Genomic DNA, 72,089 nt, shown 5'->3' on the forward strand with positions numbered 1-72,089 from the left:
ACATTGGTACTCTCTGATTACTAGTACGACAGTGCTCTTCGTTTAGCACATCTTTGCTCTCTATTTAGCACTTTAGTGCTCTCTCTTCATTAGTGCATAATAATGCACCTCTGTATTTGTTCTGTATATCCGACGTGTTCTATAAAATCTACTTTGGGCTAAGAATATGAGATAGTAAACTAAAAATAGAATGTGAAATATGTTGTAAACACATGCAATACACGAGTTATATATTCATAAATTGATTATGGAATGGATAGTGCCATTGTTTAAATGACACGTGAATAAATTATGGAAAGGTATTATATATAGCAAGTGATGACAATTGAGTATTGTGTGATTTTAAATGTTCAATTGTGCTTAACATTTTATTATACATATTTTATTGTTTTATTTTTAAAAAAATTCAGATTATAGAAATACCACTGAGTTTTTACTCAGCGTACGATTTTGTGCGCATGTTAAGTACTTAAGTTTGATCGCTGATTCAACATCCAACAACGATCTCGAACTCAAATATGGTGATGTTTATTTCTTTGTGTCGGCATGTATCTAGAGTGTCTAAATATTAGTTATTTTGTGGTTTGATTGTAAATAAAGTTATAAGATCTATTTTGGAGAGTTTATAATTTGGATTAAAATGATTCTTTGATGACTTCTTTTGATGATATAAAATGTTTAAGATTTCTTTCTGTTTGATCTGTAATCTCCGGTAATGCTCCTTAACCCAGTTCCGGTGAGGGATACGGTTTGGGGGTGTTACACATTATATAAGCTTAAGAGAAATTAATGAACGTATCCAACATAGCTTGGCATAAGCCTAAGCATCAACAACAATTCACATTAGTGATTAGCACATAGCTTAGCCAAAGTCATCACACAACAAAGAGCTTTCATCTACTTATCATACATTCATTCATACTATTATGAACATAACTAGTAATTTTTAATCACTAACATCTCATACCTTTTTCATGTTTTCATGGCATTATTAATCGAGGAATTTACCGTTTCTTCCCTTTTGTATACTTGTTGAACCACTAGAATAATATCAAATTCTTGGGAATCTCGTATACTATGTTCCAACATATAGTCGAAACCATTGTTTTCTCTTATAGCATATAAATGCTCTCTCTCGAGCCATAGGTGGGTCTGCTCACACAAGCTGTCGATCAGGATCTAGCTACACGGTGCTGCTCATACAAGCTGTCAAGTAATCGCAGCACATGTTGGAAACTCAGCCACCGGTAGAATGTACATGACCAGCATCCGAAACACGGTAACCCCTAATGACATGTCATTTGTATCCTATATATTCCTAATGTTCAAATAGGATCTGAAAGTCGTCAAAACTTCGTTGCATATTTTTGTAGAGATGTAATATCGTGATATAACATAAAAGCATTTAAATCAAACATAATACAATGTTAATTAAATGTATGAACTTACCTCGATCACAAACGAAAAAATACAATCGGCTAATCCAACACTTTTCCTTTTCCTCGATCTAAATCTGTACGTTACTTTTCTTAATATGTAAGGGAATGAATGTTGGCCGAATGTTGAAGCTTTGTTAATTGCTTCCTTAGGTGAAATTTCAACAATGAAGAAAGAAAGAAAGATAATTTACTTATTTTTATTATAATTTATTTTATTAAATTACAAAATTAACCTTAGTAATTAACCTTGAAAATCATTAAAAAGATGACCATCTTTGTCCACATTAATATTAATGGCCTAATTACCCTTTAAGGCCACTCATGTTCCAATTGCATAGCAATTTGACACCTTTTTCTAATAGAACTCAAATTTTACACCTTATAGTAATTTTTATCAAATTAAGCATGCAAACAACAAAATTTCTTAATTAAATTTTTATACGATACGACTAACATGTTGTAAGTCTTAAAATATTAATATAATAAATATTTTGACATCAAATTTATGGTCCCGAAACCTCGATTCTGATTTCACTAAAAACGGGCTGTTATATTGGGAAAGTAGTAGGGGGTTCTACCTCAGCGTATTGAGTTGTTGGGGGTTAAGTTTGAAGACATGGGCTAATCAATTAAGGAAGGAAAAAGGTACAAAGATAAAGAATTTGTGTAGAAGAATTGCTAAACTTAATGAGGGGGATGAGGATGAGGAAAATATTTATAACCTTTTGGAGAGTAAAATAGAATTGAATCTAGAGTTGGAAAAGGAGGAGATGTATAGGGAATAAAGGGCGAGAGTAAATTGGCTAAAGTAGGGTGATTGGAATACAAGTTTTTTCCATCGAGTAGTGTTACAAAAAAAGTGAGCTAATAGAGTAAAAGGGTTATTTAAGGGTGATGGTCAAATGGCTAAAGATAGTAGTTAAATATCTAGCATTTCTATTGAGTATTTTATGGAGTTATTTACTTCACAAGGTATGTGTAATTCTGATAATATTTTAGCGGGGGTAAAACAATGCATTACGGATGACATGAATAGGTGTCTTACGGTTTGCTATTAAAGGGAGGAGATTTTTACAGTAGTAAATGCAATGGCATTTATAAAAGCTTCGAGGCCTGATGGTTACCTTACGTTATTTTTTCAGACTTATAGGTATATTGTGGGGCAGGATGTGAGAAATTTTTGTCTTGATGTTCCCAATGAAGGTACATCTTTAGCGTAAATTAATGATACCCATATCGTTCTAATTCCACAAATAACTAATCCTACTAGTATGAATCATTTTCGTCCTATCATTCTTTGTACGATGTTGTACAAGATTCTAAAGCAGTGGTAAATCGGTTTCAAAAAGTATTGAACTTTTGTGTTGATGAAGCACACTGTGCTTTTGTTCCTGGAAGGTTAATTATAGATAATATCCTCTTTGCGTATGAAATCTTTGATGTGTATAAGCGAAAAAGTTTTGGAAAAAAAGGAGCACGTTGCTCTTAAACTTGATATGAGTAAGGCATACGATAAGGTGTAATGAGAATTTCTAGAAAGATGATGTTGAAGATGGGTTTTGTGAGAGGTTGGCTGGACTTTATTCTTCAATGCGTAAGTACGATCTCATATTCTATTATTCTTAATGGAGAAGTGGGGCAGAGTTTTTCTCCAGGATAGGGGCTTCGGCAAGGGGATCCGGTTAGGCTGTATTTGTTTTTAATATGTAGCAAAGGGTTGTCTTCTCTAATCCGCATGACAAGTCAAGATGGATTGGTTAAGGGTGCAAGAATTTGCAATAGTGGTCTGGAGGTTTCCCATTTTTTATTTGTTGATGAAAATATTTTATTTAGAGAGGCTATGGTAGAGGGGGCTACATCTCTGAAGAAGATTCTTAAGGAGTATGAGGAGTCATCAGGACAATGCTTGAACTATGATAAATCTATAGTTTATTTTAGTTCGAAAGTTGCGGAAGAGGAGACGATAAGGATATCGAAGTTTTTGGGGGTTTGTATTTCTTTTTATCCTAAGAGATATCTGGGTTTGCCAAGTATGGTAGAGATGAGTAAAAAAAGAGTTTTCCAAAGGTTGAAGGATCGTTTGAGGAGTCACATTAATAGCTAGTGTGTGAGGTAGTTATCCCAATGGGGAAATTAGGTATTTATAAAGAGTGTGCTTTAGGCCATTCCCACTTTTACGATTTCTTATTTTTTATTGTTAGCTTCATTGTGTTTGGATTTAGAACAGATTATTTGTCGATTTTGGTAGCAAAAATTTGGGGGGAAATAGGGGATACACTGGTGTGAGTGGTCAATGTTGTGCGAATTGAATGAAAATGGAGGTATGGGATTTCGTAGTCTTGATAAGTTTAATATTGCCCTTCTTGTTAAACAAGGGTGGGGCTTAATGAAGGATCAGAGTTTTTTGTTACCAAGATCTCTTAAAGCTAAATATTACCCTAATTTTGATTTCTTGGATGCAATTTAGGAACTTACTCAACCTATACCTAAAAGAGTATATGGTTTACGAAGGGGCTGCTTAAGGAGGGAATGGGTTGGTAGGTGGGAATGGGCTCGAGAATCAAGATTTGGGATGATGTTTGGGGTTCTTAGATTAGCATAACACAAAATTCAGTATTTGGGAGATAATATGCCATTCATTACAGTGTCTGATCTGATATTACAACATGAAAGAAAATTTGACATCCCAAAATTGACCCTAGTCGGGAAGTGGTTTCGGGACCACAAAACCGAGTCATACTAATAATTAGCCATCATATTTGATGCTTATTATATGTATATATGCATGTGTGAAAATTTCATGTTTGAATTTTGTTAATTGTAAGTGAATTTTATTAAATAGGACTTATGTGAGAAAATTTAGAAATGTGCTAGGCAAATGTGAAGTCGCCTATTAATGCATGTTATGAAAATGATGGGTTTGCATGTCAAATTACCCAAAATTTGAGCTAGTGGCCGGCCATGCTATGGGTGGAAACATGTTGGGAACATGTTGGCTTAGTGTGTTATGTTAGAAAGAATAAATAAATGGTTAGTAATTAAGTAATGAAAAGGGCGGGGTGATGAAAACAAAGTTGTCTCATCCATCCCCCCCATTTGCCGTAACTAGAAAAAGAAAAGAAAAAAAAAGAAAGGGTGTTCATCCTTTAACACCTTGGCCGAAAATTTGAAGGAGGAAGGAAGAAGAAAGGTTGAAGAGATTCGGCCATGCATGTAACTAGGCTAAGGTATGTTTGATGATGTTCCATGAGATGCATGCATGTTTTAGTTGTTAGTTTGAGTTCTACCTAGCCCATGGTCTAAATCTTGCTATGTGATGGAGATGATATTCGGCCATGGGTGTTGTCTTTCTTGGTTGGTGTTTTGATGTTGTGGTGATGAGGCATGAAGATGATTGAGCTTGAGTGTTTAATAAAACAAAAGGTTCTTGGATATTCGGCCTTGGTGTTTCTAATTGGAGGTATGTTGTTTTTATTTCTTGATAATTTATGTGAATTTGAGTTAATTGTTAAGCTCCTTTCATAGCCCATGAATTAATATTTGTTATTGGTTGGAAATGATGCATTCGGTTATGGGTTGATTGGGTGTCTTTCAAAGTGTTAAATGTGTTGGAAATGGTTTGATAATGATGATAGTTATGAGGTATAATCGGTCATGTAATTAGCTCAATTTGAAAATTTTGTTTGTTGTGTAAGTGCATGAGATACTTGGGTAAATGAACCGGTTTGAGTAATGCTTTAGTTGGGAATGTGTTTTTGCTAAAATGCAAAAAATATATATATATTCGAGTGGGTACTAATTATTATGAAATGGATGCAATGACAATGTATGTGATTGTATCTTACATTGAAATGATTAGTTTGTGCCTTAATTGTGGCTCGACAAGAAAGTATATTAGGTCATTATGGGTTTATTTATATGATGATGCTATAATTGTAGTATTGAATAATTGTAGCCTAATAATGTGTTCGGTTGTGCATGAGTAGGGAATATATATATGGTGTTTAAATAACTAGTTATTAAGGTCATTTGTAGCTTAACTATATGATATACATGTATTAAATTAAATTGCCTATTTGATAAGTGATTAAATAGTAAATGATATTGGTTAAGTAATTAAATAAATCTATTTGTTTTATATTAAGCTCAAGAGCAAAGAGGGTCGAAGTTGGATAGGGGAAAAGAGAAAGTAATTGAGTAGCCTTTCCGCAACCGTTCAAGTATATCCGAGGTAAGTTTTAAGTGTTTAAACGTTGAGTAAATCCAATTATAATAGGACATGATGAGTTGATTTAATAAGATATGATGTGGCCATGATATGTTCTAAGCTCAAATGGTAAGTTCTTATGTGTTTGAGATTGGGAATTTAAGGGTAATTTGAAATAGTCTGCTTCAGACAGCAGCAGTAACGTGACTTTAGAAAATCACCATAAATTTATGGACTTGAATTAGAGGCTGAATGAGAGATGAAATTAAAGATTAATGAGTCTAGTTTCTTATAAAAGAAACCGTGTAAGCAAAGGAATTTCCGATAATGAGATATTTAAAGTTGTGTGAGACGGTGTCAGAATGACTCCGAAATCCCCTGTTCTGTTTTTAGAAAATCATTATAAATTGTAAAAAAATGGTTATAAGATAAAATTTATATGCTTAGACTCCTTAATGAGTCTAGTTTAAAATGAAATCAAATACAACACATTTTGAATTCTGTAAAATGAGAAATTTGATTCGTAGTGAAGAGTGGTCAGATTAGTCAAATAGTGAAACAGGGGAAACTTTAAGAAAAATCTGGTATTGATTGGCAAACATAAAATTCTGGAAATTTTATGGATGAAAGATATACGAGTCTATATTCAGGAAAATTAACGGAAAGTGATTTGGAGTTTTGTAGCTCCAGTTATAAATAATTTAGTGACTATTGCTCAGGAAAAACAGCTTGTGCTGAATTTGAGATTATGTTGTGAACCTTAATAAACTTGTTTTAGTTGCTCATAAGCTATTGATTAAACCCATACTTGAATTCTAAATCGTGATATTTTAAGTTTATGAGTATTCGAATATGAAATGATAGTAAGGCCTAATGGCCGATGTGATGAATGTGAAAGTGTATATATATGTGATAAGACCTAATGGCCGATGTGATGAATGTGAAAGTGTATATATGTGATAAGGCCTAATGGCCGATGTGATGAATGTGAAAGTGTATATATATGTGATAGGGCCTAATGGCCGATGTGATGAATGTGAAAGTGTATATATGTGATAAGGCCTAATGGCCGATGTGATGAATGTGGAAGTGTATATATATGTGACAGGGCCGAGTGGCCAACGTGATGAATGTGAAAGTGTATATATGTGATAAGGCCTAATGGCCGATGTGATGAATGTGGAAGTGTATATATATGTGACAGGGCCGAGTGGCCAACGTGATGGATGTGAAAGTGTATAAATGTGATAAGTCCCGAAGGGCATTTGTGTCAGTACTATATCCGGGTTAAAACCCCGCAGGCTTTATGCGAGAATATTATCACTGATTAATGTCCTTAAGCTTCGTGCTTGTACTATATCCGAGCTCTAAAGACCCGATAACTTCGTGTGGAGATTATGTCCGGGTAAGACTTCGTAATAAGAATTGCTTATAAATATATTCAATGCGAAAGGTTAAACAGGTATGTACTCCAAGTTTATATGTGAGCTTGATTTGCACTAAATCATAAGGTAGTTATGTGATGCATACGAGAGCAATCTATGAGACTATTCCTATGATTATGTGACATTGGATCAGTGTGAGAGGTGATGTGAAATCATACGATATATCTATGTCACATGAGCTCACTTTTATGTGAAAGTTTATCTGCCTATTGTATATGATGAGATGTGCAGATTCCGTAAAGGGATGATATGCCCGAAGGAAGAGTGAAATAAAAATACGAACAACTATGTTATAATTTGATTGTTATCTGTTGACACTGCTTAAAACTTACTAAGCATTGTAATGCTTACTCCGTTTACTCTGTTTCCTCTGTTTTATAGATCTCATTACGAAGCTACAGGCTCGGGGATCGTCAGCAACTAGTCACACTATCACTATCCACTGTTTGGTACTGCTATGTTTCGGATTGTCTTATGGCATGTATAAAATAGACTAGTGGCGGAAGAATATTTTGGTTAATGTATATAGCCATGCGAAAATGGCTTATATATGTTTGAGCATAATGTTATAATCATTTGGTATGGAATGGTTAATCGCTATCATGATTTGTGCTATTTATGCTAAAAGGGCTAGTTGAATCATGGAAACTATGAAATAGGTAATGTCTACCTTAAAGGCAGATGCTGGCAGCAGCAGTGATGTAGATTTGGAAAATCACTAAAAATAGTAGGATTGGAATTAAATAGTGAATAAATTATGTAAACGAACCTTGATGAATCTATTTTCATAGGAAAGTAACGAAATGATCATATGGACAGTATGTTAAGAGATATTCAGGTTCTCGTGAGACAGGGCCAGAACGGTTTCTGGTTTCCCTGTTCCGACTTTGGAAATTCATTATAAATTAACCAGAGATAATTAGGAGTCATGCCATATATGTATGCATTCCTCTCTGAGTCTAGTTTCTATAGAAACAAACGGCATCAGTATTGAAGCCTTGTGCAGGGAGATATCCAAGTCGTAATGCGCAAAGGTCAGTGTAGTCGATCCCTGTAACATCGGAGATTTTGACTAATAAACTGTACTAATTGGCCTGACCAAAAATTCTAGAAAAAAATATGTAGATGGGCATATGAGTCTAGTTTCAGGGAAAAATTACGAAACTGATTTTCGAGTTGTGAAACTCAAGATATGATTTTTAAGGTGACAGTGTCGCAGTTAGCCAACTGCCTGGAAAATTTTAAAATGGACTGCGATAGTAAGCGAATTTAGTCTGTGAACCCCTCGTGTCCGACTCCGGCAACGGTCTCGGGTACGGGGTGTTACAATTTTATTGGTATCAGAGCTACAGTTTAGTCGATTCTAGGATTAACGTAGCACGCGTGAGTTTATTTATACATGCCATAAAGTGATAAAATGATAGTGTGATGATTTTTGGCTATTAAAATGTGTTTGCTGTATTGTAATGAATCTTGATCCCGATCGAGCTGTAGCAAGCTTCTGACTATTAGAATTTGTGATATAACTTCACTTAGATATGCCTAAATTATTAAGTTGATCAGGTACGTATCATGTACTCGTATTTGAATTTCGATTTGGATTGAATTATAAGGGTATAAGTGATGCAATTTTGAAAGAGTGTTATGACTATAAATGTGATTTTTGTATGTGGCTATGGAATTGGAAGTTGAATGGTCGATAAGCATGTTGTGTTTGTATTCAAGTAATGTAAATGATATACTAATGTGTATTGCTATATGTGTATATGTATGTAGAGACGAAATTGTCGAATGTAAAAAGGCAGTGAAGCGTATAGAGTGGTTGGTTTTCAGCACTAAGTGTGCGGGCAATAAGTGTTCACGGTTGTGAGATTGGCACTAAGTGTACGGGCAATAAGTGTTCACGGTTGTGAGATTGACACTAAGTGTGCGGGCAATAAGTGTTCACGGTTGTGAGATTGGCGCTAAGTGTGCGGGCAATAAGTGTTCACGGTTGTGAGATTGGCACTAAGTGTGCGGGCTTGAAATGCATGGCACTAAGTGTGCGAGTTTAAAGTACATGGCACTAAGTGTGCGTGGTTGATTATTAAGCACTATGTGTGCGAACCCACTATATATATATTTTCTATCAATTATTTATATTAAGGGTGTGACCTTACCAAGTCAATTTCGGACAGCGGAAAGGGGTAAGTTCTTGAGTAATAAAGATTAAATTATGATTTGATTAGATCATGCTTTAAGCAAATCAAAATCATACTCTTTGTGTGTGGCTATTGAGCCGAAATTGCAAGAATGATAAGTGTCTTGTGTTTGAGTTTTGCTAATGAAAATGAAATACGAATGTGTCATGATTTATTGTTAAATGTGCATGGTTATTCGAATGATGTCCGGGCTAAGTCCCGAAGGCTTTGTGCTAAGTGACCATATCCGGACTAAGATCCGAAGGCATTGGTGCGAGTTACTAAATCCGAGCTAAGTCCCGAAGAGCATTCATGCTAGTGATATATCCGGGCTAAGTCCCAAGGAGCATTCGTGCTAGTGATGTATCCAGGCTAAGTTCCGAAGAGCATTCGTGCTAGTGATATATCCGTGCTAAACCCCAAAGAGCATTCGTGCTGGTGTTATATCCGGGCTAGGTCCCGAAGAGTAATCATGATGGTGACGTGTATTCGGGCCTTCGTGCCGGTAATTTGAGCAAAGTTTAAGTGCTCATTACTATACAAATTCAAATTTAAATGAGATGATATGTTTAAAAGTGTACATACATGATGTTTATAGACTTGGTTAAGTCATATCAATGTGTATTAACGAATGAATAAGAGTACTATGTATGTGAATGATTAGAGGCACTGTGTGTGTGCGAATTCCTTTAACCGAGCACTATGAGTGCGAGATCGGTCAGTGGGCACTAAGTGTGTGAAGTGGAGTTCATGTAAGACCTCGTTTGGGACGAAGGCATTGATTTGAGATAGTGTGTAAGACCATGTCTGGGACATGACATCGGCTCGATATGTGAGAATATGTAAGACCATATCTAGGATATGGCATTGTAAGAGCTATATGTGCTATTGCTGAATGGACACTATTTTGTTAATCTTGTTCAAGAAATTATTTTGATTAAGTTTCGACATTCGAAAGTTTGAAAGAATTTTTGATGAATGTTGATAATTTTGGATATACGAGTTATGCGCTAGAATAAATCTCATGCCAGTGTATTATATTAGGCTTTATGCCTATTCGACTGTATACGGGTAACGTTAACTATAATTGAATGTGCTAAATGAACTAAATGTTCAGGTACGTGAAAGTTGACTTTTCTTTTGGAAATGAGTTTAGTTGAATATTGAGATGTGATAAAGTTATAAAGGATATTTATTGGGATGTTTGAGTATATGTGTACTTTCGGTTAGGTTACATGTGACAGCCCAAAACTGACCCTAGTCGGGAAGTGGTTTCGGGACTGCTAAACCGAGTCACCGAAATGTTTGAATGTGATATTATTGTCTAAAATATGTGATTATGAATGTGTGGAAAATTTCAAGCTTCGATTTAGTCAATTGCATGTGAATTTAGTCCATAGGACTTATGTGAGAAAGTTTTAAAAATGTGATAGGGTAATTTATTAGGACCAATTTAAGCAAGGAGTGAAAATATTGGCTTTGCATGTCAAATACCCCTTTTTTATACATAGTGGCCGGCCATGATGGAGCATATATTAGACTATGTGGTAAATTTCCATGAAGTGGACATTATTTTAAGTAAAAGAAAAGAAATGATAAAAGAAATATTAAGGATACTAAAAGAAAAAAAAGGAGGGAGGTTATCACCTTGTTCATCTTGGCCGGTTGTAGAGAGGAAGAGAGGAGGGTAGCATTCGGTCATTTGAAACCTAAGGAAGGTTAGTCTTTTGTTTGGTTTTTGATAATTTTCACATTTTTGATATCATTGCTTTGTGTTCTTTAAACCCCATGGTTCAATTTTGTGAATTGATGATGATTTTGTGTTTTGCCATTGATGAGTGCTTGAGCTTTTTGATAGTTGTTGATGAAAATGAAAGATATGTTAAAGATTAATATGTTTTGTGTTGAAGTTTTTGGTGATTTTGAGTAGTTAGGGCTAAATTACAAAAATAAATTTTTGAAGGACTCAAAGGTGAAATAAATGAAATGTATGGACTTATATGGGTACTAGGAAGATTCGGCCCTTAAGGAGTGTGACCAAATTTTGTGGAATAAAGACTAAATTGTGAAAGTGCGAAATATTAGGGGTAAAAATGTAATTTACCCATTTATGCGTTATTAGACTAAATTGAATGAAAATATGTTAAAACGAGATTTATTTGAATATGTTAAGATCAAGAAACCAAGAAATTGGATTTAGATCGGGGAAAATCGAAAGTAGTTGAGTAGCCGATCAATTAGTCGACGACATCCGAAGAAAGTTATAAGCAATTAGATATTAAAATTTCGGAATAAATGTTAGTTATATATGCTGAAATGGAAATATGATAAATGTATATATAGCTGAATATGATATGTGTGAATTATATGTTAAATTAAGGCTTGGTAAGCTAGCTATTAAGGTGAAATGCTAATGTTAGTATTTGATTTGGTAATAATCTGTTTGGGGACAGCAGCAGTAAGGTGATTTTGGAAAATCGTCATAATTTGTAGGAGTTGAATTAGAAGCTGAGTGAATTATGTCATTAAAGCTTGAAGAGTCTATTTTCTTACAAAAGAAACTATAAAAACCAAAGAGTTACCGATCTTGAGATATTTGAAGTATTGTGGGGCTGAGTCAAAATGACTACTGGGTTCCCTGTTCTGTTTTTAGAAAATCATTATAAATTGTACAAAAATGATTATAAGATAAAATTTATATGCTTAGATTCCTTAATGAGTCTAGTTTCAAATGAGATCAAATACAACACATTTTGAATTCTGTAAAATGAGAAATTGGATTCGTAGTGAAGAGTGGTCAGAATAGTCAAACAGTGAAACAGGGGAAACTTTAAGAAAAATCTGGTATTGATTGGCCAAGCCTAAAATTCTGAAAATTTTATGGATGGAAGATATACGAGTCTATATTCAGGGAAAATTAACGGCAAGTGATTTGGAGTTTAGTAACTCCAGTTATAAATAATTTAGTAACTACTGCTCAGGAAAACAGCTCGTAGTGAATATGTGATTTTGTTGTAAACATTAATGAAAATTTGCCAATGAATTATTTATTGATTATTATAAAGCTTACTATAATCTATGTGTGTGAAAGTCGGATCAATATATATATTATTCTGAAAGTAATACTTGAATAGTCGATTAATGACTATTTTAAATTTTGTTGAACTTAAGCTCAAGAGCAAAGGGGAACTAGATCCGATAAAGGGAAGGAAAAAGTAATTGAATAGCCATTGAAGTCGTTCGACGACATCTGAGGTAAGTCTTCGAGTAATGACCCTACTTGAATTATATTGAAATGATTAGTCATACTATGACGGATAGTCGAATGTGCTTAGAGACTATGTTATAAAGCCAATTGAAATCATGCTCTTTGTGTGTGGCTATTGAGCCGAAATTTGAAAGGTTTAATAAATGTTTTGTGTTGAGCCTTAGTAACGAAGAAATGATATGGATGTGTTATGATTATTAATATATGTGTGCATGAGCATTGGAATATATCCGGGCTAAGACCCGAAGGCAATTACGCGAGTTGATATATCCGGGCTATGACCCGAAAGCAATTACGCGAGTTGATATGTCCGGGCTATGACCCGAAGGCAATTATGCGAGTTGATATATCCGGGCTAAGACCCGAAGGCAATTATGCAAGTTGATATATCTGGGCTAAGACCCGAAGGCAATTATGCAAGTTGATATGTCTGGGTTAAGACCCGAAGGCAAATGTGTTTGCGGCTATATCCGGTTAAATACCGAAGAGACTTGGGTTTGAATGTGAGCGCTTGGTGCTGTAATAAATTCTATTAATACGCTCGACTAAACCGAACGATAAGGTATGTTTGCATGTGCTTCAGAAAAGTCGATTAGTTTTAAATAGTCTTCGTGAAATCGACTAATGAATTTTCGACTTTTAGAAAGGTTGATACCTTGTGTATATATGTTGATGAAGTGTGAAGTAAGTATGATTATGAGAATGTGTGTTAATAAAGTGACTTAGTTAGCTATGTGAATGTAATACTTTAGTCAAAGCCGATTTCATTACTTGAAACTTACTAAGCTTAAAATGCTTACCCGGTTGCTTTGGCTCTCTGTTTTATAGATTTTGTTCGTTAGCTATCGGATTCGGGATCAGCGAAGTCGAAGTCATCCACACTATCAAAGCTCTTTTGGTACTCTTTTAGTTGAACTCTGGATATGGCATGTATAGGACTACCCCCTGTTGTTTAAGTACTTTTTGTGATGTATGTGTGTAAAGCCATGCGAAAATGGCTCGTAGAAGTGGAGTATGGCATTAGACCATTTGTGTTTATGTATGTATATATGGTTTCACGATGTGACTATGGTTTAGAATGGAAGTGTTGAGCAAATGATCAGCCATTGGAATGGCTAAATATGATCATATGTGGACCTATGTATGACAAAACCCTAGTTGGTCCATGGTAACCACGAAATAGGTAAAGTTTACCTTGAAAACAGATGCTGACAGCAGCAGTGGTGTAGATTTGAAAAATCACAAAATTTTGTAGGAATGGAATTAAATAGTGAATAAATTATGTAATCGAACCTTGATGAATCTATTTTCATATGAAAGTAACGAAAGAATCATATGAACAGTATATTAAGAGATATTAAAGTTCTCGTGAAACAGGGCCAGAACGGTTTCTGGATCTCCTGTTTCGACTTTGAAAATTTACCTTAAATTAACCAGAGATAATTAGGAGTCATACCATATATGTATAGATTCCTCTCTGAGTCTAGTTTCTATAGAAACAAACGACATTAGTATTGGAGCCCTGTACAAGGAGATATCCAAGTCGTAATGCGCAAAGGTCAGGGTAGTCGATCCCTGTAACATGGGAGACTTTGACTAATAAACCGTACTAATTGGCCCGACCAAAAATTCTAGAAAAAAATATGTAGATGGGCATGTGAGTCTAGTTTCAGGGAAAAATCACGAAACTGATTTTCGAGTTGTGAAACTCAAGATATGATTTTTAAAGCGACTATTACGCAGATTGGCAGTGTCTGGAAAATTTTTAAAAGTCTGTTAACACCTCGTGTTCGACTCCGGTGACGGTCTCGGGTTCGGGGTGTTACATTACAGCTTATTCATGAATGAAAATGTGGGTTACAAATATGTGGGTTGATGATGTGAATTATACATGTTAATATGTGCTCAATATGTGTTTGAAATGCATTTGTGAATTAAGTTAAGTGATTATTGCTTATGAAATCAAGAAATGAGATATATGTGCATATTTGTAGAAATGTTTATGTATTTGTTTTAAGATAAGAAAATGATTTTATGGATCGATGCGAAATCAGTAATGAATTACAATTGCTATCGATGAGCTAATGTTTATATGGATATAATTCAATAAGAAGACGTTATCCTAAACTATGCATCGGTAGAAATTTTTGAGGACGAAAATCCCTAAAGGGGGGAAGAGTTGTGACATCCCAAAATTGACCCTAGTCGGGAAGTGGTTTCGGGACCATAAAACCGAGTCATACTAATAATTAGCCATCATATTTGATGCTTATTATATGTATATATGCATGTGTGAAAATTTCATGTTTGAATTTTGTTAATTGTAAGTGAATTTTATTAAATAGGACTTATGTGAGAAAATTTAGAAATGTGCTAGGCAAATGTGAAGTGGCCTATTAATGCATGTTATGAAAATGATGGATTTGCATGTCAAATTACCCAAAATTTGAGCTAGTGGCCGGCCATGCTATGGGTGGAAACATGTTGGGAACATGTTGGCTTAGTGTGTTATGTTAGAAAGAATAAATAAAGGGTTAGTAATTAAGTAATGAAAAGGGAGGGGTGATGAAAACAAAATTGTCTCATCCATCCCCCCCCATTTGCCGTAACTAGACAAAGAAAAGAAAAAAAAAGAAAGGGTGTTCATCCTTTAACACCTTGGCCGAAAATTTGAAGGAGGAAGGAAGAAGAAAGGTTGAAGAGATTCGGCCATGCATGTAACTAGGCTAAGGTATGTTTGATGATGTTCCATGAGATGCATGCATGTTTTAGTTGTTAGTTTGAGTTCTACCTAGCCCATGGTCTAAATCTTGCTATGTGATGGAGATGATATTCGGCCATGGGTGTTGTCTTTCTTGGTTGGTGTTTTGATGTTATGGTGATGAGGCATGAAGATGATTGAGCTTGAGTGCTTAATAAAACAAAAGGTTCTTGGATATTCGGCCTTGGTGTTTCTAATTGGAGGTATGTTGTTTTTATTTCTTGATAATTTATGTGAATTTGAGTTAATTGTTAAGCTCCTTTCATAGCCCATGAATTAATATTTGTTATTGATTGGAAATGATGCATTCGATTATGGGTTGATTGGGTGTCTTTCAAAGTGTTAAATGTGTTGGAAATGGTTTGATAATGATGATAGTTATGAGGTATAATCGGTCATGTAATTAGCTCAATTTGAAAATTTTGTTTGTTGTGTAAGTGCATGAGATACTTGGGTAAATGAACCGGTTTGAGTAATGCTTTAGTTGGGAATGTGTTTTTGCTAAAATGCAAAAATATATATATATTCGAGTGGGTACTAATTATTATGAAATGGATGCAATGACAATGTATATGATTGTATCTTACATTGAAATGATTAGTTTGTGCCTTAATTGTGGCTCGACAAGAAAGTATATTAGGTCATTATGGGTTTATTTATATGATGATGCTATAATTGTAGTATTGAATAATTGTAACCTAATAATGTGTTCGGTTGTGCATGAGTAGGGAATATATATATGGTGTTTAAATAACTAGTTATTAAGGTCATTTGTAGCTTAACTATATGATATACATGTATTAAATTAAATTGCCTATTTGATAAGTGATTAAATAGTAAATGATATTGGTTAAGTAATTAAATAAATCTATTTGTTTTATATTAAGCTCAAGAGCAAAGAGGGTCGAAGTTGGATAGGGGAAAAGAGAAAGTAATTGAGTAGCCTTTCCGCAACCGTTCAAGTATATCCGAGGTAAGTTTTAAGTGTTTAAACGTTGAGTAAATCCAATTATAATAGGACATGATGAGTTGATTTAATAAGATATGATGTGGCCATGATATGTTCTAAGCTCAAATGGTAAGTTCTTATGTGTTTGAGCTTGGGAATTTAAGGGTAATTTGAAATAGTCTGCTTCGGACAGCAGCAGTAACGTGACTTTAGAAAATCACCATAAATTTATGGACTTGAATTAAACGCTGAATGAGAGATGAAATTAAAGCTTAATGAGTCTAGTTTCTTATAAAAGAAACCGTGTAAGCAAAGGAATTTCCGATAATGAGATATTTAAAGTTGTGTGAGACGGTGTCAGAATGACTCCGAAATCCCCTGTTCTGTTTTTAGAAAATCATTATAAATTGTAAAAAAATGGTTATAAGATAAAATTTATATGCTTAAACTCCTTAATGAGTCTAGTTTCAAATGAAATCAAATACAACACATTTTGAAATCTGTAAAATGAGAAATTTAATTCGTAGTGAAGAGTGGTCAGATTAGTCAAACAGTGAAACAGGGGAAACTTTAAGAAAAATCTGGTATTGATTGGTCAAACATAAAATTCTGGAAATTTTATGGATGGAAGATATACGAGTCTATGTTCAGGAAAAATTAACGGAAAGTGATTTGGAATTTTGTAGCTCCAGTTATAAATAATTTAGTGACTATTGCTCAGGAAAAACAGCTTATGCTGAATTTGAGATTATGTTGTGAACCTTGATAAACTTGTTTTAGTTGCTCATAAGCTATTAATTAAACCCATACTTGAATTCTAAATCGTGATATTGTAAGTTTATGAGTATTCGAATATGAAATGATAGTAAGGCCTAATGGCTGATGTGATGAATGTGAAAGTGTATATATATGTGATAAGGCCTAATGGCCGATGTGATGAATGTGAAAGTGTATATATGTGATAAGGCCTAATGGCCGATGTGATGAATGTGAAAGTGTATATATATGTGATAAGGCCTAATGGCCGATGTGATGAATGTGAAAGTGTATATATATGTGATAGGGCCTAATGGCCGATGTGATGAATGTAAAAGTGTATATATGTGATAAGGCCTAATGGCCGATGTGATGAATGTGGAAGTGTATATATATGTGACAGGGCCGAGTGGCCAACGTGATGAATGTGAAAGTGTATATATGTGATAAGGCCTAATGGCCGATGTGATGAATATGAAAGTGTATATATATGTGACAGGGCCGAGTGGCCAACGTGATGGATGTGAAAGTGTATAAATGTGATAAGTCCCGAAGGGCATTTGTGTCAGTACTATATCCGGGTTAAAACCCCGCAGGCTTTATGCGAGAATATTATCACTGATTAATGTCCTTAAGCTTCGTGCTTGTACTATATCCGAGCTCTAAAGACCCGATAACTTCGTGTGGAGATTATGTCCGGGTAAGACTTCGTAATAAGAATTGCTTATAAATATATTCAATGCGAAAGGTTAAACAGGTATGTACTCCAAGTTTATATGTGAGCTTGATTTGCACTAAATTATAAGGTAGTTATGTGATGCATACGAGAGCAATCTATGAGACTATTCCTATGATTATGTGATATCGGATCAGTGTGAGAGGTGATGTGAAATCATACAATATATCTATGTCACATGAGCTCACTTTTATGTGAAAGTTTATCTGCCTATTGTATATGATGAGATGTGCAGATTCGGTAAAGGGATGATATGCCCGAAGGAAGAGTGAAATAAAAATACGAACAACTATGTTATAATTTGATTGTTATCTGTTGACACTGCTTAAAACTTACTAAGCATTGTAATGCTTACTCCGTTTACTCTGTTTCCTCTGTTTTATAGATCTCATTGCGAAGCTACAGGCTCGGGGATCGTCAGCAACTAGTCACACTATCACTATCCACTGTTTGGTACTGCTATGTTTCGGATTGTCTTATGGCATGTATAAAATAGACTAGTGACGGAAGAATATTTTGGTTAATGTATATAGCCATGCGAAAATGGCTTATATATGTTTGAGCATAATGTTATAATCATTTGGTATGGAATGGTTAATCGCTATCATGATTTGTGCTATTTATGCTAAAAGGGCTAGTTGAATCATGGAAACTATGAAATAGGTAATGTCTACCTTAAAGGCAGATGCTGGCAGCAGCAGTAGTGATGTAAATTTGGAAAATCACTAAAAATAGTAGGATTGGAATTAAATAGTGAATAAATTATGTAAACGAACCTTGATGAATCTATTTTCATAAGAAAGTAACGAAATGATCATATGGACAGTATGTTAAGAGATATTCAAGTTCTCGTGAGACAGGGCCAGAACGGTTTCTGGATTCCCTGTTCCGACTTTAGAAATTCATTATAAATTAACCAGAGATAATTAGGAGTCATGCCATATATGTATGGATTCCTCTCTGAGTCTAGTTTCTATAGAAACAAACGGCATCAGTATTGAAGCCCTGTGCAGGGAGATATCCAAGTCGTATTGCGCAAAGGTCAGTGTAGTCGATCCCTGTAACATGGGAGACTTTGACTAATAAACTGTACTAATTGGCCTGACCAAAAATTCTAGAAAAAAATATGTAGATGGGCATATGAGTCTAGTTTCAGGGAAAAATTACGAAACTGATTTTCGAGTTGTGAAACTCAAGATATGATTTTTAAGGTGACAGTGTCGCAGTTAGCCAACTGCCTGGAAAATTTTAAAATGGACTGCGATAGTAAACGAATTTAGTCTGTGAACCTCTCGTGTCCGACTCCGGCAACGGTCTCGGGTACGGGGTGTTACAGAAAATGAGATGTGGATAAAATTACCAGCTGTTTTAATTCTGAGGTGGTGGCCAAAATTCTGTGTATTCCGCTATCTTTGAACTCGTAGTCTGACATGGTTGTTTAGAGAGAGGAACCTTTAGGTGAATATACTGTTAGGAGTGGTTACAGGGTATTGTTACAAGGTTTTTGAGTTACTAATGCCACTGTTAACAATAGTGGCTACAATCCTTTCTATAGGAAGATTTGGAAGGTTAACTTGCTAGAAAAGATTAAAATTACAGTCTGGCATATTTTCAATAATCTAATCCTTATTTTTCACAATTTATACAACAAAAAGTTAGTTGGATCTGCGGTTTGTCCCAAACGCACCAGGGGTGTTGAGAATTTGGAACATGACTTTCGTGATTGTCCATTTGTAGCTGAGGTATGAAACCTGCTGGATATAAAATGAGATAGTGAGATAGGTGTTCTATCTTTGGAAGTCTAGTTGTAACAGATGTTCAATACTTTATCAAATCATACCTGTCGGTTGATTACATGTACGATATGGTTTCTCCGGTTCGAAATGAATAGATAGGTTCATGACAAATCATTTACCTTCGCCACAAAACATTTTTCATAAGATACTATCTTATTTACAAGAGCTTGATGGAACTGAGAAGAAATTACTTGTATCCAAAGTTGGGCATGAACGGTGGAGGCTGCCGGATGAGCCTTTCTTAAGATAAATTTTGATACGACATTTCAGGTGTAGTCTTTAAAGTCCTATTTAGGGATAATTGTTAGAGAAAGTATATGTCAGGTAATTGGTTCTAAAGAAATAGTTAATGAACACGTATCGTCGACTTTCGCTACTGAAGCTCTTGCATGCCTTCGAACATTAAGATTGGGGATGAATCTAGGGATTAGGGAGGTGGTGGTGGAAGGTGATTCCCTTTCGATGGTAAAGAAAGTGAATTCAAGCTTTGTTGATGGCTCGATTATAGGGGCATTTATTTAGGATATTAAATCAGAAGAGAAGATGTATAGAGATCGCTGGTTTGCCTATGTTCCTCGAGAATCTAATGGTACGACTCATATCCTAGCTAAGGAGGGGTTGAAGAGGGGAGAAAGTATGAATTTGGGTGTTTATGTCCCAAGATTTTTGGTGGAGGTGCTAGATCTGGATTGTCAAGGTGCTCATGCAGCCGGTGGGGAGGGTGACGGGGGGTTCTGGATGAATAGTTTCCTTTCTTCGTGGTGTTTTGCAATCTACAAAGGTAAAAAGATATTTTGCAGGAGAAGAAAGAAGGCTGGGTGGTTACCTTGGCTCAAGGCTGTATAGTCATTGATGGAGATCAGAGATGGAAATTGAAGGGAGGAGATTTTAATGGGTATTTTCCAGAAGTTTGTTGCTATACTTGCTTTTGTTTCTTGAAATTCCCTTAAGGTTCCATGTGTCTATTTGGTTACTAGGGGTTTGGTTCCTTTTTCTAGGCTGGAGGCTTTTGGTTTTTGTTGTTTATTTATTTAAATTTGTTGTCGGTTTTGTTTATTTACTGTAACCGTAAGGCTTCCTTTGGTTTGAGGCTTACAGTCAGTGAGGTGCGTTTTCAAGGAAAATATGGTGCCAAACTCACGCTATGCTGTTTGGTTTAGGGTGTCAGTTAGGGTGTCAGTGCAGTGAGGTTGCTTCTCCACTACGCTGGTCAGCTGATTTTCAGCTAGAGATTTCAGCAGCAATGGAGGGCTAAACTGAGCTGTTGGCACTATAACAGATAAAAATACCTTTACTTTTATTTATTATTTTACCATTTTATCCTTGAAAATTAAACTAATTTCTTTCCCAATCTGCAGAAAACCTTCTCTTCAACTCCTGCTCTTCAATTGACACTCTTACAAAACCCCACCAACAACAAGCAGACTCAAAGAAGCTCTGTTTTTCGACTCATCCTATCAATCTTGTTCTCAACTTTAATCTGGTAAGTCAAAACCCTTGTTTTTCCACTCTATATATGTGTTTGAATTGTATCAAAGTAGTTTCTGTTTTTCCTTCTCATCTTGTTCTTAGCTAAGAAAATAATAACTATCTGGGTTCATTTGTTTGTGCGTGAGGTAGAAATATTAAATTATAAAAAGCTTTCTTGTGACCACATATACTGACATCTTGAAGGTAGAAATATTAGGATTTTATTAGATAATGGTATACAGAGAAACCTGAGATCGTACAACAGCAATAGAAAAGAACGTGACGAGTTACCAGACAAAGACATTATTAAAAATATATCACATATAGGAGTCCAGGATACCAAAGACTTTACTGGCAGTGTCATGACATAAGATATGTGATTTTATTAGATAATGGTTCTTTAATACTTTTTTGAGAGAAGACTATAGTTCACTACTGTCTATATTTGGCAATTATCATTTAGCACCAAACAGAATTACTACTTTAGCCATACCTGTGTACTATTGTTTGCCACTGATCGGGTTGCTACTTTAGGCATACCTTCTTTACAGAAAATATGGATGAAAATATCAAAAATAACCGCATCGGGTTGCAAGTTTTTACCCATCATCTCTCTGAATTTATTTTTAGCTTCATCTATCTTTCCTGCTTTACATAGAGCACTAATTGAGTGACTCCTACAAATTGCACAAGGTCCAATAGAAAACATGAAGGAAAGTAAAAATCAATCATGAATTAATTATCTACAACTAGTTTTACAGCCTGAACGGGAATGGAAACTAGAGAATGACAAGCAACATCACAAATTACATCCACACTTTCGAACATTTTCATCATAGTCTAAAAGCCGATCACATAGGGCAGCTAGAAAATTTAGAACAATGTCAAAATTAGCGAACTAACATAGATAACTATATATTTTGAGAAAAGAAAAATCAAAAGAAACTCACAGATTATTTGAGGAGCCTCAGGTCTAGAGGGATCTGACAATAGACAGATCTTAACATGTTCGAGGACAAACATTCTAACATCAACAACTCTATCAGTCAACCTCTTCAAAAATTCTGAAAATATTGGCTGAAATGCTTCACATATATTAGCACCAGGCAGAGTAAAAAGGGATCCAACCAATCTCACAGCTCTCAAATGAGTGTCTAATTGATCAGCCTGCATATATTGGAATTTATAATTTATGAACCTCAGAAACTGTCAATCAACTCCAACCATCTTTGAACTCATTTTCCAAGCTTAAGACTAAACTATGACGAATCCATAATAGGAAGGAAAGAAAAAGAAAAGGCCCCCATTTTCGCAAAGGCTGAACCTAAACTCTCCAAAACCACAAACATTTCATCCTCAAAAAGATTATAAGAATTATTTTAGAATATACAAAAATTCTCAAAAACAACAAATAAATATGTCTTCACATGGACGACAAAATCTTAAAGCAGTTAAGTAATTAGTAGAAATGAAAAAGAATTTTTGTGTTCATACCAACAGCTTTCCTGTGAGGTATGGGACAACTCTTGACAGTATCTGAGGAGCACAATGATAAATGTCATAGATAACTTCATGATAGTTAATTTCACTTTTTATTAATTGATTATCTCAAGACATCACTGAAATAAGAATCTGTTTTATGCCAGCTTCAAGTTTTTCTGAACACTGCTCTATGGCATTCATAGCAAGTCTCCTGGCAGCTTGAGTAACACCCTGAGATTATAGATTCCAGAAATCAATTTCCTTCAGAATTATAATTCCTGGGGGATAAATATAAGCAGCCATACAATTTGTAAGCAATAAGCCAATAGCAAATATGAAATTCTTACACTTTTATTACGACCTAATGCAGACAATATAACAAGTAAAAGACAATCTTGAACATCTTCACTCTCTTCTAACACCACAATCATGATTGTTTGCATAGTTGATAAAAAAACTTTCTGGATGATCATCCCTGCAATATGTAGTTAACATCAGTCCTCCAGTCCAAGATAATTCAAAACATATAGGAAAAGGATTTAAACAACATGCAGATTCTTACTATAAAAGCAACTTAAGGGAATATGGAACTTTCAAGTACCAACCCAACCACAAGACAGACATGCACACACAAATAGATATGCTCAAGATACTACAATGAACAAAAAGAGGTTGCAGGCATATCTTATCCACTGCACTAAAGTGAAATACTAAGACCAATATCATATTGTACCATAAAGCCATTTCAAAATTCTACATTCAACAAAAACAAAAGCACTCATGTTACATGCAACGCATACTTTTTAGTAAGCAGAACTGATGAGTAAACGGTTCTTCACATTAAATAAATAATGGAATAAAACATTAAATAAATAATGGAATAAAACATACCTTACAATAGAAAAAAATGTACTGAACATTTCATTAACCAAATCATCACATTCAAGATCCAACATCACAACACGTGATCTATATTTCGCAAGAGTCTCTAGAATTACAACTATCCTTCTAAATGATGGACCATCGGTGTCGCTCAAACATTGAAAGTGCCAACAATCAAGTTAAAAATATCCTGTTAGGAAAAATCGCAGAACTTCTCATCAAATCCAAAAGCTCCAACCCTTTATTAGCAAGGCCAAACCTACAATACCCACGAACCAAAATCCCAAAACTAAACTCATTCGGCAAGCAGCCTTTCTTAGGCATTTTATCAAACAACTATTGGACAAGCATTTAGAGACTAGCAAATACTAACAATATTCAGAAGCACAATAATAAAATGTATTTATCACCCAATGCCAGGGTAGGATCGCATTCACTCACTGTAGCTTTTTCTTCTATCTTCTCTTTTCTACATCCAAAAAAGTTTGCAACAAAAATTAGCATATATATGCTTCAAATAGTAAACGTCAAAAGAACTGCTTGGTGTTTTTGCATTAGAAACTTGTGGTACTTGGCAAAAATAGGTTAGGACTGCAAACGAGAAAACAAACAAGAATGATGTTAAATAACTTACCCTTCTTCACATGCATTGCTCTCTGCTAAAACAGCTAGCAATGCTTACACGGCATGTAGTGAATGGGAAAAGGTAATTTTCTCTGGTTCCTCTGAAAAAGGTTTCTCATAACTTGGGTTTTGTTTGGATACCAAGAAAGTATAGTAGGCAAGACTCTTGAGGAAATAAGCGAAAGCGAAAACGTATATATACGAGTATAGGATTTGGATGAATGTAGTGAATGGGAAAAAGTGGTGCAATGCAAAGGGTAATATAATGAGTTGTGAGGTAGACACGTAGGGTGACGTGCCAGTATAGGTTACAACGTGTCCTACCTCTCACATGCAGTGGACACTTGCAAAGGGTAATATTTGCTGGTTTTGATTCGATTTGAACAAAATGTGCTAATTAAATGAACGAAATATTTGCTTGTCGGGTTGAATTGTCTTACAGTGTCCTTCAAACAGATATCTTCTATGGTCCATCAAAAAATGAGGAAAATTTCTACCTTGATTTGTCACAAATACCTCACTATGAAGGCAAACAGTATAATCTATGGCAGCCATCCTGGAAGAAAAGTTTTGAAAGTAGTAATCCCATCAAAGAGATGATAATAATCCAATCTCAAAGGCATTACTTAAAGGAAAATGGGTGGTCAAATCTTATATGCTAATGCTTCAGACCTTATATGGAGCAAGTTCTTCCTCGGATGCCAGCATCTGTTTTGTCTGCAAGTTGGGAAACATGTCCAATAATGGAGCCATTGTTTTCTCAGCATTGTATATTTTCCCGGATGCCAAAAAGATATATTTATTGTTACCGAATCCCATTCCTCTTAGCATCAATCCAACCTAGTAGGTGCAAGAAGATATTATCATTAAAAAAAATAAAATTTGCACATTCATAATTAACTTGAACAAAAGACTAAACAACTATATGTACAAATTCATTTTTGAATATTATCATTAAAAATAAAATTTAATCAAAAAAAGCTATAAAAGTTATTAAAAATAAAATTATTAATGATTATTAATAATTTCTAAAATATATCAAAATATAAAAAATGTTAAAAATCATTTAAAATTATAAAATAAAATAATTTAAATTTAAAAATATATATTAAAAATTAGGTAACTCGTTATTCATCAATATGTCTAAAAAAATTCATTCAAATAAATATTCATATTGATTTTTCATATGTATTATGAATACAAGGAGAAGAGTACAATGACAACTCCAATGGCATATTTACTATGGTCAATGCAATTCTAGTCATTGCTTTACTCTCTTACAGCTTCTTCAAGATTGAATTTATTTTTATTACCAAATACTACAAACTTGCATTATGTATATATCTTTTTAAATTTATTTATTATATAATATTATATTTTAATTGTATTTCCACATATACAAACATACATATAATGTGCATATATGTATATAGAAGTGAAAAGTTTAACAATAGTAATTCAATGGAAATAAAGATATAATAGTGCAAATGATAATAAATATGATAGTGAATACAAAATTAATAAAACTAATATATAGTGAAAGTAACATTGACAACTCATATTAAATAAACATATCAGTGCTTGTAGCCAAAGGCCCAAAGGCTCCGTACTGCTCCAAATTGTGGAGTCAGGACTTAGGACCAAGCTTTTTTTTCCCTCAAAGCTAAGATGAACAGAGACGTACTTGCCCCTTGTATTTATTTCACAGAAACATGAAGAAATTGTATTGTAGATAGATTTTTAAGCAAGAAACGTGAACCAATGCTTCTTGCAGATTTTTTCTTTAATTTTATCAGTTTGCCCCAGAGACGTAAGTCTGATATCCATATATATATGTCTTATGTCCAAGAGAATCAAAAATGGAGTAAATATGAGACTTGAATATTATATTTTTGTTGCATTCATTTCCCCTTTTTCCATTAAGTTGAAGCTTTCAATTAAGGTGCCAGTAAACTTAGGCTGTAAAGTGTTTTTTTTTTTTGGGTGTGGCTAGATAAAGACTAGCATTAGGGGACGTCTAATATAACTTATAGACTATATATTTGCTCTATGCTTCTTGGTGAATGCTAGCACATTGACTGAATTATATCAATGACAATAGATGGTAAAGACACGAAATTTTATGGAGGGAGATAGTAGCTTAGCAACAAAAGCTGTTTGGGATGATGAGCTGACATTGATATTTTGTGAACTTTGCGTGAATGAAGTCAATGCTGGTAATAAATCGAAAACTCATCTAAACTTAAAAGGATGGGAAAATGTCATTGCTCTTTTTCAAGCAAAAACACAAAAAAATTATGGAAAACCTCAATTGAAAAATAAGTGGGATGCATTAAAAAAGGACTGGAGGTTATGGAGAGAGTTGCTTAAGGAATCTACAGGTATTGGATGGTGTCCATCTAAAAAGATGGTCGATGCTACTAAAGAATGGGGGGCTGCAAAAATACAGGTTAGTGTTCACTTTATCATTATTTTAATGCATAAAGTTTATTGAAATTAATAATTTACAATTATAAAAATCTTAGTATAACATTTAACATTTAACATGTTATGTAGGAAAATCCTGATTTTAAAGGATTTAAGAAGAAAGGAATTGAACCACGATTGAATGAGTTAATGTGGCAAATGTTTGGTGGCATTGTAGCCACCGGAGAGAACGCATGGGCACCTTCGTTTGGTGTTCTTCCAAGTGGGGTTCCTATGGGAGATGATGCACCTAATGAGGGATTTGGTGATTCAGATGAACATAGTAACGAGAATGAATGTATTCCTCTTGATGAGGTACCATCAAACCCTTATCATTAAAAATTCCTAATCGAAGAAAGCAAACACTTGGGGCTATACATGGTAAAGGAAAAAAAATCAAGTTCAAGTAGAAAATCATCAAGAAATACATTAACTACTCAGATTGAGAAATTGTGTGAGAGTATGGTTAGTCCAAGGAAGTCAGTGAATGAATTTAATTTTCCTCACTCTCAATATACTATTTCAAATGCAATGGATGCTTTGTGTGCTTTGGGAGATAAAATTCCAAAAAAAGATGATCTGTACTATTTTGCTACCAAAATGTTCCAAATACCGGTGAAACGAGAAGTGTTTTTGAACTTAGATCCAAATGATAGGGTTTGGTGGCTTCGACATGAGTATGCTGAACAAAATCCAATTGCATCATTTTCATCCTTGGTAGCAATATCCTCATTTCCCTTCCAACCATACCATCAACCACCTCCACCATAAGCTCCTTAGAATTATTATTGTAATATAACTATACTACTTTTTTATATGTAAAACTAATGTATGATACTTTTTATGTTTGGTATTTTTATGTTATGCTTTTAATCAAGTTTCTGTGTTGTATAGAATGTCACGGGATTTTAAAGGATTTATTTTCATTTGATTACTTTTTTAGGTTATGGATGAATTTAACAATATGTATAATAGTTTTGATATGAATTATGATACCCTTGAATTAAGTGAAGAAGCTCAACGAAGAATAGCCACAATTGTTACCCAAGTTGAGAACAACAATTATCATGAAGAGGAAGAATATGTGTTAAGCAGTGTATTGGTACACCATGAAACTTATTTCACTATGCAACCGCGTATGGATTCAAATTATACAAGTCAAATGTGGGTGGACGAAGTATTAAATGGGCACGATGATCGTTGCATGAATAGTTTTAGGATGCCAAAAGATATATTTCATAGCTTGTTTCAAGATTTGCAAACAAATTATGGCTTAAAGAATGGGAACGTATCGACGATGGAGAAGTTAGCATTATCATTGTACATTCTTGGAAATAGAGAATCAAATTCAAATGCAACAGAGCGATTTCAACTATCTGGGGAAACTGTTAGTTGAATTTTTACTGATATGTTGCATATATTTGCTCAAATAGGAATAGACACGATTAAACCCACTGAAGGTCAATTCGAGGAAGTACCGAGCCATATTCGACATGATACAAGATATTGACTTCACTTTAAGGTAATATTTACATAATATTTATATTTTTAAAATATAAATTATTTCTAACTTTTATCTTATTACTTGTATTTATTTTAAAGGATTGTATTGGGGCCATAGATGGAACACACATAAAAGCATGCATTTCGCCTTCTTGTCAAATACCTTATATCGGACGGAAAGGTGAACCAACTCAAAATATTATGGCAGTTTGTGACTTCAACATGTGCTTTATTTTTGCATTTCCTGGTTGGGAAGGAATAGCACATGATAGTAGATTTTTTTGCAAGCACTTAGAAAACAAGAGTTGAAGTTTCCACACCCTCCACCAGGTTGAACTTTAATTTTTTAATTACTTTTTACATAAAAAAATATTAAAAATTTTAAATTATTTTTAAACTTGATATTATGTTTTACTTTTTTGTAGGAAAATATTATCTTGTGGATTCAGGATATCCACAAATGGCAGGCTTTCTAAGTCCATATAGGGGGAACGATATCATTTACCTGATTTTCATCGAGGTAATCATCAAGTATCTGGAAAAAAAGAAATCTTTAATTGTGACGGCCCAAAGTTGACCCTAGTCGAAAAGTGGTTTCGGGACCACGAAACCGAGTCTTATAAATAATTAAAAATTATATTCTGTGTTTATGATGTGAGTAATTGCATGTGTGAAAGTTTCATGCATTAATTTGATCATCTTTATGTGAATTTTTTTTATGGACTTATATGAAACTTTGTTGGAAAGTGAGAGGCTAATTTACAATGGTCTAATAGTACATGCATTGAAAGGAGTGGTTTTGCATGTCAATTTACCCAAGTTAAATATGGTGGCCGGCCATGTTATGGATTAAATAATATTATAACTATTTTATGCTGATAGTTTATGTTACAAAATGAAATAATGAATAAGGTTAATAAAATACAAGTTAGTGGGAGGAGAAACCAAAGTTAGCCTATGTTTTCTCCTCCATTTGCCGTAACTAGAGAAAGAAGAGGAAGAAAAGCCTTTGGGGAAGAAAATTCGGCTAAGGTGGATACCTAAAGTAAGGTAAGTTCAATGTCATTCTTGGAAAACTTATGCACCATTTGGATGATTAGTTTAACTTCTACCTATTTTATGGTTTGAAGATAGGTTTTGTATGAGTTAAGTTTCGGTTAAGGTGGATTGATTAATTGGGTTTTATAAGGAAATTATGCCATAGCCGAATATGTCTTGAAGAAGATGTTATATGTGCTTATTATAAGTATATGTATATTCGGCTAATGAGTTTGAATTGAAGTTTCGATAGGTTGTGGGTTGAGTGGCCGAGTGAACTATAGGCTTTGCAAGGATGGAATTTACTTATAAGTTGTGTGTCTATGGCTTTATTTGTTAATGACATTTAACATTATTTTTCATTTATATATATTTGTGCATTCGTTTTTTTTTGGGAGATATGGTAAGGGATAGATTGATGTTCTAAAGGTTTAATGGAGTTTGAACTAGTAAATACTTAATTGTTGGTATTTATGTGTGAAAGAGATGAACATGAACTTATTAAGTTGCATGAATAAATCTTTTGTTTATCTTAGGGTTAAATTAAAGAAAATGCCATTGGGTGCTTGAATAAAATAATTAGAGATTATTTTATATATATAAATCAAAAGGTTCGGCTTTGTAAATGAATTTAAGAGTTTAAATCTTGAATAATGTTATGCATAGGTTTCGGCCATGAATCCTTGTGTTATAACACTTGCTTAATAATGAAAGAACATGAGCTTAAAGCTTGAGTAACACTCGGCTTTAGTGTAAGTTAAAATTTGTTAGAAAATAATTTCCAAGTTAGTAGATTATGTGTTAAGAGAGGGATTTAGATTGTATATATATGTATACATATTTATATTGAATTATTAAGGCTATGATAGCCAATTGAGGGTTTCGGCCAAAATAGTAAAATAAATTGGTGTGAATGTTTGAGTGATGAATTTGACTCTTGTGTCGATTTGGGACGATATGTGTGTTTATATGAAACTAAATGATGTTAAATAAATTCGATTATGCATGGTAATAAGCTAGAATTATGTTCGTTGGAACATGAGTAGAGCATATGTATGATGTTTAATATCTAGTTAATAACATCATTTGTACTTAATTGTATGGTATACATGTATTAAATCGAATAGCTAAATTGATAAGTTATTTAATAAAATCTGTGTGTGTGAAAGTCGGATCAATATATATATATTATTCTGAAAGTAATACTTGAATAGTCGATTAATGACTATTTTAAATTTTGTTGAACTTAAACTCAAGAGCAAAGGGGATCTAGATCCGATAAAGGGAAGGAAAAAGTAATTGAATAGCCGTTGAAGTCGTTCGACGACATTTGAGGTAAGTCTTCGAGTAATGACCCTACTTGAATTATATTGAAATGATTAGTCATACTATGATGGATAGTCGAATGTGCATAGAGACTATGTTATAAAGCCAATTGAAATCATGCTCTTTGTGTGTGGCTATTGAGCCGAAATTGGAAAGGTTTAATAAATGCTTTGTGTTTGAGCCTTAGTAACGAAGAAATGATATGAATGTGTTATGATTATTGATATATGTGTGCATGAACATTGGATTATATCCGGGCTAAGACCCGAAGGCAATTATGCGAGTTGATATATCCGGGCTAAGACCCGAAGGCAATTATGCGAGTTGATATATCCGGGCTAAGACCCGAAGGCAATTATGCGAGTTGACATATCCGGGCTAAGACCCGAAGGCAATTATGCGAATTGATATATCCGGGCTATGACCCGAAGGTAATTATGCGGGATGATATATCCGGGCTAAGACCCGAAGGCAATTATGCGAGTTCATATGTCCGGGTTAAGACCCGAAGGCAAATATGTTTGCGGCTGTATTCGGTTAAATACCGAAGAAACTTGGGTTTGAATGTGAGCGTTTTGTGCTGTAACTAATTTAATAAATATGCTCGACCAACCCGAACGATACGGTATGTTTGCATGTGCATTGGAAAAGTCGATTCATTTTAAATAGTATTCGTGTGATCGGCTAACAAATTTTTCGGCTTTTAGAAAGGTTGATACCTTGTGTATATATGTTGATGAAGTATGATTATGAGAATGTGTGTTATTAAAGTGACTTAGTTAGCTATGTGAATGTAATACTGTAGTCAAAGCCGATTTCATTACTTGAGACTTACTAAGCTTAAAATGCTTACCCGGTTGCTTTGGCTCTCTGTTTTATAGATTTTGTTCGTTAGCTATCGGATTCGGGATCAGCGAAGTCGAAGTCATCTACACTATCAAGCTCTTTTGGTACTCTTTTAGTTGAACTCTGGATATGGCATGTATAGGACTACCCCCTGTTGTTTAAGTTCTTTTGTGATGTATGTGTGTAAAGCCATGCGAAAATGGCTTGTAGATGTGGAGTATGGCATTAGACCATTTGTGTTTATGTATGTATATATATGGTTTCACGATGTGACTATGGATTGAAATGGAAGTGTTGGGCTAATGATCAGCCATTGGAATGGCTAAATATGATCACATGTGGACCTATGTATGGCAAAACCCTAGTTGGTCCATGGTAACCACAAAATAGGTAAAGTTTACCTTGAAAACAGATTTTGACAGCAACAGTGGTGTAGAATTGAAAAATCACATAAATTCGTAGGAGTGGAATTAAATAGTGAATAAATTATGTAATCGAACCTTGATGAATCTACTTTCATATGGAAGTAACGAAACAATTATAGGAACAGTACAGAAAGAGATATTCGGGTTCTTGTGGAACAGGGCCAGAACAGTTTCTGGATTCACTGTTCCGCATTTGGAAATTCACTATAAATTGACCAGAGATAATTAGGGGTCATACCATATATGTATGGATTCCTCTCTGAGTCTAGTTTTCATAGAAACAAACGGAATTAGTATTGAAGCCCTGTGCAGAGAGATATCCCAGTCGTAATGGGAAAAGGTCAGTGTAGTCGACCCCTGTAACATGAGAGACTTTGACTAATAAACTGTACTAATTGGCCCGACCAAAAATTCTAGAAAAAAATATATAGGTGGGGACATGAGTCTAGTTTCAGGGAAAAATCACAAAACTGACTTTCGAGTTGTGAAACTCAAGATATGATTTTTGAAGCGACTAGTACTCAGACTGGGCAGTGTCTGGAAAAATTTTTAAAAGTCTGTCAACACCTCGTATTCGACTCCGGTGACGGTCTCGGGTTCGGGGTGTTACATTAATCATGTCCATTCTTCATTATGCTCTATGATTGAACGAACATTTGGAGTGTGGAAAAAATGGCCAATAGGAAGAGATATTCCAAGTTATTCATTCAGCAAGCAAGTTTTAATAGTTATTGCAACAATGGTTTTGCATAATTACATTCGAAGACATGCTTGGTCAAATAATGAGGATTTTCAAGAATTTGAGAATATGCCCGACATGCCAGTCTCTTCAAGCCAGTTTGACAGAGGTGAATCGAGTTCTTCTAACAAAGAAAGTGACATTGAAATCACGATGTTAAGGGAAACCATTGCAACTAGTTTAATGAATCCATATTTGTAAAAACATTTTGTATCATAACCTAATTTCTAGTAATAATGAAACTTGTTATGTCTTATGTTATTATATTTTTTTAATTAAAAATCATCCGTTTAGATACTTCAAAAATTTATCCAAGTATAATGTTACTATTTGTGAAAATAATATTTATCATTGTTATAAAAAAATATTTAACTATAAAAAATTAAAAATAATTATCATTTTATCTAATAAATAATTTAAATTAATTATATAATTCATTAAACTATTGGAAGATACATTTTAATATTTTATTAAATGAATTTATAAATTCACATATTTTAATAATTTTAAAAAAGTAAAATAATTTAAAAAACTTCTATTATATATCAATTCTAATCTGATGTCCTTAATAGTCATTTTTTATTCTCACCTCACCGCTACAGCTGCGTTTGAATCCAAAAACACACTCCACCATTGTTTCTAATCTCACCGCTATCCAATCTCACTGCTACAGTAACTAATCTCACCGCCACCGCTGTTTTTAACCTAACCGGAGGTAAACATACCACCCATCCAAACTAGCCCTAAGTCTCAATTTTCTTTTCTATTCAATAAATGATTTAGCTGGATATCTTTCAAAAAAATAATAATGAAAATTCAATTTTTATCCATTTTTGTATTAAAATAAAATAAAATAAAATAAATTGTATTTATTAAAACAATTGAACTTATCCCAAATACAGTATCACCAGTCACCACATTAGAAAATTTCCTTATATATTATATATAATTTCTGTCTTCTTTCCATTATTAATATAGTTGATTACTTTTATACTAATTTCATGAATAAGAAATTAAGATGATAATTAATGAATTTGGCTTTTAATTGTTTATTTTAAGTATGATTGACTTATGATTTGGAAATTAATTGAGCTAACATGATTTCTGGAAATTTTAAAATTGTTTTTATGATATTTTAAAATAATCATGTTTTATGTAATAAAATAGCTAACTTGCCTCTATAGTTTACAATATTTTCCAATATAAAGTTTTTTATGCTAAAATAGTAATTTTTTTATGTTTATTTGATTTGCGAAAGTTATGTAAGTTTACTTTTAATCTTAAGGTATAGTGCATTAACATGATATATATGGTGATTATATAATTGGTTTTATGTTAAGTTGGAATGAATGTATATTATTTAAATAATTTTGCTTAAATTATTTCAATTATTTAAATTTGTTATGAATATATTATTAAGCGGATGTCTATCAAAATCAAGATAAGTTTTGATGTACTTAAAACTCTAATAGTGATTAGAAATAGATCTCTACTTCATTTATTTTTCTTATGCCTATAAATAAAGATCTTGGAGAAGCTTTATAAATATTTTGATTGATCAATAAAATACACTTTCTCTTTTGCTCTCCCATTTTCTTTGTTCTTTACTCTCTATCTATTTATTTTATAACATGTCACGATTCTTTTTTATTTTAAAATACGGTCACTCCAAATCTACTGCTCAAGTTGTTGTCGATTGCCTTCTAGAGCTATTGCAATTTTAGTCTTCAATTGAAGCTTGTGCACTATGGATAATCATTATCCAAAGAAATTTATATAATCCTTACATGGGTGATGACAATGATGTTAAAGATCTTCATATATATTTTACTATGATTTATTTTATTATATTATGTTTATTATAATTAGAGACTAATCATGACAACATGAATATATAGATTCTAATTTGAGATCCATGCATGTTTGCGATGGTGATTATGAAATAAACAATATACTAGGACGTTTATAAGTTTATTCTAGTAAATCTTTGCATTCCCTGAAGTGAACGCAAGCATAAAAGAAAATAAAAACCAACATTATTCCAATATTTGGTAGTACAAAATTAGTCGAAAGCTCTAGAAGAGCTAATATATTAATATCTTGTGATGGTTAATCCATTGGTCTTAAAAGATATTCATTATAATGGATATCATATTGAGATTGTGAATGAGGAAAGAGTTGTATTTCATATGAATCAAGAGAGGATTGAGTTATTGATTACTTGTGTTATTAAATTGAATTGACTGTGGCTATCTTTGTGACCTTTTGTCATCATCCCCATTAAGGGGTTGAAAGTAATATATTTGACTGTAAAAGATCTACTTATGAGTAATAGAATATAATAATTCTATCTAAATCTCGTTATGGTTAAATGCACCTGAAGTTGCAAGTTTTTTTTTTAAAATTGTGAGCATAACTCTACAGTATTCAGAATAATTTCTCTATTAAAATTACGTGGAAAAAATATTACTGATGAGAACTTGCAAGAGAGAAAACTTATGTATGAAAAGTCATTAGTTATGTACTTATTGTATATGTGGAAAATAAGACCCACTCTCAAAGTTTGTTATAATAAATTTTATAATCATTTTTTTATATTTGAAGAGTTTGACATATTCCCTGAAGCGAATATTACATATAATTAGTTGGAAATTATATTTATTTTGTTGACTTAGTGGCGTTATAAACTTCACATTGATTTAGACATTTTGAATAGTAAATGTCACAATAATGCTTATATGTGTGTACAAAGTAAAAGGAATGATAGTAAGATTATCAAATTGTCACAATTTATATTGACATTATTAGTACAATTGAAAAGCATGTTAAAGTAAATCAGAAGTTTATTGATACAAATGCATTTACTACTTGGCGTGACCAGTTAGACCATCCTGGATCATATATAATGCGAAAATTAATTGAGAAGTCATTAATGAACTAGAAGATTCTTTAATTTAAAGAATTCTCATTTGTTGTTTGTTCTCAATGAAAATTGATTCTTAAAAACTCACTAGCTAAAGTTGAGATTTAATGTCTTGCATTTCTGAAATGAATATGGGTCAATTCATCCACCATGTGGATGATTTTAATATTATATGATTTTGGTAGATGCATCTTGTAACGCCCCAATATTTCTAATTTTGTTATTGTAAAAATATTACACAAATATCTATTAACTTTAGTGGTTATGTGTTCTGGGAGTGTTTGGGAGGTCCTAAGTTCAAGCCTTTGCTTGGGCAAATTTTAGTATTTTGAATGAATTAGGCCTTACTCTTGTTCAGTAGGCTTTTATTTGATTGTTGGGTAAATTACATCAGAATGGGCTTGCTGGGCTGATGGTTAAATGGTGTGTTATTATGGTGGATGTCTTGTGTTCGAATTCCTATGCAAGTAAGGGTAGTATTTTTTTTACTCAGATTTCGAGATAGAGTTGTGTAATAGGGGGATTCTGAGTAGTGGATGTGTAGTGGGAATCAGGGGAGAAGATTAAGGGATTTTGGGGGTTATTGGGATTTTATTTTATTTTTTTCTCGTAACCAAATTTTGACTCTCTTTTCCAAAAAAATTCTGTTGTCTATCCTTCTCCCTCTCCTCTTACCGAAATCCTCTGAGTTTTTCCATCTTTCTCTTCTTCTTGATTTTTTCATAATCCATTTATTTTCCTTCATTTTTGCATGCGGTCAGTGCTCGCTTAGTTTTGGTAAATGTTTCTTTTCGTTTCTGTCATGAATCTCTTAGTGATTGAAGTGGTAATGTTTTACTCTATGATTTGGGCGTAGGGGGAGGCTCGGATTGGTGAATTCAATATTCTAGTCTTAAAAATAGTTAAACGGAGGGTTATCGTTGGTGGTAAGTTGGGTTTCTGTTTGTTCTTGGTTGTCAATTCGCTTGTAAATCCGTTAAATTGATGTTGAGTATCTTGATTATAGACTTTGGAGTGCTCGAGGACTGTTTTAGCATCAAACAAAACTAGTTGTGTACACGAAACGCAAAAAAAGGGGATTCGGCGAAAAGCCGAAATTGCTTGCTGTTTGGATAGCAGCAGTATGCTAACTTTGAAAAATCACCATAAATTGTGGAAATAGAATTAGAGGATGAACAAAATATGGAAATAAATATTTTTGAGTCTACTTTCTCATAGAAGACATGGTGTAAGTAATGGAATTATAAATCGTGATATATAATAAACTTTGTAAGACAAGGTGAGAATGAATTCGGGTTCCCTTGTTCTGACTTTGGAAAAGCATAAAAAAATTGGAGAAAAATAGTTAGGGGTTAAAATTTACATGTTTAAATTATTAATGAGGCTATTTTCAATAGAAACAAATGGAAACTTCATCCAAATTTTGTACCAAGAGATAATTAATTTTTAGCAAAGAAGGGTCGAAGCTGTCAAATAGCAAAATAGAGGTAAGTTTGAAGAATTTATTGTAGATATTGGATGAACTAAAAATTTTGAAAATTTTGTGGTAGAAAGGTATTTGAGTCTAGTTTCAAAGACATCAGGCGAATTTTAATTCGGAATTCTGTAGCTCAAGATATAAATAATTGAGTAATAGTGACTCAAGTAGACAACTTTGAAGGAACACATAAGGAAATAGTGAAAACATATATGAATATTTAGCTAGCACGGGTTACATTAAAAATGGATCACGCGGCTAAGGCCAATTTGGGCCGAGTGGGCCACATGGGCTTGTGAGCCCATTTTTCTGAAAAGTTCTATAAGGTTGCACGGGTTGCCTAAGTCTACTGTGGACCTACTGTAGGGTCGGTAAGCTTTACTTAGACCCCTATATGTGTGATCTATCTGTCTGATTTCTATACCGAGCATGACTTATGATATCTGAATGTATGTAATATTAATTGCATAATGGCATGCCATATTTTGTATGTTGCATTGCATCGGGGTGGGTTGATGATATTTGGAGGAAGTTTCTGAAAGGCTATTAAGCCTGTTATCTGGCAGCTCAGCTGCAACCTTCTAATTATATGCTGCATTTCGGTACAGCATGGTGTGTAGGGATGGGTGGGCTGATTTAATCCCCACATAGTGTGTAGGGTTGGACAGAGATAGTATATAGAGGCTGGTGGGTAGGATTTTGATTTACTGTATCTGCATTCTGTATCTGATATGGGCCAAGGCTCTAATGTATTTCTGAGACTGTATCTGAACGGGCTAAGGCCTAAACTGATTCTGTGATGGGCACAGGCCCCATACTGTATCTAATTGTTGATTATCTATATGCATGTTTTATGTGGGGATTACACACTGAGTTTACGAAAGCTCATCATTTCTCTGTTTAATCTGTACAGGTAATCCCTAGACTTGACGGGTCGGTGCAGCGGAGGACTCGACGGTGACCACACTTAAATTTTAGACTATTTTCTGTTAATGCTTGGAATTTATTACTTATTTGGGGTTTTTGATGTATCTTCTGGACTATGGACTGGTTGACTTTAAATTTGGGACTTTATACTGTTTTTTATGGATTTTCTTTACAACTGCAACTTTACAAAACATGATTTTTTTTTCTAAAAAAAACTAAAGTTTTTCGTAAATAGGAACGATTTTCCCTAAATTAATTGGTTACAAAAGCTTCCGCTAAGAGACAAGTTTTAAAGCAAATCAACTAGCTTTTTTTCGAATTAAATAAAAGCTAACTTACTGTAACGATATTTTTTAAACTCGACAATCTTGTCTTCAAATCTCTTTCCATGTGACATCGCTAGATCCGGCCATAACGTCTAGGCCGGGTTTGGGGTGTTACACATCTGCAAAATAATCACGTATGTGTTATCAACTTGCAACCTGTTGTTTGCAAGATTACTTGTTTAAATAATTAATTTTAGATCATGCAATTAAGACAATTCATCTTGCTAATGCTAATGAGTTTATATCTCAGTTTTTTATTGATTGAGTTTGAAAAACTTTTGTAGAAGTTTGTTATTTATATACATAATAGTTTAGATAAATTATTAATTGCATGCCTCTGATTAATATCTAAATCATTACTTATGAAAACAAAACTTCCTATTTTAACATGAGATTATGTTGATTTTTGTGTTGTACGCATCAAGCCAATAAGTTATAAATACTCCCCATTACAATTGATTTTTGGTTAAGAGCTAAATATTTCTCATCTTTGAATTTTTGTATGTGTGTATATGTTCCAATTGCTCTACCACATATATGTTCCAATTGCTCCACCACAATAAAAGATGAGTGAATACTCAAAAAAAGTTGGGAATATATATTAATTATGAGTCTCCTTGTATTATTATATGTTTTAAATGATTAGAGATTCAATTATGACATGATTTGTGATTACTATTTTGATTCGAAAATTATCCCAACATTAAGGGGAGAGAAAGAATAACTTGTAATGAGTTAGGAGGGAGAGTAATTTGAACTAGAAGTTCAACAAGGATAACTCATTACAAGTTTCAAATATGAAAATTCTCATAAAAGAAAATAATTCTTCTATATGGTTATACAGTAGAGGCGGGTGCTCCAAATGGGACCTAAGACATAGCTAAAACTCCAGAAGAGATTTAGGTACCTGAAACTGACTATTAAAATAGTGAAAATAAAGAAATCTCGATACATTATGTCAATTCGAGAAAATTTGGAATAGATAATAATAGTGGTCAACAATAGTTTTGCATGCAATATTATTGTTGAAATAATGAAATAAAAGGAGGACCTTGAATAAATCTATTGAGAAATATAGATATGAAATATATTGTTCAAAATAGAAAGACGCAACTCAAGTACAATTAAATTCGTGGAGTTTTTGGATCAGTAGTTCAAATATCTAAAGATATAAAGCCAATGAGGGTACAAATGAAGTAGTTTTGCAAAAACAGAATAAAATTTGAAATTTTTGCTAAGTTCTAACATTGGTTATGAAAAGATATAATATTCTTTTGTGGTGGATACAATAACCTCTAGATATATTATTAAATTGATTGCTCATAAAATATTTAATTTGCGTCTAATGGTTGTTGTTACAACCTTTTATGAATCACTATATAGTAAAGTTTATATTAAAATCCTTGAAGGATTTAGAATGCCAGAAGCATATTGAAATTATTGGAAAATTGTTCATTTATATGAATTGAAATAATTGAATATATGTGATAAATTTGACTTAGTCAATGGTAGTTGAAAGAGGATTATAAAATGGTCCAAAATACTTATATGTATTTTTATATAGGGATCATGATTAAAGTTTGTTATGATTATTGTTGAAACTCTTGAAGAGATCAAAATATATTTCCCCCAAATTTTCCCTTACTCACGACTTTCAAAAGAATGGTAATATAAATGCTTAACAAATATATGAAAATGGTCATTTGAAATGCTAGTGTTTAAGATTGAATACATAAAATATGAGATATTAAATGATGTTTTCATGAGGGGGAGTAAATATGCGCTGTATTCTTTTTCCCTTAACTGAGGTTTTGTCCCATTGAGTTTTCTTAGTAAGGTTTTTAATGAGACAACATATTATGCGTATTATAAATATATGTACTTTTTTTCATTCAATAGGAATTTTTTTCTCACAGGGTTTTTATCTTAGTAAGGTTTTAACGAGACACATTATCTACAAAAGACATCCAAGGGGGAGTGTTATGAATATTAAGTGGATGACCATCAAGATCAAGATAAGTTTTGATGTATTTAAAACTCTAATAGTAATTAGAAGTAGATCTCTACTTCATTTAAACTTCTTATGCCTATAAATAGAGACTTTGGAAAAGTTTTCTAAATATTCTGACTGATCAATAAAATACGCTCTCTCTTTTGCTCTCCCATTTTATTTGTTCTTTACTCATTGTCTATTTATTTTATAACAAAATTGATACTTTTAGATGGGAATCTATATATTTATATGTTAATGTTAATTAAAAACTTCTAATTTAGTATGTTTCATTTATGGTTGAATTCAAAATCACTAAACGGTAAATGTGACAATTTTAATCCCCTACACCATGTTTGGTTGGGGGGAATGAAATAAAATTCCCCCTTATTCATTGAATAGTAAACTATTCATTTATTTAGTTGAACGTAATACTCATTTAATGGAATGCTCATTACTTCCTTATTACTTGCGTTCCCATAATAGCTATTGTTTGGTATTACCAAAGAATGGTTATTCCATGCAACCTTAAATAAATAAAACAAAATTAATTTCCAGGTTAGTCTTTTAAAATTTGGACTCATAAAATATAAAAATAAAATATTTTAAATATTTTAATATAAAATATTTTATTTCGAAATATAATTTAAAATAAAATATTTTAATATAATTCAATATAAAAATTAAAATATTTTAATATAATTTAAAATAAAATATTTTAATATAATTAATTACATTGAAAATGTTATTAAATTGCATATTATTTTTATTAAATTATATTTAATAATAATTCTATCAAAATTTAATAACAATAACAATAATTATTGCCTAAAAAAAACTACTAAGGGTACTATGGCCATTTCAGTTTTTTTCCTTATGCTATTACAACATCTATTTCATTCAAAGAAACATAAGAATACTATTACAATTTTATTCCATTCCATTCAATTAAACAATTGAATTACTAATTACGGTTTTATTCCATTATAGCCCTATTCAATTTCAGATGTTATAGTGGCATTTTGTTCACCATTGTAGGGATTTGATTCAAGTAGTTAAAATATTTAATTAATTATGTAATTAGTTTCATAACATATTAATTATAAGGAAGATTATTTAGGGTTTTTATTATTATCATATTTTGGCTTAAAAGTATAAAATTTTCGGAACTTGATTAGGTAAAATTTTATTAATTAAGTTACATTTTTTAAATTAAATTTAACTTCACTTTATAGGTTTTAAGAATTTCTTCATATTTGTGTTGTTCTTCCAATAGGTTCTTAGATATCGTTAAATGTTGTTAATATTGCTTGTTATGAAATTAATTTTCTTTGCTAATATCACCTTTACTATTGTAAATGTTTTTAGTCAAATAGTGTAAACAAAACAATTAATTCAATGTAAATTATATTAACATTAAAATTATAAACAAGACAATTTTGAACTTGTTACAGTCACACATTTTGTTATATGAAATAAATTAAATGTTCATGTATTCTATTCATTCTTGTATCAAGAAACAAATATGGAAGGATACGTAGAAAATTTGAATAGTCCAGAGCAAAACATACTCAACCTTTCTGGATTATTGTATTTGATGTGAATAATCACCATGTTCAAATACTCCCATTCAGCCGGGTTTTAGTTATTATTTCTTTTTTTTTTCTAGAGGAGCTGCGTTTTTCTTGTAACTACAGAAATTTCCTCCAAAAGAAAAATATATATTAGTAGTCTGGTTTGACTTCCATAATAATTTAATTAATTGGACAATTTTTATGTCTGAATAAAATTCAAAGCATAACAACATAAGTACCTTTGATTTTGTATTCCATGATTTTGTTGTTTTGGGTTGTTTATTTCCATATCTGCATTGCATTCTTGCTGCAAAAAACTTACTAAATTCAATAAATTAAATTAATAAAAAAAATGGTAAGGATTAAATTGAAGACCAGAATAATAGGTTGAAAGTTTTTGCAGTTTCAATGGTATAGGTGCTTTGAAACTGCTTTGTATTTCTAACGAAAAAATTTGGATTTCCCTGCAAGGAATACAGCATATTTATAGGTAGCAATAGGGAAAACCAATAACACTAAATGTTTTCTTATTAATCACAATATTTGTTGTCATTTAAGTTGATTTCTTTTATACTTTTATATGTGATTGTATTTCATAATTTGATGTTATTATTTATTGCCATTTAAGGTGATTTCTCATTTTACGTGATTTAATTTTCATGTTTATTCAATCTGACATTATTAATGGGTATAATTCAATTAAATTTCTTAATTTACTAATTTCTTTATTTATCAAAATTTTATTGGTGACACATTGCATGCTTAGAACACATCTAGAATTAAAAGTTTCCAATTTTACCTCCTAACCTTGCTATACTATATATATTAGATAAGGGTCAAGGTGAAGAGGATCTACTTTGCAAAATAGCGGAGGTACTCCAAACAGTAGTGGGAGCTACCCCGCGAGCTGCACCAGTAGCTACAGCTCAAGGAGGCCTGACAAAAGAATTATGAAAGTACGAAATAATCAAAATCAAGGGGTTGAAAGGAGTCGGTCCCTCCTTAGTCGAAATTTGGGTAGAATCAACCGAATGGGTCCTGCAATTATTGGAATGTTCATTGGCGAGTCACCCGACATGTACCGACTGATCAAGTTTCTTGGATGTTCTTCCAGTCTGAGTTTCAAAGGAAATACGTCGGCAAATTGTATCTTAAAGAAGAAAAAAAAGTAAGAATTCATTATGCTAAAACAAGGTAATATGCTAGTTATTGATTATGAGCGAGAATTCTTGCGACTCAATAGGTACGCCCTCGAGTTAGTGCCAACAGAGGAAGAAAGTTGCAAGCCATTCCTTCAGGGATTAAGAGATGAGCTTCGGGTTTAGCTAGTCTCGTATAAGCTTTAAGAATTTACCAGTCTAACTAAACGAGCGAAGATGGTTGAGCAAGCCATGGACCTAATGAGTAACTCGAGCCTCCTCAAGTATTCGAAAAGAGAGTTGAGACTACTAGTTCGTAACCCTTGCCTAAGCGAGCTAGAGAGTCTCGAGGTTCTTGAAGTTCAACTCCAATGAATGTCAGGTCGGAGAAAAACCGAGTCAGGCAACCATCAATTTTAGTGAGCAGTACTGGGGGGCCAACGAGAGATGCCAATCTTCCAAACTGTGAACATTGAAGAAGGAAGCATAGAGGTGAATGCTGGAAAAAGACCGGGACATTAATTCTGGAATGATTACCTAGACAAAAAGGGGAAAAGTATAAAACTCTTTATTATAGAAATTTTCTTAGTGGAAGATTCGATAGACCATTGGGTCATTGATTTTGGAGACACTAACTATGTGTGTGTTTTTCTATAAGGGTTCGAGGAGTGAGGTAAGTGTGACAGCTGAAGCAGTGGGAGATGTACATCTTTATTTTGAGAATTTTAGGAAGATGATTTTGAAAGACGTTTTCTATGTACCTAGTTTCAAAATAAATTTAATTTCTATAGCATGTTTACTTAAAGATGGCTTTATCGTGACTTTTAATAATGGTAATACAATTTTATAGAAATCATACTTTTCTTTGTAATGGATGGATGTCAAATAATCTCTATTTTATCAAACCAATGATGTACACACTGCTTGAAACTAAATTAACGAATAAAAGACTTAAGACTTCTCACTTTAACGAGGTGTACCTTGGGCATTTGAGACTTGGTCATATTAACTAAGAAAGAATAACTAGACTTGTGAAAGATGGCACCTTAAGTGAACTTAAGGAAACTGATCTTCCACAATGTGAATCTTGCTTGGAAGGTATGATGACTAAGCGATCTTTTAATGCAAAATGATTAAGGGCCGTGAAACCCTTAAAAATTGTGCACACATATGTTTATAGCCCCATGAACGTTAATGTGTGAGGTGGTTATGATTATTTTGTAACTTTTATAGATGATTATTCCAGATATGGGTATGTTTACCTAATACAGTACAAAAGTGAAACCTTTAACAAATTTAAAGAGTTTCGTGTGGAAGTGAAGAAACAACTAGGTTTACCTACAAAGACACTTTAGGCTAATCAAGGTGGGGAATACTTATCGTATTGGATGAGTTCTTAGGTTACCTTGTCGAGAATGGGATATTATCCAAATTAACCACACCAGGAACTCCATAATTGAAGGGCGTGGTAGAGAGAAGGAATTAAACCTTGTTAGACATGGTTCGATCGATGTTAAGTTATTCGTAACTTCCAGTCTCCTGTTAGGGATATGATTTACAAAAGACTTGCTACATTTTGAATGAGGTACCAACTAAGGCTACACCCAAAACTTTATACATATTGTGGCACGACAGGAAGCCAACCTTAAGGCATTTTAAGATTTAGGGATGCCCAACCCACGTATTGGATAAAGATGTGAGGAAGTTGGATTCATGGATAAAATTGTGCATGTTTGTGGGATATCCTAAAGGAACAAAGGGTGGTTTGTTTTATAACCCAAATAAGCAAACAATTATAGCATCAAATCATGCTACATTCCTTGAGGAAATTTATATGAATGGCTTTAAACCTCGTAGTAAAGAACTAATTAGAGGGCTTTTAGGAAATACACAACCCTATAGTGAGGATTTTGGAACCAACTCCTAATAGTAGACCTACAAACAATCAATAGCTTAGGGAGATTCGTCGTAGTGGGAGGGTCTCTCGTTGGCTTGAGTTATTCCATTCTAGCGAAAGTTCTTTAAACACTGATTTTACCAAATAGGAAGATAATGAACCACTCATATTTGACGAAATGATGTCGAGTGTTGATTCCAATCTTTAGGAAATATCTATGAAAGCTAAGATGGATTCTATGAAAACCAACTCAGTTTGGGAACTTGTAGACTTACTAAAAGAGATAAAACCCATCGAGTGTAAGTGGATTTACAAAAGAAAAAAAGAAATGCAGATGAAAAAGTGGAAACTTACAAGGTAAGACTGGTAGCAAAATGATATACTCAGAAAGAGGTATCTATAATGAAGAAACTGTAAGGCCCCGAAAATAGGTCTAGTAGTTTCAAGTAAGTCTATCGGGTTTCGAGTGAAAATTAGGAATTAATCGTGTTAATTAGCGATTTATATTCTTAATTAGTTAGCTTAATTTCATTTAAAAATCGATAAATAATATTCCAAAAAATAAAAATATTTTTAGAAAATTTAATTTTATGGTTTTAAATAATTTTTGGGTAAAAATAAATATTTTGGGTTAAATTAGAATTTAAAAATAATTTAAAATAGGGATTTAATTGGGTGATTTAAAATATTAATTAAATGAGACTAATTTGACAAACAAGGGAAATTTGTAAGAGATTTTATAGCAAATATATCATATTTTCGAAATTTTGGAGGGAAAGGAGAAAATTGTAAAATAAGGTAAAAAGCAGAGTGGCATGATGGCAAATTCCCCAAAATTTGAAAATTAGGTGGGGTTTTCAGTTTTAAAAACTCTGCAACTACCTCACTTTTCACTCATTTTTTCACCTGAATGAGAGCTGTTTCTCTCTTTTTTGTGCTTGTTTTCATAAACCAAATATCAGAGAATAGATCTAGACCTTTTCTCTCCCAAAATTCTCTCAAAAATCTCTCGAAATAATTTTCAAAGTTGGGCAAAAAGTCATCCGACTTTCTTCAAGCATTTTGATTCAAACTTCCAAATCAATTATTTGAGTTCAATTGAAGGTAATCCTCATCTCTAAACTTTCTTTTAATCATTATTTGTTAATTAAAATGATTACAATGGATTATCAACTTTAATTTCTTCTTTCTTGAACTTGAGGATCAACAATGGAGGATCTTTAATTTTGAGTTGGAATCCAAATATTAATGGATGTCTAAGCTCAAAATAGGTCTAATAAGAGATTTTTAATCTTAAACCAAAAGATCAACCACATTTTATGAATCAATTTTGAGAAATTCGAATTTGATCAAGAACATGGATGATTTTTCTGGAAAATTATGAAACGAATTAAATGATGAAATTAACACTTAGAATACATTTTATTGGTCTAGGAATGAAGGTTAGAAGTGGTTTGAGGTGCTGAAAAGGGAGTTTAGTTGAGGAATTCCATATTTCGGCTTAGTTGTGCAACATTAGTAAGGTAGTTTAGAGTAATGATTTAGATTCGTATACTTTATCAGATTTCATGTTTCTTATTACTATTGTTAGTTTGTAGTGCATAATTTCTCTGTTAAAGCTCCACATCAAGAGGAGAAATGTGCTAATCAGAATTGAAGCTCAAACTTGCTTGTTCGAACATATTTTTGCTTAAAGAGCTAAGTGTGGAGGTGAGTGATATTAAGGGAAATTTGGTAAATTGGCTCAATTATGTGTTAAATTAAATGTTTAATTTGTGTTATTAATGACTTAATTGCATATTGGATGGTTGGATTTACAAAAATAGGTTTTATTTTATAAAAGAACAAAATGGAAATTGGTTTGGTAAGTTGTGTATTATTCTTTTAGCATGATTAAATTTTATGGAATAAATTGATATTTGGAGCATGAATTGCTAATTTATTGAACATTTGATAAAGGTGTTCTAATTGGTATATGAATATTGGGAAAATGATATTTGTTACGCTTAATTTTATTGATGTTAAAATTGCTTAGCAATATGCTTTTACTTTCATTTTAACATTCTAAATTAAGTGATTAAACAACATATTTTATGCCTTGTATTTATGATTATATTGGCAACATTGCATGGTGAATCTATTGGATATAGCTGGCATGCTATAGGATTTTTGAGTACTCACCATTATTTGTGATATTGTGAGCATATGACTCTTGGTGGATTGATTTGTTTTGAGTAGACAAGGGAGTGTTTAGCTAGAGTCTCCACTCATTGGGTTATTTAAGGAGTTATAAGGGAGCGTGTGGCTTCAGCCTGCTTAATTCAAAGGATTGTATTTGATTTGTGAGAGTTTGAAGATCTGTTTATCCAATGTGTGATAATTGGAATGTGATATTATGGTGAAATGTGATGTTATGCTTAATTTCATGTGATGTTATGGTGAAATGTTAACATGTTGTGACTGGAAATGCAATGCTTAATTGCTTTGTTTTATGTATGATTGGGTGCAAATTACTTGATGTTTTTAGTATCATTCACTGAGCTTTTTAAGCTCACATTCTGGGCGTAAGGAGTCGAGAAGCGAGTGCAAGGGCGATCCAAGAATTAGGCTCGATATTGGTTTAAGAAATTTACTTAGAGACTACATAGGGGCATTGTGATGCTTTTGGGACTAGTGTTATTTTACTTGTAATGGACATTGAACATTAAATTTTGGACTTTAATTTTTGTGATTTTATAATTGCTTTAATACATGATTTTATGTCTAACTGATGTTTGATTTAGTGTATGTTGATGAGTGTTCTGGTAAGCTATAAAAGTAACATATTTTAATCTCATTCTTAATGCATTTTTGGATGATTAATTATGCAAATTAGTAAATTTGATGCTTTTAATCCTTTAAATTCATGTTTCTATATTCAGGAGAGCATTTAGGAGCGAAAAATGAGCCAAAATCAGACAAAAAGAGTTGTTTTTAGGATCTACACGGCCTGGGCATTTCCACACGGGTTGGCCATATGCCCATGTGCCAGCCTGTGTTGATTTCGCACCTTGCTTCCCAAATACGTAGAAAAATCCAATTTTTAGGCTTTCTGAGCATTCTAAAGTATATAAATACCAATTAGAAGAAGACCTAAGGGAGCAATTAGAGAAGATTGAAGAAAACACTCGAAGCACGCCATCGGAATCAACTCGGAAGCGAATCTCCCTCAAGATCGAAGGTCTCAATTTAATTTCTTTCGAAGTTTTATTGAGTTTCTTTATGTCTTGTGGTTATCCTAACTTTAAGATGTTTCTATTTAGGATTATGAACTAAATTCCCTAAATACCTAGGGAGGATGAAACTTATGATGAATCTTATTATTTGATTTCTGATTTACATGATAAATACTTGACTCTTGTTCTCAATTATGTATGCTTATTTCTTGTTTTAATATTTCTGCAATATCAATTCATGTTTAATGTACTTATTTCAGTAGAGCAAAAGTCCCTATTTAAGAGAAGATCTAGCATAATCGAGTGAAGTTGAATGCAATCCTAGAAATAGGATGACATAAATCTATCGAATTAGAGTCCAATCTAATAGAGGAATCCATAGATCAAGTTAATGCGACAATAGGGGTTTTAATTAGAAAAAGATTTCAATTAATCAACCTAGAGTCAGTTTTTCTTACTCTCGAAAGATATATTAACATAATTTAAGGATTTCTCCGGATCAACGCACAAGTGAATAAATTGTTTAATTCAGATTCATAATAATAGGTGAAGTCTAGGTGGATTCTTTCCTAGGTATTGTCTATCTCATTGGTTATCTTCGATTATTTTCCCATTTCATTCTATGTTGTGTTCTTAGATAAATTAGTTTAGTAATTCTAGATTAAAACACATCACCCCAATATGACAGCTAAATAATAGAAAAACGGTAATTACTAGTACTTTTAGTTCTCGTGGATACGATATTCCCTACTCACCATAACTATACTATTGTTCGATAGGTGCGTTTGCCTTAGTCATATTTATAGTTAGTTTAGTGACCATCAAGTTTTTGACGCCGTTTCCGTGGATTAAAATATTAGGAATACTCGATTTTTATTAATTTAACCATTTTTATTTTTATTTTTATTATAATTTTTGTTTTTAGTTTAATTTTTATTTTCTAATATTTCTTTTATTTGCTTCTGGCAAGTTCCTTTAGTTTATGACTTGAAGAAATCCGTCGGGACCATTATTATTTGGCAGTGAAATTGAAAGTACAGCTCACAGAAACCGTAGAGAAGTAAGGCAAAGTCGTCAAAATATATAGTAAACGAGCAAGAGGACATTATTAATATTACTGAGGAGATGGGTTATAATCAGAATAATCAGCTACCTCATACAGTTGCTGCAAATCCTGCAAATCCAGATCCTGTTCCTCGTACTATGTATGATTATGCCAAGCCCACTCTAATTGGGGCTGAATTGAGTATTGTGGGACCCACCATTGCTGCAAATAATTTCGAACTGAAGTTGAACACTATTCAGATGATACAACAATTTGTTCAGTTTGATGGTTTGCAAGACGAAGATCCAAATACTCATTTGGCTAATTTTCTGGAAGCCTGTGATACTTTCAAGGTAAACAACTTTTTTACGACGCCATTCGCCTACGATTATTCCCTTTCTTATTAAGGAAAAAAGCTAAACAGTGGTTGAATTCTTTACTACGAGATTCCATCACTCATGGGATCAAATGACTGAGAAATTTCCACTAAAGTACTTCCCACTGGCTGAGATAGCTAAGTTGAGGAATGATATCTCTTCTTTTGTTTAGATTGATTTAGAGACCCTATATGATGCATCGGAAAGGTATAAAGACTTATTGAGATGGAGCCCTCACCATAGGTTACCTCTATGGTTACAAGTTCAATCTTTCTACAATAGTTTGAATCCCTTAACTAGACAGTTGATCAATGTAGCAGCCGGTGGTACAATTAACAATAAAACACCCGAAGTGGCTTATGAATAAGGAGATGACACTGAATAATTATCAGTGGCAAGTCATGAGGATGAAGTCGATGAAAGTAGTCGGTGTTTTTAACTTAGATGTGGTCACCATGTTATCAAATCAGGTAGAACTTTTAAATAAGAAAATTGATGGCTTATGTGTTTCTATGCAGGTACATCCGGTGATGCAATACGATACAAATGGAGGTGGAATAAATAATCCATAATATTTACGATCCTAGCACAGAGAACGAACAAATAAATTATATAGGTAATAATTCTAGGCCTCAAAATAACCCTTATAGTAATACCTATAATGCAGGTTGGAGGAATCATCCTAATTTCTCTTGGGGTGGTCAAGGAAATCAAAGAGCAGAACCCCTTCCAAGCTTCCAACAACAACCTTACTAGCAAGATAAGAAGCCAAACCTTGAGGAGACGTTGACGAAGTTTATCTTGGTGTCAGAAACCCGCTTCTAAAACACTGAAGCAACATTTAAAAATCAACAAGTATCGATTCAAGGGCTTGAGAACCAAATCGGTCAAGTTGCTAAGTTAATTTTAGAACGACCACAAGGTAGTCTGCCTAGCAATACTAAAACTAACTCAATGGAGCAACCTCATGCAATGACTGTGTGAGATGAAGAAGGGTTAGTTGAATCTGAACTAGAACCAAGGTAAGAAATTATGATGAGTAATGGTAAGGTCGAGGTAAGAAAGAAGGAGTAAAAATCAGTTGGTAAAGAATATAAATCTTGAGTGCTATATCTTAACGCAACAAAGAGAGACCACAAGAACGAACAATTTGGTAAATTTCTTAAACTTCTAAATAAAATTACATATTAGCTTACTGTTTGTTGAAGCTCTTTCGCAAATGCCCAATTCCGTTAAATTTTTAAATGAGCTTTTGGCGAACAAAAGGAAGTTAGATGATTCATCGACTATGGAGCTAAATGTAGTTTGCTCGACCATATTGCAAAATAAACTACCTAACAAATTGAAAGATCCATGGTGTTTTACTATTCCTTGTTTAATTGGTAGTTTGAATATTAATAATGCTTTGGCTGATTTAGGGGCTAGTATTAATGTCATTCCCTATAAAATGTTTAAACAATTAGGTCTTGGGAAACCCAAACAAACTAGGATGAGTATTCAATTAGCAGATAGAACAATTAGATTTCCTATGGGTATTATTGAAGATGTTCTTGTAAAAATTGATAAATTCATATTCCCAGTTGATTTTGTTGTTTTAGACATGAATGAGGGTAATGAAGTACCTTTAATTTTAGGTCAACCCTTTTTAACAATTGCTAGAACTATAATTGATGTTGGTACGGGTAAATTAGTACTTCGTGTAGGTGACGAAACGATTACTCTCCAAGCTTGTGATTTTGTTAAGACATCTAATGATCGAGATGATTTTACAAGTTTTGTTAATATGAGTAACCATGTGGCTTAACCTTCTTTGCAGTAAACCCCTCGGAAAAAACGTAATAGAGCCACGTTTTAGTCCATGCGACAAAAATAGAACGACTCATGAAGAACGAATGTTACAAATCAATGAACTGGATGAATGACGAACACATGTCAAGGAGAAACCCAAAAAACATGAAGAAGAGCCAAAATGATGCCATGATAAGCATGTGGATGGAACAAACCAACTTAATGTTGGAGACAAGGTACTTGTAGACAAAACGGATCCACGAATTACCACTGCGGAGCTTGATGCAAATGGATCAATTCCCTTGACGATATTGAATGTCTTCCCATATGGTATAGTCGAGGTAACTCATTTTGAATTTGACACATTTAAGGTAAAAAGTACTCGAATCAAACCTTACTTTGATTATAGAATTGATAGCGAGAAAGAAGAGCATCAACTCCGCTAACCACAGTGGCCATACGCGTAAGGTAAGTCGAGCTTAGACTTTAAATAATTGCTTCTTGGGAGGCAACCTGAGTGTTAACACTGCTAATTCTCTTAATTTTATTTCATGTTATTTCTAATATTAATTAAGTTTCAAAATAAAAAAATGGTTTTGAGCCTCATGGCCTTGACACAAGGGCATGTCCCAGGCCGTGTATACTATAAGGGGTTTGACAGTGAGTTACACGTCCTGGCGACATGGCCATGTGACCCATACGGCTTGGACACACGGGTGTGTCCTTGGCTGTGTGGATCCTGAGACTTAATTTTTCTAAAATTTGACTGTTATAGGCCTAAAATGGTCCACACGGCCATGCAACACGACCGTGTGAAACCTAGAGCTAATTTTTTATTTTAAATCAAGTCAGAGAGTTACATGGGTAAGAGACACGATCGTGTGCAAGACACGGTCGAGCCATACGAGCACGTGGACTCTCACATGGGCGTAGGAGAAGTGAAGTAGATTACACATGGCCTAGACACACAGGCATATCCGAGGCCGTGTGAAGACTAGGTTGGCATTTTTATTCACACACGGGCTGGTAAAGCACCACAGGGGCCTTTACACGACCGTGTCCCCATTTTAACCCCTAGAGCCTAGATTATTATTTTTAGATTCATCTTCTTCCTCTCTCACAACCAAATCTTAGTCGCTGCTCCTTAACACCGCAACACCACCGACTGCCGTTCACTTCACGATCTCTGGCCATCATCACACCCTCACCTTACTCGGCCTTCCCCCTAACCACACAACCATCCCAACCATTGGCCTCAATCGAGCCCTCTCGCCCTTCCCTTTCCCCCATCAAACCACCCCCATGACCAACACCACCCTCCCCTCTTCTCTCCCTCAGCTTTCACTCAGCCTTGTCGCGCGCCAGCCTCGCACCACCGACTAGCCAGCCCTATCATCCACGTTGCACACACACACCCCTTCAGCCACTTCACCCCCTAACCTTTATCCCTCCCGTGACCACCACGCTCCTTCACCTCCATAACTCCGGCCGTTGTCCACAACTTCGATCAACCACCGTTTGCCCATTCTTTTTCCTTATTTTATTTTTTATTTCTTTATTTATTATTCTTAATTGTTTATCATTTATTTTTATTTTATTCCTCTGTTTTCTTATTATTATTATTATTATCATCTATTTGTTTTATTATGCTAAGATTTTATTTTTATTTTAAGTTATATTTTTATTATATTTAATATTGTTTTACTCCTATTCTTCTTATTCCTTTTGGTTGTATTGTGTCTATGAATATTATTTTTAGTCTAGCAAAGTTTGTATCAGTAGTTATTTATGATTCTTATTTTTGCACTATTATTTATTGCTCTAACAGTTATTAGTTTTGTTTGCTTATTATAGTTATCTTATTATTTTTAGTACCATTATTCTTGATTGGTTAATACTAATCCCTATGTCTTTTGGTATTTGTATCTCGGATTCTTGTTTATAATCTATTCACTATAGATTTCTTTAATTTGTTTAGTTATTGATGTTACCTTTGATTATTACATAAGTTATTGGCTTGCTTCTATTCTGTTCGGTCTGTCCGTCTGCTTCGTTTTGTTTTAATATTTGATGGTTTGATTTTCTTGCAGATTCATCATGACAAACACTCGTAGCAAGTTTAAGGTTGTCGTCCTCGCTTCAAAAAAGCGAAAGACCCATGGCGCAACCTCCTCCTCGAGCGCTTTCGTTGAGGCCCGCCACCCCTATATCCGATTTTCAACAGGTCCCTAGGAGAAATTATATCAGTTACTTCGATTGCAACCACTCAATTTTGGCCGCTGTATTGATTGGGTCGCTTTGGAGCAGGTCTAGTTAGCTGATCATGTTCGAGCCTTTATTTGCTACATCCCCGTGGGACCGGTTCTTTTCCATCATTAAGCCCACATACATGGAGCTGACCTTGGGGTTCTATTCGACATTTTCTCTACCACATATAATGATGAACCATGACGAGCCGGGCACCATCACCTTCAGACTAGGTGGCCTGGCATGACATATGATGTCCCTAAGTTTGGTGCTGCTTTGGGACTATACACTGAAGAGTTTATGAGTGCCGAGAACTTCCTTTGCCTACATCGGCACATACACTACTCGTCATCTCTTTGTTGGATCGACCTTTCGGTGAGTACAAAACCTTATGACACGAGTCGGTTGAAGGCGACTTCTCTCCCTCTGGCTTTACAATATATTCATGTCCTTTTAGCTCACACATTGACCGGTAGGAGGGAGAGCACCGAAGTTGTCAGTACTGTTGATGCATACGTTTTATAGAGCATGGCCACAGGGCATATTTTTTATTTAGCCTACTTTATCGCCCTCGCTTTCCGCTATCAGACAGACCGCAACAGGAAGGGTCTTATTTGTTTAGGCCCTTATGTGACTTGACTCGCTCGACACTTTGGTCTCCTCAACACACCAGAGCAATCCTCTGCGCTTGCACTCGCCGGCCAGATGTCCCCACAGAGAATTCGTGGAGTGGATCCTCCTTAGTATCAATTATTTTATTCTGACCCTTAGATGAACTCGATGACTTCATTGATGATGTTCCTTTCCATCACGAGGACCCACTTCATCCTCCACCTTCAAGCCACCGTCCTGTTTCTTCTACTGCTACCTTAGAGGACCTCTCCGAGTGATTCATTTGCTTCAAGCAACATTTCTTTTAGAGGTTCGATAATATTGACGCTACATTGCAATAGATCTGTCAGCATCTCCATATCTCCTCGTCAGCACTAACGACTGACGACACCGACGCTTCTAATGATGAGGACCATTGAGTTTATTTGTTTTCCTTTTAGTTTTATTTTAATTTTAATTTTAATTTTTTATTTTATGTTTAATTTAATTTTTAGTTATTTTTATTGTTATTTTCTTAGACTTATTTTGTTTTGTTTCTTATCTTTTAAACTATATTTTTATCTATATGGTTGTTTCTATTTGAGTTAGTAACCTTTTAATCTTCTTCACTATTTGTGTTTAGTTTTTTATTAGTTTGCTCAGAATCATGCACTACATCTAGATTTTTCTACAATTCCGCTTTTCACCATTCTGGCAAATTTATCCAATACTCAGGGTAGTTTTAGTTTTCTCCCTCTCTTATGATATTATGCTTATACTGTGATTATATCTGTTTGTACATTGACGAAAATGTACATCTTAAGTGTGGGGAGGTTATTTATATAATTATTAGAAAATCTCTGAATTATATCTTGTATTTAAGTAATTTTCTCATACTTCCATTTGAATGAATTTTTGTCGATTTGGAATTTTTGTTGATGTGTTTTAGATTAATTTATTGATAATTGTGTATTGGTTGATATAAACTTTAAGACATGAGAGAATCAAGCATGATAAGTTATTTTTCAGAAATTAAAATTTTTTAGATTGTTTCCCTAAATTGAAGTATTATCTTGAAGTTTGAGATTTGCAAGTTTGACATCAAAAACCATTATTTTTTGTGAGATTTTGAGCCTTTAGAGCATACATTTTTCTTGCTCATTTTATTATTGGTTATGAGTGTGTCAACTTTATTTGCTATTCTAGAACTTGATTCGATTATACCTGTCAAGACCACACCTTTTGATTTGATATACTAAGATGATAAAGGCACGTAGGTTTTAACCCACTTATCCCACAAAAAGCCTACCTACATAATTAATCCTTAGTAAACCCCGTTGAGCCTAACACACCATTTCTTGATTTACCTATTAGTTAACCCATAACTCATCTTTTCGTTGAATTTTTTACCATTTCATTAACTCCCTTTTTATCGAGATTTGATTTGGTTAGTTGCTTAACTTTGCTTTTCTATTTGATTTGCTGAATCATTTCTGATCGTTCCAGATAAAAAAAGAAGAAAAAAATATAAAAAAATGTATATATATTGATTATTATTTAGTTCTATGTTGATTGAGCTTGAACAGTTAAATTTATATTTTGAGAAGAAGCTCGGTTTTATTCCTGAATAGTTCTCGATTGATGTAATTGTTTTTAATTTAGCACTTGTTTAATTTTTCTAGTTTGGCAATTTATCAATTCAATCTCGATTATAACCAGATTTTTTGGCCTTTCTCCACAACCTTAACCTAAGCCCTATTACAACCTCTTAAAGACCTTTTGATTTGTGTATCATATCATTTTATAGTGGTGGAGATTTGATTTTCATGCAAGCCTATGGTAATGACTTTTTGTGTTTGACTATTTAGTGCTTATTCTTAAACCTTAAACATTTTGAGTGATTTGAGTGAATCTTTAGTGAGGATGTCAATTCTTGTCGATTTTGAATTAAAGGTAATTACTTAGGTAAGGGGAGACACCTATGTTTTCGTGTTTAAAATTATTAGCTTGGATTGTTTGAGACTTTAGTGCTCTTTTAGTTGAATTGCCAATGAATGATTATTTATGAATTATTTTGAGACATTATTGACGAGAATTATAGGTTGAGAAAGATTAATTTTAATGTGACTTGAGGATTTTGCTTGAGGACAAGCAAATGCTTAAGTGTGAGGATATTTCATAAGCTATAAAATTAACATATTTTAATCCCATTCTTAATGCATTTTTGGATGATTAATTATGCAAATTAGTGAATTTGGTGCTCCTAATCCTTTAAATCCATGTTTCTATACTTAGAAGAGAATTTGGGAGCAAAAAGAGCGAAAAACGAGCCAAAATCAGAGAAAAAGAGTTGTTTTTAGGATCCACATGGCCTAGGCATTTCTACATGGACTGGCCACACGCCTATGTGCCAGCCTGTGTCGATTTCAGACCTTGGTTCCCAAATACGTGGAAAAACCCAATTTTTAGGCTTTCTGAGCATTTTAAAGTCTACAAATACCAATTAGAAGAAGACCTAAGGGAGCAAATAGAGAACATTGAAGAAAACACTCGAAGAACACCATGGGAATCAACTTAGAAGTGGATCTCCCTTAAGACCGAAGATCTCCGTTTAATTTCTTTCGAAGTTTTATTGAGTTTCTTTATGTCTTGTGGTTATCCTAACTTTGAGATGTTTCTATTAAAGATTATGAACTAAATTTCCTAGATATCTAGGGTGGATGAAACCTACGATGAATCTTATTATTTGATTTCTGATTTACATGATAAATACTTGACTCTTGTTCTCAATTATGTATGCTTATTTCTTGTTTTAATATTTCCGTGATATTAATTCATGTTTAATGTGCTTATTTCAGTGGAACAAAAGTCCTTGTTTAGAGAAGATCTAGCATAATCGAGTGGAGTTGCATGCAATCGTAGCGGATTAGAATCAAATCTAATAGGGGAATCCATAGATCGAGTTAATGTGACAATAGGGGTTTTAATTAGAAAAGGATTTCAATTAATCAACCAAAAGTCAGTTGTTCTTACTCTCAAAAGAAATATTCACATAATTTTGGGATTTCTACGGATCAAGACACAAGTGAATAAATCGTTTAAGTCATATTCATAATAATAGGTGAAGTCTTGATGGATTGTTTCCTGGGTATTGTCTATCTCATTGGTTATCTTCGATTATTTTCCCATTTCATTCTATGTTGTGTTCTTAGATAAATTAGTTTAGTAATTCTATATTAAAACACATCACCCCAATTTTTCGGCTAAATAATAGAAAAACGATAATTACTAGTACTTTTATTCCTCATGGATACGATATTCCCTACTCACCATAACTATACTATTATTCAATAGGTGCGCTTGCCTTAGTTGTATTTATAGTTAGTTTAGTGACCATCATGTTCGTACGGTGGTTGATAACACAATGTATGAAACATGTATTTTATACTAACAATGTTTAATTGAAGCTTACCATGGTGTGGATTGCTTGCGACTATGGTACGTAGCTTGTGTGAATTAATTCGTGTTTTTTAAGCGTGTAATTGAGTGTTTAATTTTGATTAATTGTTGCATATTTGTTGTAAATAAATTAAATTGGAGATGTGTGGATATTTATGGCAATTAATTGTAGGTATTTCAAGTTTAATGGGTAAGTAAAATATGTAAATCGGGTAATTAAAATGAATTTTTGACAAAATTGGTGCAATGGTCTACACACGGCCGCGTGGGTTTTTGAGGGTTTGATTTTTTGTTTTTGTAATCTAGTATTCTAATTTGCTTAATTTATAATTTAGTCTTAAAACTTGGTTAGATTAATTGAAGCCTTTAATGATAGGGAAACTTAGTAAGATTTTAGGATTAGACTGGTAACTATTAATAATTGGTAGAAACACTCTTAATTTTTAATTTGGAAAATGTACTAAAAGTTTGCAAAAGTTACGATTTAGTCCCTAATAGTAAAACTTAAATTAGACATAGTAAATGAACTAGAATTAAGCTAAAAAAATTTAGAACTTGCATAATTTGACTAAAATAAGGTTAACTATTTAGAAATAAAATCGGGATAGTTTAACCTTAGGTGGTAAATTGACGAAAATACCTGTAGGTTTAAATACTTAAAAAAGTTTAAAAATGGTTCACAATTGCTTCCACATTAATAAATGATATTTACTTAGTCATAAATGAGGTGTTATAAGGTCGGGGTGCGTGTTTTGGTGGTCGTTAGTTGGAGAGTCACTTTGGCGGCTAATGTAATGCTTCGAATTTGGGTCAATTCGTCCCAGTCGGGTTTGGGGTGTCACAGAAACCTTCTCTTTGGATGTCATGCTCAAGTCAATCCGCATATTGTTATCCATTGTAGTGTCTCTAAATTACGAGATGTGGAAAATGGATGTCAATACAACATTCTTGAATGACTATCTTGAAGAGAACATCTATATGATGCAACCCATTGGATATATAACTAAAGGAAACAAGCATAAAGTTGGCCAAGTGCTTAGATCCATCTATGGAATTAAGCAAGCATCTCGCTCACGGAATCAAAGATTTGATCATGTATTGGGGAAGGAAAGGTGGTCTTTCTAGTTCTATATGTCGATGGCATTCTACTCATTGGAAATGATGTAGGGACATTGTCATTGATTAAACTGTGGTTAACTGAACAATTTAATATGAAGGACTTGGGGGAAGCTAACTTTTGTTCTAGGTATTTGAATATTAAGGGATTGAAAGAACAAAATGATAAAATTATCACAAGCTTCATACATAGCAAGATATTGGGATGTTATGCAATGATTGATTCAAAGAATGGAACTCAACCTTCTATATTAGACTTTCAGCTTTCTTTGTAGGATTGTCCTAAGACAGCGATAGAAAGAGAATACATGAGAAAGGTTCTATATGCTTCGCAATAGGAAGTCTTATGTATGCTATGTTATGCACACCTCTAAATATTTGTTTCACAATAGGTGTAACAACCTGGTTGACAATGGCATCAGAAATTGCAGTTTCAGATTATATAGATGAATTGCAATTTGGATAATCAATTTAGCCAAATTTGTGATTAATTAGGGCCTAGAGTCTAAATTGTAGAGTCCAAGCAATATAGGTGTTTAATTAGTAAATGGATTTGGGATTTAAATTGCAATTAACTAAATGTTCAAAACAATAATTAAACCATGTTAGAGTGTGTTTTAATGGACAATGTGATTATATAGCCATTAACTTAAGTAAAGTAATATTTGTTTAAGTAACATATAGTTAATTAAGTTAATTAGCAAATTAATCTAAGTATAAATAGAAATTCAAGTGGAAAGAGAGAGGAGATATCATCTTTTCCAACTGGCCAAGTAAATTGTAAGAGAGGAGGGCACTATACCTTAAGGTTTTAAGCTTTTAGTCTTTAATTAAAGTAAGTCCCTAGCCATTTTTCTTTGAGTTTTATAGATTTTTTTTTTATCTTGGAAGCCTGATTTAGCTAACCCAATGATCAATTTGATAAATTAGTGAAGTTTTCATGAGATGCCATTGTTGATAATTAAATGTTTTAGGTGTTAAATTTATATAAATTAAGCTTAGTTTAAGAAAATGACTAAATTGTAAAGCTTAATTGATAGTTTTGTACATTAGAAACAAATTTGAATAAAATGTAAAACAGTGATCAAATTTCAGTAGGACTAGCCCTAATAAGTAATTGTCAAATTGGATCTCAATCCAAAGCTCTAAATTGAATGTTATGACTGTCCCAAGTTTAGGGGCTAAATTTAAAAAATTATAAAATATGCTTGAAATTTTGATTAGTTCTGATTTGAATGGAATTTAATAATATTATATGTTTTATGATTTTATTTAGCTAATGTTGACATAGAATCGTCAGGAGGGAAAGAAAAATCGAAAATCATAGATGAATAGCTCAGAATTTTGGTTTGTATTTCTCTGATTTAGGAACCCTTTATTTACTGCATGTTCATTTCATTTTGCATTATATGGAGTTGAAATGAGTCATTGATGGTTATTTGAGCTGAATTGATATATTTGAGATTGATTATCAAGACGGGGACAAAAGTGAATAGAATAGAAATTTCTTAATTCGATTGATATTTAATAAATTGCATGAAATTGAGTTAAAATATGTTGTATTATATAATGAACTGATGAACTGATGATTTATTTGATATGATAAAGTATGATTCAAACTATTTATAATGAATTGAAAATTTGGTTATCCTATTAGTTGTTTGGATCGAATTGGATATAGTTGGCATGCCATATGGTTAGATTACGGATTGAAAACCATCACTGTCGAGAAATTCAAGGTGGTAGATTGTTCTTTAGAGTTATCATTGTTGGGCAACCCGAGGTGAAAGATTAATCAATTGAGAAAACCATTGGTGCCAAGCAACCCGGGGTGACTGATCCGTGTATCCGTTCCAAGTCCTTGTTGGTTAATAGGGTTATAAAGAAATGAATTGCTTAAATGATATGTGAACCAATAAATGAAATGGAAATTCAATATGTGAATCGAATAGAAAAGGAGCCCTGGGGGCCAATTGAGAATGAAAGAGCTAGCAGGCTTGGAATTGGTTGAAAGACAACCTAAATTTGATGATATATATATAAATGTTGGTAATGTCAAATGAACTAGTATAAGTACTATAAATGATAATATAGATTGAAATGGTAATGTGTAAATAAATTTCAAATATGTTTTGAAATGGTATGAAAAGATGCAAAATGGTTATATGTATGTAAAGATAATATAGAATGAAATCTTTTAGTTAGTTAACCAATGTTGGTCATGTTGAAATATAGATATATCATGTTATCACTAGAAATATGGTTTGGTTGTGCATATTTATTTGTTTGGAATGTACAGGCAAAAGTTCCATCTAGAAGTTGAAAAAATAGGTTGTCACATCACGACGTCGAGTGTACATTGTCGCATTGAGATTAGGCCACCATGCCACAATGTGACATCGAAAATGGATCATTGTGACGAGGCTAGGTAGTATGTTACGTTGTGATGAGGAATCCCATAAGGTCGTAATGTTAATTTGAAAATTTGAAAACATTACAGTTTAGTTCTAATTCTGTCTCTAGTTAGTGTTAGAGCTTTTGTAAGCTTGTATTAGACCCGAAAATGAATATGAGTTGTTTAATATACTTGTTTAAATTATGCTAGGGTGTTTGTTTTATAAATTAAACTGTGATTTGATTGTAGTTACTCCGGCAATGAATGTGGCACCTTGTAACTCAAACTTGGTGATTGGGACAAGTATGAGGTGTTACATTTAGTGGTATTAGAGCTATAGATTTAGCTAATTCTCAAACTAAATTGAGCTTGGAGTTGTGTCTAGAGATACATGTCAAAGTTAAGTTGAGTTTGAGTCGAGATTTGGATTCTGATTATAAATTTTTTATGTTTTATAGCTAAAAATGTCAGAAGAATTGAGGATGATATTAGAGATGATATTTGTAGCAGCAATCACTCTACTAAGAGTAAAAATAGGATTGAGGTCAAGACATTAAGCATTAATCTAGTCAGTGCTCGACAGTATAGTATTGCTAGTCCTCGATGGAAAGGTCGGGGAGATGAAAATCTACTCCACTAGGCCCTTCAGAGAGTGGTAGGAGCTAATCCACATGTTGCACCAGAGCCTGTTGTTTTGCAAGCTCCGATAAAAGAACTACGAAACCATGGTGCCACCAAATTTAAAGGTTTGAAAGGAGTTGATCCCTCGACAACAGAAGCTTGGCTTGAGTTGATAGATTGGGTACTAAAATAACTTGAGTGTTCTCTGCACAAATGCGTTACGTGCTTGATTTCCCTCCTAAGAAGAGGTGTACCAATGGTGGTTACTGTAATACCCCTCACCCATCTTCGTTGCCGAATTAGGGTTACAAAATGCTACAGAGTAAAACGAAACAAAACATTCTATAACAGATCAAACATTTCATACATTAATTAATTAAATTAAACTCAACAAAAAACATGTCATTTCATAATTTATCAGTGTTAAATTAAACATATTAAAGCTATAAAACAATTTAAAATAAAATAGGGACTTAATTAAAACATTTAAGAAAAATGGGGTAAAAGTGATTAACAAGGTTCACAAAGCTGTGTGACCAAATCGTGTGAAGCCATAAGACATGGTCGTGCCAACTGACTGTATGCGAGGACTCAAGCCATGTAGAGGAGACACACGGTCGTGTCTCTAGACCATGTAACAACCTGTTGTCGTGTGTGCCAAATTGAAACACAAAACACATTGACCACATAGCTGTACCATATGCATGTGTATTGTACACGACTATGTGCACCCAAAGGTCACTTTTCCAACAAGTTAACCAAACCAATCTCTCTTAAGCCATAAGGAACAAGATGCAAATGTTCAAACCTGATCCAAAACACATTAAAACATTCCAAAAGCATCATATAATCAATCATCCTAAGTGCCTAACCAATATGTCATAATAGACACATCAATTCAAACAATTTCAAACTACTAAACATTACCATTTAAACACCAATCAATAGCCATATGCATATGGTATACAATCAACTAATATTATCAAGTAAGCTTATACAAAATGAACCAATTTAACCAAACATTCACCAAGCACAATGTTTGAAACATACCATCATCTAAACATATTAATACCATTCATGTCACCATTTCCATACTTTAACCACTTTTACATTCATCAATCATCATATCATAAAACTTATACCTATCCTTTAAGTCATTTTATCTTATCACAATACCAAAACTAACTTACCAAACATGATCAAAACCATTCATATATGTATATACATAATTATATACCAAAAAGTACCAACCATATTTACATAACCTAAACAACCAAAAGTCCTAACGAGTCATTGGACGGATAGTGTGAGCTCTGACTTGACTTTTAACTGACCAAAACTTTTAATAATCTACAAAGAAACCAAACATAACGGATGTAAGTAAATCATTGCTTAGTAAGCTCGTATTAAACTTAAACTTAAACTTATAGTATATGATGTAACTTAAATATTTCATAATCAAGATCATAAGTTCATTTATTGCCTATACACATCATAAATCTCACAAGGTTAGTGAGCTCATATATGAAACATGTAACATTATCATGTCATAGAACATATCCATTTCACATTTCATATTTTCATTTCACATTTTCATTTCAAGTATCCATTTCAAATATGCATTTCATATAACCATTTTACATTCCATTTCCACCAAATGAACATAGTGAAATAACGTTGGATACCTGGGAACAATGCTCACACAAGCTATGACGGTATATGCTCACATGAGCTATGACTGTAAATGCTCACACGAACTGTGAAATGGGCCTGTTGTAACGCTAGGGTTTGTGCAAGTATACACAGTCATTATCAAGTAATAAGTAAGTATCGAGTTATCGTCTCCACAGGGATTGTATTTGTGCTAAGTCACTTAATTTGTAAAATTATATTAACAAATTGGTAAATAAAAACACAATAAAGTTGAAAAGTGGTGATTAAAATATATTAAACCAAATGCAATGATCCCTAACGCAAATTATCCCAAGTATGTAAACTAAATGAAATAGATTTTAGTAAAATTAAACACAATTTTGCAACAATTATAACATAAATAAACTAGGAAAATTACTTTAATTAAACTCAATTTATTATCAACATGCTTAATAACATTCAGAAAAACATTCCATGGCAACTCGATCTTTCATGAGTTTGGAAACCATATTAGGTCCTTTCGAAATCCTTTATTAGTAAATACGCATTTTACTGATCCTTATTTACTAAGGGTTTCTTAGTATTCATGTGAAGTAACAGGGACATGTCAGGTTTGAAACAATTTAATCACACAAATCTAAAAATTATGCAGATAACAGATATTGGTCAGAGTTGTTATGCAACCTACAATTTAATTGGGCCAGGATCTAAATTGAGCATGCACATTTTAATTATGTGTCCATTAGCCATCGTCTGGTCAGGATCGCTCAACTAATTCAAGTGCATTCCAATCACGTATGAACGCAATATAGACTTGATTTTAATTGAAAACATGATCGATTGAGGCACAAACATTATAAGCATGAATCAAATAAATATTATTTAATCAAAGAAATAATCCTATCTTAAATAAAATTAATCTAACATTTTTGTAAACAAGAACAAAGAACATATAGCAAACATCTTTAGATTAAATTAAAGAAAAGAAAGATTAAACCAAATTCAGAGGGGATGTCACCCAAGACTCTGACTGACGAGGCTCCTTCGCTTCTTTGCTTTGCTCATTTGCTGATGGTTCTCCAAGGTGGCTGACCAAGGGTTTTTTAAGAGGCTAATTTTTCTAAAAATCCTTATGCAAGGATGATGATAGGTGTGAGGGGGAAAGATAGCTAAGAGAGTTGTGAGAGGAGAGAATGATGAATGAGTGAGGAATGATTGAAAAAGTGAGAAATGAGCTCTTTTTTATAGGTGAGGCAAGGGAGCTAGTTTGCTAAAAATAGGAGTGTCCATCTTTTGAAACTTCTTCCAAGGATGGCCGGCCATGAATTGAGAAAATGTGGTTGATTTTGCTTGATTCTTGGTCAATTTAAGTGCCACCACAACTTAGGACTAAGACTCGGTTACTAACAAATCTTCGGGAAAATCTCTGATTTCTTTAACTCTTGAAGAACCTTGTGTAATTAAACCAAAAATTGATTTATGATCAGCAATGTGCAGCCGAAAATTGGGTTCACTTGTTCCCCAATTTGGATGGTTTTGCAATTAGAAGAAAGCTCTCAGACCTGTCCAAAAATAGTAGATAGTTTAGAGACCAAATAATATAATTTTAACCACTTCAATTAATTAATTTACTTAATTAATTCAAACCCAATTTATTAATGAAATATTTAAAATTAATTATTAAATATAAATTTATATTTTATTATTTAATTTAATCATGCATGACCCACTTTATAGCTTAAAATATAATATGCTTAAACTAATATAAAATAAGTCATTTTATGCATGTAAACTATATAATAAAGCATAAAATCACATTTTAATAATTTCCATGTCCTAATTTCATATTTTCACATATTTCATTAATTTATTAAATAATTACTTGGTTTTAACAACAATTTTAAGTAAAAAGGTGATGAATTATATAGGAAAAATCCTTATATTTTTCAGTTTACACACCCTCAAACTTAAATCATTGGTCGTCCCGAGGAATGTTCATGCACAGCACAAGGTCTTGCTAAGGAAAATTTTGCTAATAGTGTAAGTAGCATAAATCTTCGTCTCATAATCATGCATCAACAAATTTATGCTCATAGATCTTCTTTATTAACAAGTAACTCATATACAAAGATTTTGAAAATTTTATTCTAAGTTTCAAGATATGCCAACATGAATCATAGTTTTCATGTATGTCACAGCCATAGATAATATTCTTCATTGAACACAATTTCTTATCAATCAAGCAAAACAATCATAAGGCTTATTTATGATCTTCATATGTTGAACTTAAACTTTCTCTCCACAAATGTAGGTGACATAGTTATCAAATCAATAGGTCTTTTATAAGGTTGTAATGGGGCTCAGTTAAAGGTAGGGATTTTAAGAGATGAGACATTTCGGTTTCAAAATCTTAACCTTTAACTTGTGTTGGATTTCTCGAAATTCCACCTTTTTGTTCAAATAAACCTTTGGAACTCCCCCAAACTTATTTTGAACTCTTACTCATATATTTTCTTTTTGGACACTGAGCAAACTTTTCTTCACTCTTTCTTTGTCTCTTTTTTTTTCAACATGATCACATACATCTTCTGAAAATTTCCTTCAAATGTTAATTACCAAGACAACTTTAGTTAAGGCGGTGCAAAAAATTAGGATAACTTCAAAAGATAGAGATACGACTTGTAATGTAGGTTTATTACAATGAACAGGCCTTTAAGCTCAAAATTATATTTTCAAGGGTCGATATAATAAGATGGGCTTGAAAAGGCTCAAACGATCCAAAGAAAAATGGTGCCTATATCATTTTAGATTTTTATGTCTCCTAGGATTTCGCCTCAAGAAAGTTACTAAGTCAATTCTAAAGATATAAACCTTCATGCATGTCTAATCTCAAGAGAAACTAAGTTTTCATGGCAAGCATTACCTAAGAATAAGATCATAAAAACATTCCATTCTTTATGATAACTGTAATGCTCGGGTTTGTCAAAGAGTAACTGTACATAGTCGCTATCAAGTAATAAGTAAGGATCGAGTTATCGTCTCCACAGGGATTATATTTGTGCTAAGTCATTTAATTTGTAAAATTATATTAACAATTTGAAAAATAAAAACAAAATATAGTTGAGAAGTGGTATAAGCTAGATGCAATGATCCCTAATGTAAATTATCCTAATATGCAGACTATATGAATGAAATAGATTTTACCAAAATTTAACACAATTTGCAACAATTATAACATAAATAAACTAGGTCAATTACTTTAATTAAAATTAATTTATTATCATCATTCTTAGTAATATTCGGAAAAACATTCAATGGCAACTCAATCTTTCATGAGTTTGGAAACCAAATTAGGTTCTTTCGGAATCCTTTACTTAGTAAATATGCATTTTACTGATCCTTATTTACTAAGGGTTTCTTAGCATTCGTATGAGGTAACAGGGATGTGTTAGGTTTGAAACAATTTAATCACACAAATCTAAAAACTATGCAGATAATAGAGCCTGGTTAGGGTTGTTATGCAACCTACAATTTAATCGGGTTAGGATCTAAATTGAGCATGCACATTTCAATTCTGCGTCCATTAGCCATCGTCTGGTCAGGATTGCTCAGCTAATTCAGGTGCATTTCAATAATGTATGAACGAAATACAGACTTGATTTTAATTGAAAACATGATCGATTGAGGCACAAACATTATAAGCATGAATCAAATAAAGGTTATTTAATCAAAATAATCATCCTTGCTTAAATAAAATTAAGCTATCATTGTTGTAAACAAGAACAAAGAACACATAGCAAACATCTTTATATTAAATTAAAGAAAAGAAAGATTAAACCCAATTCAAAGTGGCTGTCACCCAAGACTCTAACGATGAGGCTCATTCGCTTCTTTGCGTTGCTCCTTTGCAGATGGTTCTCCAAGGTGGTCGACCAAGGGCTCTTTAAGAGGCTAATTTGCTAATATCCTTATGCAACGATGATGATAGGTGTGAGAGCTAAGAGAGTTGTGAGAGAGGATGAGAGATGAGAGGGATGATGAGAAATGAGCTCTTATTTCTAGGTGATGCAAGGGAGCTAGTTTGCTAAAATTAGGAGTGTCCATCCTTTGAAACCTCCTCTAAGAGTGGCTGGCCATGAATTGAGGAAATATGGCTGATTTTTCCTTGATTTTTGGTCAATTTGAATGCCACAACAACTCAGGACTAAGACTCGGTCTCCAACAAATCTTCAAGTAAATCTCTAATTTCTTCAACTCTTCAAAGGCCTTGTATAATTAAACCAAAAATTGATTTATAATCAGCCATGTGCAACCAAAAATTGGGTTGACTTGGTCCCCACTTTGGATGGTTTTGCAATTAGAAGAAGACTCTCAGACTAGTCAAAAATAGTAGATAGTTTAAAGGATCAAATGAATTAATTTAACCACTTTAATTAATCAATTTACTTAATTAATTAAACAAAATTTTATTAATGAAAAATTTACAATGAATTATTAAAATATAACATTATATTTTATTATTTAATTTAATCATGCATGACCCACTTCATAGCTTAAAAATATAATATGCTTAAATTAATATAAAATAAGCCATTTTATGCATGAAAACTATATAATAAAACATAAAATCACATTTTAATAATTTCTATGTCCTAATTTCATATTTTCACATATTTCATTAATTTATTAAATAATTACTTGGTTTTAACAACAATTTTAAGTAAAAAGGTGATAAATTATATAGGAAAAATCCTATATATTTTTCCGTTTACACACCCCGAAACTTAAATCATTGCTCGTCCCGAGTAATGTTCATGCATAGCACAAGGTCTTGCTAAGGCAAATTTTGCTAAGAGTGTAAGTAGCATCAATCTTTGTCTCATAATCATGCATCAACAAATTCATACTCATAGATCTTCTTTATTAGCAAGTAACACATATACAAACATTTTGAAAATTTTATTCTAAGTTTCAAGATATGCCAACATGAATCATAGTTTGCATGTATGTCACAGCCATTGATAATATTCTTCATTCAACACAATTTCTCATCAATCAAGCAAACAATCATAAGGCTTATTTATGATCTTCATATGTTGAACTTAATACTTCCTCTCCACTAATGTAGGTGACATAATCATTAAATCAATAGGTCTTTTATAAGGTTGTAATGGGGCTTGGTTAAAGGTAGGGATTTTAAGAGACGGGACATTTCGGTTTCAAAAATCTTAACCTTTAACTTGTTCTGGATTTCTCGAAATTCAACCATTTTCTTCAAGTGAACCTTTGGAACACCCCCAAACTTTTTTTGAACTCAAGCTGATACATTTTTCATTTTTTTTGAAGACTGGGTGAACTTTTCTTCGCTCTTTCTTTGTCTTTGTGATTTTCTCTTTTAACATGAGCACATACATCTTTATGAAAATTTCCTCAAATGTTGATTCCCAAGACACTTAAGTTAAGATAGGTGCACAAAATTAGGATAATTTTAAAAAGATGGTAATCGGCTTATAATGTAGGTTCATTTCAAAAACAGGCCTTAAAGCTCAAAATTGTAGTTTCAAGGGTCTAATATCATAAGGTGGGCTTGAAAAGGCTCAAACTGTCCAAAGAGAAATGGTGCTTATATTATTTAGATTTTTATGTCCCCTAGGATTTCGCCTTAAGAAAGTTACTAAGTCAATTCTAAAGATATAAACCTTCATGCATGTCTAATCTCAAGAGAAACTAAGTTCTTATGGCAAACATTACCTAAGACTAAGATCATAAAAACATTCCATTCTTCAGGATAACATACAATCACTCAGATAAAATCATCATTCATACTTGCATACAAGCTATCTTATTAAAAAGAATTTCTCTAAACATTCATTTATTAAAACATACTTATGAAAGAAATGATTGAAACATACTTTAAAATTTTAAAATTTGAGCAATTTATTTGCCTTACCCCCTTTAAAAAGAAGCAATGTCCTCATTGCAAGAATAAAGTAATGAATGAAAACTGAACACCAGGTCAGGTTGTAAAGAAAGAGAGGTGAGTCATTAAGACTGTTTAAATACCAAGTCTTTCCTAATAACCCAATCCTAGACATGTTCATTCCCATTGCCACATCTCTTAGTCTTTTTCTTTCTAAAGAAGTATTTATTCATGCTTGCTATGTTTTATTTTGCAAAGATTAAATCCTAATTACTAAAGAAATAAATTCCTAAAGACCTAAAAAAAACAATTAAATGAATAACAATATAAGAATCCCCCCTTTTATTTTTCTGACTCGTTCCCCTTGTCTTCTTTAGTTTCATCTTCGCTTACATCAATAGTATCTTCCGTCCATGTCTCAAAGATAGCATCTAGAAACTCAGGAACAAAATGGTTAGAGATATTCTTAAAAGTATTTCAAATTGAATCATCCCTAATTTTTGCATATTTCTAGTAAGTTTGTTGTTGATTGTGCATGAACTTGCACATATCCATCAAAATTGACAGCTCTGATTTCATTGAAGTACTTGCAGGAGTCAACATTAGAGTCGTAAATTCTGGTTCAACACTTAGCTTGACTGGTTCTTCTTCTAGCTCAACCCTTGGTTCAGAGTTTTTAGCTCCTTCAGCTGGTTGAGGACTATTTAGTTCCTTATCAGATTCCTCTTCTTCAGTGTCTGTAACTGAATCAACTTCAGTTTCAGTTTTATTTGTTGACTCTCCAGTTTCTGGCTCAGTTGGTTCCTCTTGCTCACCTTGGTTCAGCTCATGCACTCTCTCTTTTAACCTTTCAAAATCATGACTTGTGATGCACCCTTAGACATATTGCCCTTTCAGATTTTCTTGTGTTTTAACATGGGCCCTTAAGCAAAGTGAAGTGATTAATGATGGGAAATAAGCACTTATTTCCTTCTTTTTAACACAATCGTGAATTTCTTTGAGGAAAATTTTCCCAACATTCATGGAATTTTCTATCAAAATTGCATATAACAAGAGCATTCATTCCATCGAGATGGTGGAACTATGTGAGATAGGCATAAAACTGTAGCGAACAAAATAAAACCATACATTTGCTACTGGTTTTAAATATCTGTAGCGAACAAAATAAAACCATACATTTGCTACTGGTTTTAAATATTCTCTTCGACAAAAATGGATTCCATACTTTCTTATAATCCATTGGGATCTTAGATTTGTCACAACATCAAGCACTTGTTGAAGAAAATCCCAATTCATATTGTTCATCATAGGGTAGTACTCATCTTCCACAACATCAGGTAAATTGAACAAATTATTGATGGACTTACCAGTAAGAGATACATTTTTCTTTCAAATGATGACTTCAGTATCATCTTGTGTAGTCAAACTAACATAGAATTCTCGAACTAGTTCATCATCGGAAAGTGAACGAGCATCACAGAATCGTTCCCACTTGAGGGCATTGATTATCTTACTAATCGGCACAGCGACAACCATCACATCATTACTTTTCAGGTTAAAACTTTTTTTTGGCATCTTAGGTTGATGCTTGAAGATTGAATCAAATAGCTCTTTCACTTCTTCATCGATCAAAATTGGGTTTTTCGGAGTAGGTTTTGACGATCTAGTTCTTTTGTAAGACATGGTATTTTCTCAAAAATTTGGCAAAGTTTCTATTGCAAAGACAAAAGAGAAATCGGTAAAAGAGGGTGGATCTTGCTTTGGCAAACCTTGCAACGGCAAAGGAGTTACGGTGGTGGCGGCAACGTGCAGTAGTGATGGTGGTATGCGGTGGCGATAATGGTTCCGTACGGCAGTGATGTCGATGCTTCAGTAATTCTCTTGTGGCGGCACTAGGTAGTTTCGACTAAAGAAAAGAAAAGGGCTAGAGACTCCTTTTGGGATTTGAGGCTAGCGGCACAAAGAGAGAGATTTTAAGGAATTTTAGTGTGTAAGAAAATTACTTTGAGGGATATCTTTTCAAGGTACTACCTTTTAGGGTGTAAGAAAATTACATTTGATTTTAAGGAATTTTAGGGTGTAAGCAAATTACTTTTAGGGTGTAAGAGATTTTAAGGTACTACCTTTTCAAGGATACCTTTGATTTCACGATTCACTCTTTCAACTTGCCCATTAGATTAGGGGTGATAGGCAGTAGCAATCTTGTGCTTCACATCATATTTGTCAAGCAACCAGTTAAGCCATTTGTTCACAAAGTGAGAACCTTCATCACTAATAATATCTCTTGGTGTCCCAAATTATGTAAACACATAATTATGTAGGAATCGTATGACTACCTTAGCATCATTTTTAGGGTATGCTTCAGCTTCAACCCACTTAGATACATAGTCCACAACAACTAAGATGTAGTTTTCCCATACGAAGAAGGAAACGGGCCTAAGAAGTCAATGCCCCATACGTCGAACAATTCAATCTCCAAAATGTTTTTCAAGGGCATCTTATTCCTCCTTGATATATTTCCAGTCCTTTGGCATTTATCACAGTTATTCACATAAGCATAAGTATCTTTAAATAGTGTAGGCCAAAATAAACTTGCTTCCAAAATCTTTGTTGCAATACGTGAACCACCAAAGTGTCCCCCACTTGGAGATGAATGGCAATGATACTAGATCTCAACAATCTCACTTTCAACTACACACTTTCGGATTATATTATCTGCACATTGTTTAAACAAAAATGGATCCTCCTAAAGATAATACTGACTATCATGAAGGAATTTTTTTCTTTGTTTGTATGTCATTTCTCGATGAATTATTCCACATGCAAGATAATTGGAAAAATCAGCAAACCAGGGTATTTCATGAATTTGACTTACCTCAAATAAGTGTTCATCTGGGAAATTCTCGTTGATAGGCACATCAGACTGGGTTACCTTATCTTGCTCCAACCTCCACAGATGATCAGCTACTTGATTTTCGACACCTTTTCTATCTTGGATCTCAAGGTCAAATTCATGGAGTAATAGTATCCAACGAATTAGCCTTGGTTTTGCATCTTTCTTCATGAGCAAG

The 72,089-nt window shown here is 33.2% G+C and overlaps 1 protein-coding gene, 1 non-coding gene and 1 pseudogene across 3 annotated transcripts; 1 reads left to right on the forward strand and 2 right to left on the reverse strand.

Annotated features, from left to right (window-relative positions):
- The first annotated feature begins 18,996 nt into the window (after nt 1-18,996).
- LOC107908441 (L10-interacting MYB domain-containing protein) lies at nt 18,997-26,967 on the forward strand. Of its 2 annotated transcripts, XM_016835611.2 has the most exons (4): nt 18,997-20,800; nt 20,896-21,020; nt 26,097-26,444; nt 26,552-26,967. In XM_016835611.2, exons 3-4 carry the CDS (start codon nt 26,097-26,099, stop codon nt 26,798-26,800), a joined length of 597 nt encoding a protein of 198 aa, XP_016691100.1. In that variant the 5' UTR covers nt 18,997-20,800; nt 20,896-21,020; the 3' UTR covers nt 26,801-26,967. The 2 variants fall into 2 exon arrangements, with proteins under 2 accessions (XP_016691100.1, XP_016691099.1); XM_016835610.2 differs by having other exon boundaries at nt 18,999-21,020.
- Nucleotides 21,716-24,814, reverse strand: LOC107907637 (uncharacterized; annotated as a pseudogene).
- Nucleotides 26,968-49,367: 22,400 nt separating the features above from the next.
- LOC121215104 (small nucleolar RNA R71) lies at nt 49,368-49,474 on the reverse strand. Its single transcript, XR_005910836.1, has one exon. It is a non-coding gene; the product is annotated as a small nucleolar RNA R71 (small nucleolar RNA).
- Between the last annotated feature and the right edge of the window lie 22,615 nt (nt 49,475-72,089).

The sequence above is a fragment of the Gossypium hirsutum genome, chromosome D02 (genome assembly GCF_007990345.1).
Source record: "Gossypium hirsutum isolate 1008001.06 chromosome D02, Gossypium_hirsutum_v2.1, whole genome shotgun sequence".
NCBI classification, from domain to species: domain Eukaryota; kingdom Viridiplantae; phylum Streptophyta; class Magnoliopsida; order Malvales; family Malvaceae; genus Gossypium; species Gossypium hirsutum.

What these genes read in the sequence shown, in the direction of transcription:
- LOC107908441 (XM_016835611.2), top strand. Translation starts at nt 26,097, where the DNA reads ATGGTAAAGACACGAAATTTTATGGAGGGAGATAGTAGCTTAGCAACA. An exon ending in GGGGGGCTGCAAAAATACAG is followed by an intron (nt 26,445 to 26,551) that starts GTTAGTGTTCAC and finishes CATGTTATGTAG; the next exon opens with GAAAATCCTGATTTTAAAGG.